The following is a 72089-nucleotide window of genomic DNA, read 5'->3' on the forward strand; positions in this document are numbered from 1 at the left end:
TATCTAATAAATGTTGTCGACATTTGCGCCACAGTATTCATCCTGGACAGTCTCTGTATAGCGCATTCCTTCTGAGGGGTCTAGAGAGACGATGACCCACATATCATCTATTTCAAACACCATTTGTCTCTTCTTCAAATTGATTATTGCCAAATTATCAAAAGCCCAATAAAATCCGAGAAATGTCAGATAAGGGTGGCTATCATCTACAATTTCAATCACTTCGAAGTCTACAATGGTTCAGACTCCTTCGATATCTACTATGACGACAGGTAACCTTATCATAGGGACGATATTTTGTTGGTTAGCCATCCGCAATTGTATTGGCGACCATTGCAACTTCGGTCTTCCTATTGACTCCCAAGTTTGCTTAGGTAACATGTTGGAATGAGATCCTAAATCCACGATTACCTGATCCATATCATATTCCCCGATCTGCGCTGTCAGGGTCCAACCCTAACCCTTTTATTTATATAATAAGCCTAATGGGACAAGTCATAGTCATAGTTAGTTAGAGAGTAAATAAATCCTACATTAATAATTGTAAGTGTTTGACCCGCATTAGATAAAAGGGACCACAGTTAGTTGTAAATGGGGCATAGTTTACAAATAAAGTGGTTAACCCGTGTTATGCAAGGAACCACTAGTAGTTAGGGTTTTGGATGGAATTTAGCTATAAATAGTCTTTGTTAGTAAAGGAAAGATCATCGAGTCTTATTGTAATCGAGCTCTGCTCTGTTGGAGGTTGCCCCCTTGAAGAGGCAAGTGAACATTGAATCTATTTCTAAATAATAAAATACTTGTTGTTTTTCTCATTTTATTCTATGTTCTAGGCTATATTTCTTCGCATTTATGGTATTATGGAATTTCTCGTAGGTCAAGAGGATAACAAGTGGTATCAGAGGTCTTTCCAGGGCCAGTTGTGCCTTCAATTTTCGCAAATATTTTTTTTTAGGCTAGAGATGTGTTTCGACCTTTTTAAACCACGGGATATGTTGTTGAGCGCATAAACCTACGGATTTGGGGAGGCATGCACGCATGACCTACAAGAGGTGGCCACGCTTGTTGGAATCCCTCGTAACCCCTGTGGGTCACCTTCAAGTAGTAGCACATTAGACCAAACCATGCACAGACTGCATTTCCATGTACCCTTGGGTATATCGGAAGCCCCCTAGGCTCACCTAAAACCTAGCCTTAGATAAGTCATTGGTCATCTTGCTGCTACGTTACACTAAGAACAATTCTTGAGGAGATTACTCGTGTGTACGATAGGGTAGTCGGGTAGTATGATAAGGGTACGGTTTGTCCTCCTTAGTTAGTGCCCTTGAAGATTACACTGAGTACTATTGTTGGACCCCTGTGTATATTGCGATTTGTAGCACCTGACACTCCTTTCTGACCATATTTCCCTCTGCTATCTAAAGATCACCCACTACCTTATCTTCCGATCAGATCCAGCAGTTCGGGTTCTGCCACTACAGTGAAAATCAAATCTAGCAGAAGTGGTTCCACTGCCTTCGTACAAATCAGATCCAACAGTTCAGTTTCTGTCAGTGTCGTGCAACTCACATTCAACAGTTGGGGTTTGATAGTGCCTATCAGACTGTTTTTAGTGAGGCTTGCTACTAATACACTCTAGGCCCTATTTTCACAAGACATTGGGCGGGATCAAGTTTTCTAGAATTCATCCACTACAGTATTAATCAACGAGGAGTAAAAATCGATACACTTGCAATATACTTATCCCATAAGCTTTAGGACGACAATCTGATCATAGTAATACCATTCACTTGTTAGCCTCAATTTTCTGGTGGTCCCAGATTTTTCCGAAGTGACTTCAAGTGACCCCCACCAATAGATTCCTGAACTCACCCTCTTTCCATGAAGGCTACTCTTAAGTAATTGACTAGAGTTTGTGTATGGTAGGTACCATATCTCAATTCATGGCCTATGAGAAGATCAAGATCCTTGAAAAAAGTTTGGATGAGTTCCAGGGCAATATGGACCGAATCACCTCACAACTTTCACTACTCACCAATATGAATATTTTGGATGAGTTCCAGGGCAATATGGACCGAATTACCTCACAAATTTCACTGCTCACCAATATGATGTTGAGGTCTCATCGAGAGGAGCATAGTGTTGATGAACACCTCAAAGGAGAATCTATCCATCACATTCACTTCCATGGAAATCACCAACATTACCACCCTCAGCCACCCAAGCTAGACATGTACAAATTTGATGGTTCTAATCCTACAGTATGGGTAGCACAAATGGAACAATATTTCTCCCTTAATGATATCTGTGAATATAAAACTAAACTATGTGTGGGAGCCCTTTACTTGGACTAAGAGAGATGGAAATGGTGGCAGTGGCATTAGAAATGTTATCCTAGGAACATAACTTGGCACATGTTCTCAAAAGCCCTATGTGACTTCCTTGATAGGGAATTTTTTTTTTTTTGTCATCTCACTAAGCTTCGACATATAGGCACAGTAAAAGACTACATTGCGGGCTTTGAGACATTGGCCGTCAAAACTAATGGTCTAGGAGATGACTTCTACTTGGAGTGTTTCATCAGTGGTCTCCAAGAAGCCATCCAAGCCCATTTCTTGATGCACCGCCTAGCTACGTGGATGGACGGCTAAAATAAGGCCATCGAGGTGGAACTCGCCTTAGCTTCCCAGTCCACTCATCCAAATTTCGTAGCCAAGGGGCATCCCACCCAGGCTCAGGGCCCTATCCAAAAACTTAAGGTTGAAAAGGTGTCTCTAACAGAAATGGCTAAAAGATGAAAACAAGGATTGTGCAACTATTGTGATGACAAGTACTCCCTGGGGCATAAATGTAAGGAACCAAAATTCTTTCAAATTGCTGCTACTAATAACAGCTCATCTGAGGAAGCCCCACCCCTTGGGGGGGCCAAGGATGAAGTTGAGGAAACCCACTCTGACAATGATCTCACAGCTACACAAGATGAACCAATTATCTCACTACATTCTTTGGTGGGCATTTCTTCACCTCAAACTCTCAAAATCTAAGGCTTTCTTAAACATCGACCAGTAGTGGTATTGATTGATAATGGTAGGACTCATAACTTTATCCATAAGCAAGTCGTCGAAGATGTTTATTGTTTTTGGTGTGCAGTCTCTAATTTCCAAGTCCTTAACGCTGATGGGGGGACAATGAAATGTGAAGGCCGCTGTGAAAATATTAAACTTCAAATGGGAGACTACCACCTAGAGACCCACATGTTTTCTATTGAAATGGGTGGTTGTGACATTTTCTTGGGTGCTAAATGGTTTGCACACTGGGCCCGATCACAATCGATTTCTAGGAGTTATATATGAGCTTTAAGCAGAACGACCACACTCATACATTACGTGGACTCTAGGCAGGTGATCCTACTACCATCAGCTCACATCGAGTGGAAAATATTTTGAAAAAGGGCCATCACAGAGTCTTCACCCAATTTAATGCCATCTAGGCCATTGAATCCACTACTCCTCATATTCATCCTGAGATGCAACAGGTCTTAGACCGTCACCAGTAGGCATTTAACAAACCTAAAGAGCTTCCACCCTCTAAGGGTGAACATGATCATAACATCCCTTTGGTCCTGGGGGCCCAACTGCCTAATGTGCACCCATATCGATATCCTTTCACCCAAAAGAATGAAATTGAAAAAATCATCAATGAACTCCTTGAAAATGATGTTATTCGGCCCAGCATCAGTCCTTATTCATCACCAGTGGTCATGGTGCTAAAGAAAGATGGAGAATGGCGCATGTGTCTGGACTTTCGGGCCCTCAACAAGCTCACTGTCAAAGACAAATTTCCTATTCCAGTTGTTGATGATCTTCTTGATGAACTACATGGTGCTCAATTATTTACCAAGCTAGATCTTCGCTCTAGCTATCACCAAATATGCATGAAGGAAGTAGACATTCCCAAGACTACCTTCTAAACTCATGAAAGCCATTATGAATTCTTGGTCATTCCATTTCATCTTTGTAATGATCCATATACTTTTCAAAGCTACATGAACCACCTGCTGAAACCATATCTCCGAAAATTTGTCCTCGTCTTATTTGATGACATTCTCATCTACAACCTAACATGGGAAAAACATCTTCATCATGTAGACGTGTTCTTGCAACTGCTCCGAAATCATAATATATTTGTCAAATTGTCCAAGTGCTCTTTTGGCATGGAAGAAATCGAGTATTTGAGACACATTGTGGGTCGTGAAGGAGTGAGGGTTCATCCAAAAACGATATAGGCAATGCAAGATTGGACCCAAGAAAACACATTGAAGATTTTGAGGGGATTCTTGGGTCTCGCTGGCTATTATCACAAATTTGTCCGCAATTACGGTTGCATTGCTAGACCCCTCACTAATCTTCACAAGAAAAAATCATTTCTCTCAACTGATCCAACTTAGCAGGTGTTCCTGGCTCTCAAATAGGCCATGGGTTCCACTCCTGTATTGGCCCTACCAAACTTCACCAAACATTTTGTGATTGAATGTGATGCTTCTGGTACTGGCACTAGTGTTGTATTAATGTAGGAGGGTTGACCATTGGCCTTCACCAGTCAACAACTGAGTGGAAAAAATCTTGTTCACTCTACCTATGAGAAAGAAATGATGGCCATCTTACATGCAGTAGACACTTGACGACCATACTTGTTGGGGTGGCGTTTCCAAATCCGTACGGACCATCAAAGCCTAAAATATTTTTTGGTGCAACGTCTATCATCGCCACAACAAAATAAATGGCTAACAAAAATGTTGGGATATGATTATGAGATAATTTACAAGAAAGGGCGTGACAATGTAGTAGCTGATGCTTTATCGCGCCAATTTGAGGATGAAAGAACCCTGCTATCAATCTCTCTTCCCATACTAGATTGGATTGCAGAGGCACACAAGGAATGGTTCCCACACCCCTCTCCCTCCCAAATTATTAATAATTTGAGAGAAAATCATAATTCCTTATTCGACTACTCATGGAAGGATGATATTCTTCGCTACAAGGATCGAGTAGCTATATTGCCGACATCCACCCTCAAAACCCGCACTTTGGAAGAGTTGCATTCATCTCCAACTGCAGGAAATTTAGGCTTTTAGAAGACTTATGCTCATGCTCATCGTTCTTTCTTTTGGACTAGCATGAAAAATGAAATTCTTAGTTTTGTATCTGAATGTGATGCGTGTCAACAAAACAAAGGAGAAACAATCAAGTTACCAGGAACATTACAACCATTTCCACTCCCTGCCTCTGTCTGGATGAATGTTTCCATAGATTTCATCACTGGTCTCCCAAAGTCAGGCAACAAATCCGTGATCATGGTGGTTGTGGACAAACTTTCTAAACATGCTCATTTTTGCGCTCTACCCCACCCATTTACCCCCACTTTGGTGGCTCAAGCTTTCATGGACAAGATCTTCAAACTGCATGGCATGCCGACTTCCATTATGTCTGATCGCGACCCCACTTTCACCAACAAATTTTGGCAAGAAATTTTCAAGCTACAAGGCATGCAACTCCAACTAAGTACCGCTTATCAACCCCAAATTGATGGTCAAACAGAAGCAGTCAACAAACGTTTGGAGACATATCTAAGGTGCTTCACTTCAGAAAAGCAACATCAATGGGTATAGTGGCTACTTTAGCTGAATGGTCGTATAATACTAACTATCATGAAGCCACCAAGATGACTCCATATGAGGCATTGTATGGTCAACTCCTAGCTTCACCTATTTCTTATATCCTTGGATGTTCTATGGTGCGGGTCATTAAACAACTCCTACAGAAATGTGCTACCATGATAGCTCATCCCAAAGATAATCTACATCAAGCTCATACTCGAATGAAGCAACAGGCAGACCACCATCGCTCTAAGTGCACATTTCAAGAAGGGGATCACGTATTCCTACGACTGCAACCATATAAGAAAACATATCTCAAAGAAAAGGGCTTCCAGAAACTAGGACCAAAATTCTATGGACCTTATCAAATACTTCAACGCATTGGAGTAGTCACCTACAAACTAGCCTTGCCACCAACTTCAAAAATCCATCCGGTCTTCCATGTATCATGCCTCAAGAAAGTGGTGGGGAACAATTGTAGAATTTAAACCAGTCTACCTGAATTGGATGAGGAAGGCTCACTCTGGCCCCCAACCAGAATAGGCCATCGATACCCGTGAAATACATCTCTCAGGCTGCACGATCAACGAAGTCCTCTTCAAGTGGAAAGACACCTCTCTAGAAGATGCAACCTGGGAACAAGCCACTATTCTTCAGTGGTTTATGTAGCTTCAGCGTTGACGACAAGGCTACTTTTGATCGGGGAGGGCATGTTAGGGTCCAACCCTAACCCCTTTATTTATGTAATAAGCCCAATGGGCTGAGTCATAATCATGTTTAGTTAGAGAGTAAATAAAGCCTGCATTAATAATCGTAAGTGGTTGACCCGCATTGGATAAAAGGGACCACATTTAGTTGTAAATGGGCCATAGTTAACAAATAAAGTGGATAACTCGTGTTATGCAAGGGGCCACTAGTAGTTAGGGTTTTGGATGTCATTTAGCTATAAATAGTCTTAGTTACTAAAGGAAACATCATCAAGTATTATTGTAATCAAGCTCTACTCTGCTGGAGGTTTCCCCCTCGAAGAGGCAAGTGAACATTGAATCTATTTCTGAATAATAAAATACTTGTTGTTTTTCTCATTTTATTATGTGTTTTGGGCTATATTTCTTCGCATTTCTACTATTCTGGAATTTCTTGCAGGTCAAGATCATAACATACGCAGTTAATCTCATTTCCTTCCCCGTTCTCTTCTTGTGTCAATGTAAATTGTTTACTATGCGAAGATCGCTTTGTGGTACCTCTTTATCGGCGTAGGAGTCTATCACCTCCTCGACTCCTTCAACAACGTTTTCATTCCTCAAAAGATTCATGCAAGTCTGTAAAAACGACTTCAAAATACTTGTATCTAATTCTTGTGTTGGAGTAGACACTTTGTCGCAGTCAGTATTTGGCATTAAATTCAGTTGCGCACTAGATGTTGAAACCCCAACATCCATGAAGCTTCGCTTCACTCCCATGAAAGTTTCTTTTTCCTTTTAGATACTTAGCCGAGGACCTTTTCTAGGGTCTTTCTTACCCATGACTCTTCTACCTTGTTCTTACCTTTATTGTCTCCCGTCGCAACTCCACTCCTCGTTACGATGTTGATGCGTGGTTCATCTTCCCTTGGATCAGCGGTCATCATTTTAATATTTGTTGCTAGCTGCTAGTTCCTTTTCTCCTGCATCTTTGCGATAAGGACATGACATTCTTCTATCGCATGATCAAAATATTTGCAGTAGTTGTCGGTTGTAGTAGGGTTCTGACATTCTCTTGCGAAGTGTCTTATGTGTCAACAACTATAACATATAATTTGGCCGCGTCCTCAACCAACTTCTCATCCTCGTCCCTTGAATCCTCCTTGACTAGTATGTTGGCTTAACTCCTTGTCTATATGTCCTTCAACTTGAAGTCTATAAGCATCAGAAGTGCACTCCATCATCAAGTCATAAATTTGACAATTCCTCTCATCGTGGCCTACCGATTTACAAAAGTTTCAAAACAGTTTCTTCGGGGTTTGTACGTACTTTGGTAATAAATAAAAATATTCAGAGCGATTTTGGCCTCTCGTTCTACAAATCTCACACCACAAACTTGATCCTAGGTTGACTGGATTATGTGCTTTACTTCCCAAGTAATCTCTGAACATAGGGCATTGATCCTTATAGTGGTCCTCCGCTTTGCATTTTGTACACCATACTTCTGATATGGTTTCTTTACCTTTCTTGAGATCTTGCAATTCCAAGGTCAAATTTGCTAGCTAACTCTGAATTTGTTGTACTCATGCATGAGTATCTCCGATTTGTGAGGCTTCTAGCTTCACTGCAATCTCCAATGCCTCGGCTTGAGTCGCTATCTTCTACTGCGTCATGGGTAACATGATATGTGGCAACAACACAACTATAAACCATTCTTTATGTTGTTATGGGGGTATGTTAAAGCTTACTTGTCCCATTAATAGATCAAATCATTGATTCAACTCCCACACAGACTCAGTAGTCGTCTATTTGATTTCCTTCAGCTTCGTAATGCATTGTGATTCTAATTTATGTTTCTTTAATTTTGATACTAGTGCCTTCTTAATATCATCCAACAAAGAAGTATGATTAGTCGCAGAATACTTCATGTGCCATGTTAGCGCTCTTTCTCACAACATTATGATGAGTTGCGCCTTCTTGACATCTTCGTTAGTGATCTGTCTTGCTTTCCATATTGCATCAACTACAAACTAGAACTCGTTAGGATCCTCTGATCCAAGGCCTCTAAAGGTAGGTAGCTTAATGTCATCGCCCATTTTTCTTCTTGGGGGGTTAGGGGGAGGGGGAGGAGGAGGAGAAGGGGGAGTAGAGGAATTATGGGGAGGGGGATGGGGGGTAAGGGGAGTAGATGGATGGGGAATCCCAAAGATGCCTTGATTTTTCTCAACTCCTAACTTCGACGCACCTTGAGGATGGGAGGGGGAATACCGTGGGGTTGTGGGGTTACTTCCTTCTTCTTCATTTTTAGACCCACCTAACAAGGGACTATAGTCAGTCTCAATAAAGTTCTTTCGTCTGTGATCTACTCTATATCGCTTCCCACTTCATGTAGATCCTGGTACTCATTCATGCTTATCGCCTCTTCATCAAAACATTAATATGACTGCATTCATAATACACCCTTTTCACACAAAATCATTTTAATCCACAACTTTGAAGAATTTGGGTACTTACCTCGCGGACCCTTGAAAAATCTTCACTCAACTTCACTATAAGATATAATCGTGTCTATTGAGAATTTAGTGATAAATCCTCCAAGGATACTATCAATACAAAAATCAACCAACGTCGAGACTCTGTTGTTAGTATTCCTGAGTCGTTGTATCAATTCATGGCTCCACGTTGTAGGCTCGTCATTTTTGAAACAAGTCTTATGCTTGGTCAACTTTAATACCCATTCGTATAGTTCATTATTAAACCTCACGAAGAAGATCTCGTGTCGTACTGTATAAAGATACTTCTGCAACCACGCTTCAGTCAACAATCACGGATTTCTGTATTCCTAAATTGAAAATTTTCGCTCTTTTTGTTCAACCCACTCGTGGATTTCCTTCTTCAACGGACGCCAATACATATCCCTCAAGTAGATCTCGGTCCCAAAAATGGAACCATTTGTTGGCTCAAGGGGCTTTTACCTAGGTTCAAAGTGTATTGCGCACCAACAAAACCCTTAACCACTGGCCCTTTCGGCAGCAATCTGCAAGCAGATCGCAATCTCACCCAAAGCAGTTATGGGAGGTTGCAGAACCAGGATTCTACAACCGAAGGAATATTGCATTGTGGAACCAGCGTGTTTTCTTATATTTTATACTGATCTACAACTTTTCCTACATAAAAGACTTCACACTTATGCTTTACTTCACATATTTGTGCTTATTACATAAACATTTCAGAGAGCAATATAACATGTATTCTTTCGCATAAATAAGTAAAAATCATGCATATCAGTACATATGAATATAGATTAGGAATACAGATACATAAGACTTCGCCAAAACTTCTTCTTATTTATTAAGATGAATCCTTCAACACATACAACTTTTTCGATCTGCGCACCCAACTGCAAGCGGTTTGCACACTCAGCTACAGACTCTTCCAAGGCCTCCGCACTCAACTGTGGAGCCTTTCCTAAAAGCCCAAAATACAGACTAAAGACATAAAATATGATCAATTCATCTATGTGTCTTGTCTTTGGACAAAGCATTACATCTCCTTATATATGTTTCATTACTACAAAACCATGGTCCACATACTATGGATTCAACAAAGCAATGAGGTAAAACCTCGATATCCATTATAAAATGAAGGGCTTTGACCCACCCCAAAGCCCCTAGACATCGTGCGGTGAATAGAACTTCTTGGACTTTGCGCACTCTGTTCCTCAAAATGTAGAGTCTTTGACCAAAACTGGACCAAGTTGGGCCTCACCCAACACTCATCCTAGACCAGTTTCTTGGCTTGCAACAGAGACGTGTTTCTTTTCATCTTTCCCTTTAACTCAGAGATCTGTTGGTTTGCTTCCTGTAGGTTCTTACTGATGATGTCTACATTTGTCTTGGTAGTCTCAAGTTGCTTCTCTTTTTGCATTAGGCTTCTCTGGGCAACATCCAGATCAGTTTTCACCCTTTTGATCTCCCCTTTTGAAAGTTGGAGTTTAGTAAGGATCTTGGTGATCTTCAGGAGTTTAGTAAGGGTCGAGAGGGGTTTTGAGGATCTTCAGGTACAATTACTACACAAATATGTGTGTCTATTCTTATTTTTAGCTCTGCTTCTTGCTGCTTGAGGGATAATATTTCATTACTCCTTTCAATTAGCTCTTTGGTATGGTTTCCTTCTCTTCTTCCACTTGTGCAAGTTCTTGGCATTGCACATGCTCACTACTTGACAGCTTCAGTTTATGCCTTAGCTCCTGGATTTCTATTTGGGAACTTTGTAAAGGGCTTTGAAGGCAACTTTGTCTTCAAGATTCACACCTAGCTTCACTATCAGCTCTTTGAAGCTCTTATTCTACATGTGAAGAGCCCTGGATGACGTGGGATGACATCATGGGAGGGACATGTGGCTGGGTGTGATTGGGCGATGATGAGGGACAAGTGAATGGGAGTGGAGGTAGTCAAGTTATCGTTTACCTTTTAAACTCTACACTCGCTTGAATTGGCGTCACTGGGCTGGCCTACGTGTCGCGTGGTCCCCACCATCCTCTAATGGGTAAGACGGTCGGAGGCCGAGTCCAACGCTCAACCCCCAGAACTAATATGGGCCATCTGATCGACGGGCCCGTCGGTCTAACTTTTCAACTCTTGGGGGGAGGGGGGAAATCGCTTATTTTTAGCACAAGTTAACCCCCCCGAGTTGCTTCCAATGTGTGGTCGGGTGGGGGATGAACGAATAATTCTAATGGCATTATGAATACATGGATCTCGTTAGGTGGGATAATGATGAATGATGGAAAACTGTGAGCGTTAAGAGAAGGAAAGTGAACTATGTATGAACTACAAGCGATGAGATTGACGGCAAAGCATTATAATATTCAAGCCTACACAATTTAAGAGAATACGCGGATTTTCAGAACTACACTGACGGGATTTTGTATTATGTGATGGAAAAGATAATCACCGGCGGTCAGACGAAAAGGAGTAGTCTACGTAGGCTGTAGAATGGCCTGTTTTTCGGCACCGGCCGGAAAATCGTCCGGCTCCGGCCACCGGAACTCTCTCCGCCCTCCGCCACCATCCTCTAGCTCCGCCACCCTCTTTCTCCGCCACCCTCCCCTGACAGCCCTGACATTCCCTGACATCCCCTGACCGATCAGGGACGCGCTGGAATTCATGCCGCGGAGTATTATGGCCGGTTCGAAATGGTCACCCGCGCTGCTCACTCACATTTCGACCCGGCGCTTCCCGCTCTGCGATTCCTCTCTGCAGCTCGCCACCCAGGTACTCTTCAGCTCGCACCCTGCTCCTCGTCGACACAAAACACCCAATCTACTGGCATAGAAGACCAATAACAATATCAGAACAGACAACCATAATACAAACAATCCAGAAGCAAACAATACTATTTGAACGTTGGGTGAGTTACAACTCCCATGAGATACAAACCAGTGAATTTCAGTCATACTCCGCATTTTATAGCTACTCCGCATTGAGAAAAGAAAAACTAGCCAAAGTTAATGCTCTCTATTGACATAAATTACTAATACATCGTTGCTGCTTTCATTATAAATATGAGAAAATATTACACGGTAGAACACAATTTGTATGCTCTGTAATGTAAGAGCGTATCTTTTCAAATAGAAGAAGTCCAAATACCAATCAGCATTGCATTCAATCGTCACGAGCCAGCCTTTTTGTGAAAACACAATCAATGTTACCCTTATACTGATCAAGTTTGTTTATTTTCTCTATGACTAGCTTCATTCTCTTCAAAACAGAAGGCATGGCTCCGACATTGGCAGCAATCTTAGACTTCAGAAGTGCTATCTGTGCCGCCGTTTCCTGCTCTTCTTCATCTTCTTCTTCTCCTGCTGCTGCTTTCAACAATGGTGCCACTCCATGTCCCTTTTCTAAAACCTCTTCTGCCATTACACAAATAATAAAGCTTCGTCACTCTTGTAATATAACCAAAGATGGATGGCATAGGTTCAAAGTCTCTCCACCACCCACATAAAAGAAGCCCCATTGATCAATCTGGAAAAACAATTCTAGTGGAGCAAGAGAGGCTAAGGCAGATAATGCCTAGACCCGCTTAACACTTCTCAGAGTATAAGGCAATGCAATACATATAAATAGCATAGTTGCAATGTCAAAACTACAACAAATATTGTTTGCCACCATAATAACCCATGGCAAATTGTTGTGGCAGTGATGTACCTGACAAGATGGCTACATAAACAAAGAAACCCAAATCAATTCTCCTGCAGGCATTTGCCAGTGAGGAAGCTAACTGTTTTATTGTTGTTTGTCTGATTCCATGTGATTCCATGTCTACATGGACCACATATATCGCTGTCAAAACTGGGTATGCAGGAGCAGTTAATGGCAAACTTAATTTTAACAGCGGTTCACGGGGTTTGAGGTTCACAATCTCGTTAAGCTAATGTAAGTTGCAAATGCTTTTGTAATAAGCACACAGGAAGATCGAAAGCATATGCCCTTTCAATAGAGACAGCGACTCTGCGGATGTTAAGACGAAACAATCACATAATGAACTCATAGTAGACCAGAAAGGTACAAATTTTCTGAGAAACAAATTTTCAGCGCTCACCATAAACAGTTGTTAAAGCACTGTTTTTTCTTCGGGTAAAGTTGTTTCAACACTGTTGTGACAGTGGGATAGTCTACATTCGATTTGAATTTTCTTCCCCGGAGATTTGAAAGCTATACCTATTTAACTGAACAACCTAAAGGAGCAGTCTGCCTAGGCCATTCTACAGCCTAGGTAGACTACTCCTATAACAATGACTTATCATCCATTGTATGCACTGAACAAAGACAAACTGCAGCAAGTAGATGTAACAGTAAAGCGTACCTACAGGTATGATATCCCAAGCTTGTTTTGAGAACTCATCAGACTGGGTATTTAGTTCTATGTATACATGAGTGAAAGAGATATAGTTGAAGATTCTTTTCATTCTTTTGTTTTTTGCATATACAGTTAGAAGCAGCAAACTTGTGAAGTTCATTATCACCTTGTAATCAATCAACAATAATAAGTTTGGAATCGCCATAAATCTGCGATTGTGTTACCCCTCTGTCAATAGCAACCCTTAACAAGAACCATAGACAGTTCATCTCTCCACAGTTAATGGTACCTTCACCCAGTGCAGTCTTCAAATCAATCTATATGGTTTTCCTGAATCAATAGTATGCCTCCTGCCCCCACATACTCCAAGTTTTCCTTGACAGGCCCCGCGAAAACCACCCATATTTGAATTTGTTAATGTTTACTTTTGCCATTATTCTAGGTTTTTTTTTTGGTGTTTGTTTTTCTTTTCTTTTCTGACCAGCTGATCACAACCCTCCATATCAATTTGGTGACAGGTTAGGTTGTGACTTTAAAAATAGATTATTATTATTATGTGTACCTGATTTAGTGGGTTACCTGAAAAGTTGGGACTCCTTTGTTTTGCAATAGCATAGCATTCCTAGCTAGCCATTTGGCCCAAGAGACCACACAAGGTGGTGCCCTAACAGACTTGTCTTCCATCCAATGTTTCAAGCAATCCTCAACATTATTTCCTTGCCAGTGACCTAGACCTCTGTTCAGAGTCAAAGAATCGGCCTGTACTTCTCTTGAGAAGGGACAGTGGATAAGCAAATGGCTGATGGTTTCAGACTCAACTTTCATCTTCAGTTTTACTCAGAGTGGGTCTATTAGGGCCATGCCAAGTTTGTTTTTTCAAGACCCCCCAAGTCAGGTTCTTATTAACAAGGGCTAGTCACATGAAAAGATGATTCTTCCATGGAAATTTAATAGATTTCCACCATCATAAATACCTACCCAAACCTCCCATAGGAAACATAGATTTCTGTTCCAAGTGTTCCAACATCCGTGTATCACCCTGAACACTGTTTTGGACCAAATTAACGTATCCTCTTTATCTCTTAACCTGATGGAACTCTGTTGTAGTCTCTAAATATAAGAATTCCACCTTAGAGCCCTTATCCCCTTGCAGACTTGGACTGTCAGCCTTTTTCTATCCCTGATGCCATAAAGAGGATGAGGTAGCATCTACAGCATCAGTGAAATAGTAATTCCTTTCAAATCTAATGAATTGATCAATGCATCTGGGAGTCTTGTTGGCCTGCACATCTGACCCAGGGGTCAGCTCGTATTTGAACTCAACTTGTATTTGAACTCTAATTCGAGGCTGTTAACAGATCTGGTGTGTGAGTGTGTGTGCACTAAGCCTAGTGCCCACATGCCCAAATTCTAACATGAACATAGTTGATTTAAAAATTTCCAATCACGTTTTTTACATTGATGAAAAGTGTTGTCCCTATCCCCTGCACTCACCAAAGTACCCTAGTAACTTAGTTTAATACATGTTTCTACCTATGAGCATACAGTTGCCTTAAACCCTAGCTTGGAAAGAAAGAATGAGACAATGTTCAACAACCCCACGATCAAAAGATGGATCTGATCTTCATCTGACACAATACTGATTTGCTATTTATAAAAAACTATGTATGTAAGATAGAACCAAATACATTGGTTACACTACACTAGATCAGTAAGTTCAGCCACAAAATTTTTGAACTCAGGAAACACAAGGCTTAGTTAAGTTCCAAAATCATAGGTACAATAAAGAGTACCAAAGCAACAAGTTTCTGACAATAAACAAAATTGCACCACCTTGAAAAAATTAGGGTGAAGATTGACCACAAACAAATCAGAAACACATTAATAAATAAACTCAGTGTTAATTACTTAATCTCTTCACATTGTTTTCATGACAAGAATTAACTGATCCTGAATCCTAGGCATCTTTTCAATGTCCAAAAAAAATGATAAAACACACTCTCACAATAAGACAACAAATATTTAGGAAAAAAAAAGCTTAATTAGAAGGAAGATATAGGCTTATAGCCCAACTAGCCACAATCTTATGGTAAGGCAGAGGACTTGCCATGACAATGACATGACCTATGTTCAAACCAAATTGGGCATGCTCCCCTCTGTTTATATTGGTTCATGGACACAGGGGGGCAAGCAGATAAAGCTAGGTGCAAGTACTGAGTGAATTTTTATAGTATAAATGCCCCTCGGGCACAACAACTTGGCTGAAAGGACTCTTGCAATTGACAGTGTACTATGCCCATGTTAATTCAGGGAAGCATTTCCAATTTTCCCCTACCAGGAAAAAATAGAAGCTAGAAGGAAATATAAAGTGGAGATCAACTATAATAGCTCAAAGTCAATAGTATGCTGGGCATTTAACTTTGTTAACAATGCAGGATTTTCAGTTTGTTAAAGTAAAAAAATTAGAAGCATTATGAGCCATGACATAATAACAAGAGCACAACATGATGTGTGTGTTTCTGTGTGTGCACCTAGACTTGTGCATTTCACTCATTGAAATGCAAAAGAACCTAACAAAAGCTTTGATCACCTAAAAGTAAAAAGTAATTTTCAAAATAGATCCTCCAACTTATATCCCTGAGTTTTGTCAAATATCAGTTGTCGATTATCTATTTCCCATTACTATTAGTCATGATTCATGGCACAATCAATTACATTGATTCCACAACACAAGGGTTTTGTCATAGACATTTGCTTTTAATTAAAAGTAAATTAACGTACGACCTGATTATTCAAAGAGGGTAAAAATTCTAGATTATTCGAAGAAGGTTATAGATTCTGCAATTTGGAATATACCTCAAGCATACAAGGTCTGATTTAGAAGCCAAAAAAGGATACCATGGTATAATGACACCATGTATGAAAACCTAGAAATTCAATTAGTTCTGTTTCAAGGAAAAATGAAAATACACATATTCATTTTTCCTTGAAACAGAACTGATTGAATTTCTAGGTTTTCATACATGGTGTCATTATACCAAGGTATCCTTTTTTGGCCTCTAAATCAGACCTTGTATGCTTGAGGTATATTCCAAATTGCAGAATCTATAACCTTCTTTGAATAATCTAGAATTTTTACCCTCTTTGAATAATCAGGTCGTACGTTAATTTACTTTTAATTAAAAGCAGATGTCTATGACAAAACCATTGTGTTGATGGAATCAATGTAATTGATTGTGCCATGAATCATGACTAATAGCAATGGGAAATAGATAATCGACAACTGATATTTGACAAAACTCAGGGATATAAGTTGGAGGATCTATTTTGAAAATTACTTTTTACTTTTAGGTGATCAAAGCTTTTGTTAGGTTCTTTTGCATTTCAATGAATGAAATGCACAAGTCTAGGTGCACACACAGAAACACACACATCATGTTGTGCTCTTGTTATTATGTCATGGCTCATAATGCTTCTAATTTTTTTACTTTAACAAACTGAAAATCCTGCATTGTTAACAAAGTTAAATGCCCAACATACTATTGACTTTGAGCTGTTATAGTTGATCTCCACTTTATATCACTTTATATTTCCTTCTGGCTTCTATTTTTTCCTGGTAGGGGAAAATTGGAAATGCTTCACTGCATTAACATGGGCATAGTACACTGTCAATTGCAAGAGTCCTTTCAGCCAAGTTGCTATGCCCGAGGGGCATTTATACTGTAAAAATTCACTCAGTACTTGCACCTAGCTTTATCTGCTTGCCCCCCCGGTGTCCATGAACCAATATAAACAGAAGGGAGCATGCCCAATATGGTTTGAACTCAGGTCATGTCATTGTCATGGCAAGTCCTCTGCCTTACCATAAGATTGTGGCTAGTTGGGCTATAAGCCTATATCTTCCTTCTAATTAAGCTTTATTTTTTTCCTAAATATTTGTTGTCTTATTGTGAGGGTGTGTTTTATCATTTTTTTTGGACATTGAAAAGATGCATAGGATTCAGGATCAGTTAATTCTTGTCATGAAAACAATGTGAAGAGATTAAGTAATTAACACTGAGTTTATTTATTAATGTGTTTCTGATTTGTTTGTGGTCAATCTTCACCCTAATTTTTTCAAGGTGGTGCAATTTTGTTTATTGTCAGAAACTTGTTGCTTTGGTACTCTTTATTGTATCCTATGATTTTGGAACTTAACTAAGCCTTGTGTTTCCTGAGTTCAAAAATTTTGTGGCTAAACTTACTGATCTAGTGTAGTGTAACCAATGTATTTGGTTCTATCTTACATACATAGTTTTTTGTAAATAGCAAATCAGTATTGTGTCAGATGAAGATCAAATCCATCTTTTGATCGTGGGGTTGTTGAACATTGTCTCATTCTTTCTTTCCAAGCTAGAGTTTAAGGCAACTGTATGCTTGTAGGTAGAAACATGTATTACACTAAGTTACTAGGGTACTTTGGTGAATGCAGGGGACAGGGACAACACTTTTCATCAATGTAGGGCTGTGATCAGCTGGTCAGAAAAGAAAATAAAAACAAACACCAAAAAAACAACCTAGAATAATGGCAGAAGTAAACATTAACAAATTCAAATATGGGTGGTTTTCGCGGGGCCTGTCAAGGAAAACTTGGAGTATGTGGGGGCAGGAGGCATACTATTGATTCAGGAAAACCATGTAGATTGATTTGAAGACTGCACTGGGTGAAGGTACCATTAACTGTGGAGAGATGAACTGTCTATGGTTCTTGTTAAGGGTTACTATTGACAAAGGGGTAACACAATCGCAGATTTATGGCGATTCCAAACCTCTTATTGTTGATTGATTACAAGGTGATAATGAACTTCACAAGTTTGTTGCTTCTCACTGTATATGCAAAAAACAAAAGAATGAAAAGAATATTCAACTATATCTCTTTCACTCATGTATACATAGAACTAAATACCCAGTCTGATGAGTTCTCAAAACAAGCTTGGGATATCATACCTGTAGGTACGCTTTACTGTTACATCTACTTGCTGCAGTTTGTCTTTGTTCAATGCATACAATGGATGATAAGTCATTGTTATAGGAGTAGTCTACCTAGGCTGTAGAATGGCCTAGACAGACTACTCCTTTAGGTTGTTCAGTTAAATAGGTATAGCTTTCAAATCTCCGGGGAAGAAAATTCAAATCGAATGTAGACTATCCCACTGTCACAACAGTGTTGAAACAACTTTACCCGAAGAAAAAACAGTGCTTTAACAGCTGTTTATGGTGAGCGCAGAAAATTTGTTTCTCAGAAAATTTGTACCTTTCTGGTCTACTATGAGTTCATTATGTGATTGTTTCGTCTTAACATCCGCAGAGTCGTTGTCTCTATTGAAAGGGCATATGCTTTCGATCTTCCTATGTGATTATTACAAAAGCATTTGCAACTTACATTAGCTTAACGAGATTGTGAACCTCAAACCCCGTGAACCGCTGTTAAAATTAAGTTTGCCATTAACTGCTCCTGCATACCCAGTTTTGACAGCGATATATGTGGTCCATGTAGACATGGAATCACATGGAATCAGACAAACAGCAATAAAACAGTTAGCTTCCTCACTGGCAAATGCCTGCAGGAGAATTGATTTGGGTTTCTTTGTTTATGTAGCCATCTTGTCAGGTACATCACTGCCACAACAATTTTCCATGGGTTATTATGGTGGCAAACAATATTTGTTGTAGTTTTGACATTGCAACTATGCTATTTATATGTATTGCATTGGCTTATACTCTGAGAAGTGTTAAGCGGGTCTAGGGCTTCTTTTATGTGGGTGGTGGAGAGACTTTGAACCTATGCCATCCATCTTTGCTTATATTACAAGAGTGACGAAGCTTTATTATTTGTGTAATGGCAGAAGAGGTTTTAGAAAAGGGACATGGAGTGGCACCATTGTTGAAAGCAGCAGCAGGAGAAGAAGAAGATGAAGAAGAGCAGGAAACGACGGCACAGATAGCACTTCTGAAGTCTAAGATTGCTGCCAATGTCGGAGCCATGCCTTCTGTTTTGAAGAGAATGAAGCTAGTCATAGAGAAAATAAACAAACTTGATCAGTATAAGGGTAACATTGATTGTGTTTTCACAAAAAGGCTGGCTCCTGACGATTGAATGCAATGCTGATTGGTATTTGGACTTCTTCTATTTGCAAAGATACGCTCTTACATTACAGAGCATACAAATTGTGTTCTACCCTGTAATATTTTCTCATATTTATAATGAAAGCAGCAACGATGTATTAGTAATTTATGTCAATAGAGAGCATTAACTTTGGCTAGTTTTTCTTTTCTCAATGCGGAGTAGCTATAAAATGCGAAGTATGACTGAAATTCACTGGTTTGTATCTCATGGGAGCTGTAACTCACCCAATGTTCAAATAGTATTGTTTGCTTCTGGATTGTTTGTATTATGGTTGTCTGTTCTGATATTGTTATTGGTCTTCTATGCCAGTAGATTGGGTGTTTTGTGTCGACGAGGAGCAGGGTGCGAGCTGAAGAGTACCTGGGTGGCGAGCTGCAGAGAGGAATCGCAGAGCGGGATGTGTTGGGTCGAAATGTGAGTGAGCAGCGCGGGTGACCATTTCGAAACGGCCATAATACTCCGCCGCATGAATTCCAGCGCGTCCCTGATCGGTCAGGGAATGTCAAGGAATGTCAGGGCTGTCAGGGGAGGGTGGCGGAGAAAGAGGGCCACGCCTAACCAGCCTACCATAGGGTATTTAATGCCCGGGGATATGCACGCTGGTTAACGCGATAACACGGGAGCGGGGAGTTTCGGCATTAAATAATATTTGGGCTTTCGCGTGTTATCGGGCTAAGCTGCGTGCATATCCCCGGGCATTAAATACCCTATGGTAGGCTGGTTAGGCGTTGCCAAGAAAGAGGGTGGCGGAGCTAGAGGGAAAGATCTAACCAGCCATCCCCATGGTATTTAATGCCCGAGGATATGCACGCCGGTTAATGCGATAACACGCGAAAGCCAAGTTTCGGCATTAACTAATATTTTGGCTTTCGCGTGTTATTGGGCTAAGCGGCGTGCATATCCCCGGGCATTAAATACCCTGGGGATGGCTGGTTAGCTCTTTCCGAGCTAGAGGATGGTGGCGGAGGGCGGAGAGATTTCCGGTGGCCGGAGCCGGACGATTTTCCGACCGGTGCCCGAAAACGGGCCATTCTACGGCCTAGGTAGACTACTCTAGACGAAAACACAGAGGGGCTAAGTTTCACGAGAAAACAATGATACCTTGGTTGGTACATTGTTAGTGATGAAATGAAAATGATGCCAGATTACCGCGTTCACGTTTTCGTTAATTTTATGTTGTTGGAGAATCTAATTTTAATTATTGGTTAGGGGTCAAAACTATGTATTTAGATATTTTACTTCAATTTCAATTTAATCTAGGTTAGTCGAGTTGCTTTCAAGTTATTTATTAGGATTGTTTCTAATGTAATTTTATTTATTAATGTGTTTTTATGTAATTTTATTTAACTAATTAATGATACTCACAATCTCTGTTTCACTTTTCAGTTTTTCATTCTTCGTTCACAGAGTAAGTAGTATAAAACTCTTTAAGAGCCGTGGTGAGAAGAGTAATCCTCTACTACATATTTTCTCTCCATTCTTAGAATAAGTTGTATAAAACTCTTTAAGAGCCCTGATGAGAAGAAAAGCTCTTCAACTTTTTTTTAGACTCACAGAGAAGCAAGAGTGGTGGGAGGGTCCGGAGAAAAGTGTGAATTTAGAAATGTGAAAATTGAGCACCTGTAAACAAAAAATTAAGTGTGTCAGTTTCGCATCTCAGCAAAAATAACTGCAAAAAAAACGGCAAACTTATGAAATTGTCCAATTTTTAAAATTGATGCATTCCTGCGTTAAAAAATTGCGCACACAAACCCATCGGACCTGCACAAATCACATATTTTTTTAGCCATAACTCGTTTGGAAGTTCCTATTTCCACCTTTATTAGTCTATTAATGCACCTTGACATGCGCCCTTGATAGGCCGATATAACACATCGTTATTTTTTTTCTCCAATCATCACCGCGCGTGTTATATCTGACTATCAAAAACGCATGTCAAGACACATTAATGGACTAATAGAGGTGAAAATAGGGACTTCCATTAACTCGTTTTATCAAGCGGTCACCGAAGTCAAAATTTGGATTACGAGTTACGAAAGTGAAAGCACGAACGCATGAAGAGTGGGACCCATCGGAGCTGTGCAAATCACAGATTTTTTCGAGCGTGAGTCGTTTTATCAAGGGGTCACCGAAGACAAAATTTCGAGTACGAGTCAGGAAAGTCAAAGAAGTAACGCGTGAAGAGTGGGTCTTCATACGGAGGCAACACGGGGAACCGATTCGAGGAACGACACTCCAAAGGTATGTGTTTATTTTGAAACTTTCTTACCTTCAAAGTATTATTTTTAAATGCACTGAGTTAGATCAGAGTTATGGTTCAGATTAATGAGAGAGGCAGTAGTCTAATTACTCTGAGGAATTCTCTGGAAAGTTATGGAAATTTTGGTTATATTTAGAGAAAATCTCGCAAAGATTTTTGTAAATCTAAATTATAGTCGTTAAATTTCAAAATTTTAGGTGTTTTAGACGTTTTTGATGGTGCTGAATCTATTTCTACCATAAAAAACATGATTCAAACAGTGTCTCTACAAAAAATTTTGAAACTTTTTTGCTTAAATTCTGATCACTTTTGACCGTCCAAAAAATTCCTCCACCTCAGCCGACAAATCCATAAGATGGCAGTGCAAATTGCAATCTCATGTTTCACGAGAATTAAGAAGAATGAAAGTGTAAAGGTAAATATACACATACGGACAGGCTTGCAGATGGAAAATGACATGCGGATTCGATTAAAAAGTAATAAATAACGGTTAGATTCTGAATGGATGGAAATTGTAGTGGTACTTTTAGCTTGGGATAACAGAACGATGATAAATAAACTAGTTTGTAAGAGATTTCAGCAAAATCACATAGAGAATCATTTGTGAGGCGTTTCGAACCAACTAGTGTGGTTCATCATCAGGACAAGTTTCGAACCAACTTGTCCTGACGATGAACCACACTAGTTGGTTCGAAACGCGTCACAAATGATTCTCTATGTGATTTTGCTGAAATCTCTTACAATCAAGTATGGATCACAGAAGTCTAAACTCTCTAAATAAACTAGTTCTTAAATTCTGATTACATCGATGGGAGAGGAAAATGATGGTACAATAGTAAGTACGAAGTTAACGTCTATCATAAATGACTAACATTCCCATCATGTGAATGGTCATTGGCATTAATCAGTTCGATTATGTCAGTAGTGCTGGCTGAAGTTTGGAATTTCAAATTTATCTAGTTTGTCATGGAATTTTGATGAAGATTATTTAAGTTTTAAGTAGATTTGTGTATAATAATTGAGAGATAAGTTTAAAGTAGTTATTTTTAGAAAAAGAAAACTCAAAAACTTATTAGTTTGGTTTTGTTGCACCAAAAATATATTGAGATTTAAGTAATTCTTGAAAACCACAAGAATGACACTAGAGATTGACACTAGAGATAGAGAGTTGTTATGTAAATTAGGGAAAGCCAACAATTAAGAATAAAAATATCATAAATGAGATTTTATTTTACTTCAAAATTTCATTTCCCATTAAAAAATATAGCATAATATGACATATGCTAAACTTTGATATATTAAGTATCTAATATTTTAAAAATATGTAATTATAAATTCTAGGGAATAATATTAAACTTTAGGGATTAATATTAATTACAAACCCTATGAATAATATTATACACGAGGGATATGAACCCTTAGATTAATAAACCCAAGGAATTGATATTATAAACCCAAGAGAATAATAAACTAAAGGGGTTAATACTAAAACCCCAAGGGATTATAAATCCAAGGGAATAATATTAATCCAAGGGATTAATGCTAAAAACCCTAGGGTTTATATTCCCCTGGGTTTTTAGTATTAATATTTTGGTTTTATTATTCCCTTGGGTTTATAATATCAACCCCTTGGATTTAGAATATTAGTCCCTTAGGTTTATAAACCCTATGAATAATATTATACCCAAGGGATTAACACTAAAAATGCAAGGGAATATAAACTCTAAGATTTTTAGTATTAATCCCTTGGGTTAATATTATTCCCTTGGAATTTTAGTATTAACCCCTTGGGTTTATAATATAAATCCCTTGGGTTTATTAAAATAAGGGTTCATGTTATCAGGGTATAGTATTATTCATAGTGTTTGTAATTAATATTAATTCCTAGGGTTTAATATTATTCCCTAGGGTTTATAATTCCTTGGGTTTTTAGTATTAAACCCAAGGGATTATAAACCCCAATTAATAAAATTAAACCCAAGGTATATAAACCCTAAGATAAATATGACATTTCCTTGACTAAAGATGGTTGACCATGGTCAACCATTGTCCAACGCCGCACTGTGGCAACGACTCTCTCAAAATGAAAATCAACCATGGTCAACCATGTTTATTTTAGGGTTTATATTATTTATCTTGGGGTTTATATATTTTGGGTTTATAAAATTAATCCATAGGGTTTAATATTATTCCCTTGGGTTTATAATTCCTTGGGGTTTTAGTATTAATCCATTTGGTTTATTATCCCTTCGGTATATATTATTCCCTCGGGTTTATAATCCCATAGGGTTTTAGTATTATACCCTATGAATATGAAACCTTAGATTTATAGACCTAATGGATTGATATTATAAATCTAATGGAATATAAACCCAACAGGTTAATAATAAAACCTCATTGTATATAAACCGAAGGGACTAATATTATTAAACCCAAGGGGCTAATTTTATAAATCTAAGGTATATAAACACTTGGTTGACCATGATTTATATTGAAACTAAGGGATGAATATTATAAACCTATGAATAATACTATAACTTAGGAATATGAACCTTTGTATCAATATACGGAAGGGATTGATGTTATAAACCCAAGGGAATCATAAACATAAGGGATTAATACTAAAAAACCATGGGAATATAAAACTTTAGATTAAACACAAGAGATTGATATTATAAACCTAATGGATTGATATTTTTGATATTATCATTGACCATGGTTGATATTATTCATATTATCGTTGACCATGGTTGACCATGATTGACCACGATTGATTATAAACCCAAGGCTATAATAAACAAAAGGGATTAATACTAAAAATCCAAGGGATTATAAACCCAAGGGAATAATATTAAACCTAAGTATTTAATATTATAAACCCAAGATATATAAACAATAAGATAAATATTATAAACCCTAAAATAAGCATAGTTTATCATCGTTGACCATAGTTGATTTTCATATTGACGCAATCTTTGTCACAATGCGACGTTGGACAATGGTTGACCATGATTCATTTTCATATTGAGACAATCTTTGTCACAATATGACGTTGGACCATGGTTGATTTTCATATTGAGATAATATTTGTCATAATGTGAACCCAAGGTATTAATATTAAAAACCCAAGGGAATAACATTAAACCTTAGGATGAATATTAAACCCTAAGAATATAAACCCTAAAATCAATAAACCTAACAGATTAATATTGTAAGCCCTAAACTTAATATTAAACCCTAGGAATATAAACCCTATGATTAATATCATAAACCCAAGGAATTTATATTATAAACCCAAAATATTTATATTAATCCCTAGGATTAATTATAAACCCTATGAATAATATTATACCCTAGGAATATGAACCCTTATATTAATAAACCAAAAGGATTAAAATTGTAAACGCATGGCATATAAACCCTTAGATAAATATTATAAACCCTAAAACATACATGGTTGACCATCTTTGCCACAATGCAATGGTTGATCATGTTTGACCATGATTGGTTTTCATATTGAGAGGACCTTTACCATAATGTGATGTTGGACCATGGTTGAAAATTAAACCCTAAATTTAATAAACACAATGGATTAATATTGTAAACCCTAATCTGAATAATAAACCTAGGAATATAAACCCTATGATTAATATTATAAACCCAAGGAATTTATATTATAAACGCAAAGGATTTATATTAAACCCAAGGATTAATATAATAAACCTATCAATAATATTATAGCCTAGGGATATGAACGCTTAGGTTAATAAACCCAAGGAATTAATACTATAAACCCTAGGGATTGATATTATTGATATTATGGTTGACCATGGTTGATTTTCATATTGAGACAATCGTTGTCAATATGCGACGTTGAACAATGGTTGACCATAGTTAATTTTCATAGTGAGACAATCTTTGTCACAATGCGATGTTGGACCATGGTTGACCATGATTGATTTTCTTATTGAGAGAATCTTTTTATAATCCTTCGTTGGACCATTGGTGACCATGGTTGATTTTCATATTGAGAATCTTTGTCACAATGCGAATTTGGACCATGGTTAACACAATGTGACCTTGAACAATGAGACAATGTTTGTCATAATGTGACCATGATTATTAATAATCATTCATCATGATTGACAATTGTTGACCATGGTTGATTTTCATATTAGACAATCTTCGTCAAATGTGACATTGGACCATAGTTCACCATGGTTGACAATGATTAACCATGCCTGACCATGGTTGATGATGGTTGACCATGGTTGATTTTTACATTGAGACAATACTTGTCACAATGTGACGTTGAACCATGGTTGACCATATTTGACCATGATTTATTTTCATATTAACCATGATTAACCATGGTTGACCATGATTGATTTTCATATTGAGACAATCTTTGTCACAATGTAACATTTAACCATGGTTGACCATAATTGATCATGGTTGATTTTCATATTAACCATGATTGACCATGCTTGACCATGATTGATTTTCATATTGAGACAATCTTTGTAATAATGTGACATTTAACCATGGTTTACCATGATTGACCATGGTTGATTTTCATATTGACAATGATTGACCATAGTTGACCATGATTGATTTTCATATTAAGAAAATCATTGTCACAATGTGACATAACCATGGTTGACTATGAATGACCATGGTTGACTATGAATGACCATGGTCGACGATGGTTGAACATTGTTGATTTTCATATTATAAACCCTAAAATAAACATGGGTAACTATCGTTGACCAAGGTTTATTTTCATATTGACACAATCTTTGTCACAATGTGACGTTGGACCATGATTGATTTTCATATTGAGACAATCTTTGTCGCAATACAATGGTAGACCATGGTTGACTTTCAAATTTAATATTTGTCACAATGCATCATGTTAAAACATCAAAAACGTAAAACAAAAAACATGTTAAAACATCATCAAATTTTCATTTGAAGTACATAAAAGATTTGAAAATGGAAAATAACAGGCCAATTCGATAAAAAAAATAATAATAAATAACGATCAGATTCTGAATGGATGGAAATTGTAATGGTACTTTTAGCTTGGGATAAGAGAACGATGATAAATAAACTAGTACTTAAATTCTGAGTACATGATACATTGATATGGGAGAATAAAATGATGGTACAACAATGTTAGTACGAAGTTAACATTTATCATAAATGACTCACATTTTGATCATGTGAACCATCATTGTCATTGATCATTTCGTTTACGTCAGTAGTGCTGGCTGAAGTCTGGAATTTTAAATTTATCTAGTTTGTCATGGAATTTTGATGAAGATTATTTAAGTTTTAAGTAGAGTAATGTATAATAATTGAGAGACAAATTTAAAGAAGTTGTTTTAAGAAAAAGAAAACTCAAGAACTCATTAGTTTAGCTTTGTAGCACCAAAAATATATTGAAATTCAAGTAATTCTTGAAAACCACAATAGTGACATTAAAAACAGAGAGTTGTTATGTAAATTAGAGAAGGCCAGCAACTAGGAATAAAAATATAATAAATAAATGAGATTTTATTTTACTTCATTTCCCATTAAAAACTATAGAATAATATGACATGTGCTAAACCTTGATATAAATGAGATTTTATTTTATTTCAAAACTTCATTTCCCATTAAAAACTATAGAATAATATGACATGTGCCAAACCTTGAAATAAATGAGATTTCATTTTAATTCAAAACTTCATTTCCCATTTAAAACTATAGAATAATATGACATGTGCTAAACCTTGATATATTAAGTAATCAATATTTTAAAAAATATGTAATTATAGAACTTGATTTTTGCAACTTTGTCTTGCATGTCATTTAAAGTACCCTTGGTTAAATTTATAATTGTTTATTTCACATATACATATATTGATGTCAAAATGGGAAATAAATTTTATAAAGTTTAAGAATGGATGGAAAGGGATCAACCATTATTATCAAATGTACACACATACAATAAATTCCTATTTTTAATGAAAATGAATAGAGATAGCTTTCAAAAATATTATAAATGTTGAAGACAAAGTAAATGGTTTATGAAATATATATGAGGGATATGCAACTAGAGCACTACTCCAATTTTTCTCCATATTCTCTTTTTGCATGTGTAAAAGCACTACTCCAATCTTTCTCCATATTCTCTTTTTGTATGTGTAAAAGCACTACTCCAATCTATCTCCATATTTTCTTTTTGCATGTATAAGACACTCAGTGTTTGTCTGTAAAAGTCTTATTAGTAAATTACTCATAAAATTTGTGACAAGGACCCCAAATAATTAAATGTCAAATTTAGGGTTTGAAATTTATTTTACCAATCACTTTTGACTTTTTAGAATTTCAAACTTTTTGTTTGCCGACAATATGTTTATATAAAAAAAACAAAAATGTTCTGCAGAATGTCAAATTCCAAGCTTGATTGGGAGTTAATATATTACCAACATGCGCAACCACATTAAAAATATTAAAGTGGTTTATATCATCGAAGGTTTCATTTGCATCTACCATTGACAAATATGTTACAATAGAAATTATAATACAAAAAAACTATTGCAATAAAAATATTATTATTATCATTATAATTAATAATAATTATCTCTATATAATAATTATTTATTTATAATGATTATTATTTAATATTAAATGTTATTTATTATTATTTAATTTTAAATTGTGTAATATAAATATGATCCCTTAGATTAATAAAACCTAGGGATTGATATTATAAACTCAAGGGATTAATAAACCCAATGGGCTAATACAAAAACCCCAAGGCAATAGTATTAATGTGAGGGATAATAAACCCAAGGAATTAATACTAAAAGGTTTATATTCCCTTCGGTTTTTAATGTTAATCCCTTGGGTTTATAATATCAATTGCTTGGGTATATTGATCTAAGGATTCATATTCCTAGGGTATAATATTATTCACAGGTTTATAATATTAAACTTTTAGGTTCAGTATAAATCATGCTCATATAAGGATTTATATGCCTTGGATTTATAATATTAGTCCATTGGGTTTAATAATATTAGTCATGCTCATCTAAGGATTTATATGCCTTGGATTCATAATATTATTCCATTGGGTTTAATAATATTAGTCCCTTGGATTTATAATACCTTGGAGTTTTAGTATTAACCCTTGGGTTTATAATATTAATCCCTTGGGTTTATAAATGTAATGGTTCGTATTCCTAGGGTTTACTACTAAAACCCCAAGGGATTACAAACCAAAAGCAATAATATTAACCCAAGGGATTAATACTAAGAACTCAATGAACTATAAAATTAAGGGAATAATATTAAACCCTAGGGATTAATATTATAAACCCAAGATATATAAACCCTAAGATAAATATTATAAACTCTAAAATAAACATGTTTGAGAATGATTGATTTTCACAATGTGACGTTTGACCATGGTTGACCATGGTCAACCATCTTTATTCTAGGGTTTATAATATTTATCTTAGGGTTTATATACCTTCAGTTTATAATATTAATTCCTTAGGTTTAATATTATTCCTTTCGGGTTATAATCCATTAGGTTTAATACTAAAAACCCATGGAATTATAAATGTTAGGGAATAATATTAAACCTTAGGGATTAATATTAATTACAAACCCTATGAATAATATTATACACTCGAAATATGAACCCTTAGATTAATAAACCCAAGTAATTGATATTCTAAACCCAAGAGAATAATAAAATGAAGGGGTTAATAATAAAAACCCCAAGGGAATAATATTAATCCTGTTGTAGCATCCATTGTCATTTAAATTTCGTTTTCAATTTTATCGCAAAAAATAAATTAAAAAATAAAATATTATGTTCTAACGGAATTAAAAGAGAATGTGGAAGTCCGAAAGAAGTGATTTGTTTTATATTATTGATGGCTTTCGAACGTGAGAAACCCAGGAGAAGATCTGAGCCGTCTGATCGACAGGCAATAGATCTAATGGTAATCGTGTGCTAACAAGTGCAGAGGATAACTCCAAAATCGGACGCGAGAAATTATAAAACTGAGTTAAAACCTCAGTTAATCGGGGCCATCCGCTTGAAGGATTTAGATCCGACGGTAATCGCGTGGTTAACAAGGACGAGGTTTAATCCAGAAAACGGATGTGATGGTTTATGGAATGTGATTTAATCCGTTGAAGTCTGGATTGATCACAGCCGCTCATCAAGAAGGGACAAGATCCAACAGATATCGCGTCAAAAAGTGCACAGGTTTTATTATAAATTTCAGACCCGAGAAGTCTATGAACTACAGTTTTGTTTCCTTTCAGTTCTATGGGGAAGGTAAAGGTTTGTGGAAAAGGCGAATGAAATAAGATTATGAACCAGAGTCCTAATTCCTTTGGTTCCGTGGTAACTGAAGGTTTGCCATATTCCGCATAAATCAACCAATTCCATTGTTTTAGGAGAATAACTAAAATTAGAGGCGGATGACTAAAACTCTAAAGGAAATCCGAGAAGAACTTCCACCTGAATTGGAAATTATAGTTTTGACAATTGAGACCGTTCGTTGATTGAATGATCAGACGATAATCGCGCTCGAATGTGCGTGTGGGTTAACAGTTCTAGCAGACCCGATATGTTATGCACTAGGGTTTATTTCCTTTTGGGTTCTGGCCATAAACGTTTAAGGAAGGACCGACAGTGATTGGTCAGGTTTCTTTGTGATTCCTCCAATTAGAACACTTCTGATATATACGTGGGCCCATAACCCACAGGTCCACGCACAAAATTTTGTAAAGATGTAGCTTTTTTGCGTTAAAAAAGTTTAGCTGTCATCAAAACATCTACAAGAATGGATGATAGAGCAGACCAAAGATGCATCAGCAGGACCACATACTCAAGCGACAAATTCGAACAACGAGCAGTAATCACCAATTAATAGCGATATCGGACGGAGATCTTGAGCAATGTTTACCCACCCGATAAAGTGGTTTTCTCTCTCCACCTGAGTGCTACGTGTCAGTCGATAAATGGAATCGCTTAGAATATCAAAAGACAACTTACCACTTTTTCTTCACCCGATAAACAACTTCACTAATAAAACCGCTTTTATTCGTTGACTAACGCACGAGCTTATTGGCACGTGATGACCGTTAGATCTACTAGATCTGTAGATCTGACGGTTCTAGACTCCCTTGGGTTAACACGATTTTGTCAGGTTTTCTTTTCTCTGTTCTGCCAAACTTAACACCTTCGCAACATTTAACTTGTCTAAAACCATACTCTACGATGTTTTTAGAACATAACCAAATTATTTCAACACATGGAAAAACACAAGATTGGCAATATAATACAGATTTTACATACTTTAATTCAAAAGCAAAACATGAAATCAATAGAATTCGGAGATATTTCAAAGGAATAAAACACCTCCAGGATTGACCAATTATACACAAATACACAGAGATACAGTTTCTGTAACTTAATCTTATACGGCCTAATCAAGCCAAATCAGTCAAAATCCCTTTACAATCATTTAGAACTTACATAAATACCATTTCATTCTAACAATCAGATCCTTAATCAATGGATCGAATCTGCCTAATCTTATACAATATCTAATCTCATTGATATTCTCCTCGAGAATCTCAACTGAATCTAAACAGCTTGAATTAATTACAAAATCACTCAATCCCTAAATCCTAGCTCAAATCCTATCTAGAGAACTTTGTAAATTGAAAGCTAAAGGATCCCATTCCTTTGCTTGTAAACTTTTTTTGTATTTTTGGAATAAATTCAAAGCCTTTTTCCTTCAAGCCTCATGCTCTTACATCACCATTCATACTTCAATTTATGTTACTTCTTGTTATCTTATTTTCTTGAGAAGAATGAGGTGCCTTTTACCCTCCAATGTAATATTACGTAATGACTTTTACTTTAGATAGTTAGAAGGTAGTTAAATAGTTTTGGTAGTTTTGGTAGTTACCAACTGTCCCCTGATGTATAAGAATAGGTGAAATTGTAGAAAAAAGGGCTGAATTTTGAAGAGCCTGGAGGCTATGCTATTGTATTCTTGATAAATTGATGATTAATGAAAGAATCAGGAGTTTTCCACACATTGTTGGGTATGATTTTGTAATTTCTCTATTATGTGTCATCAAGTGACTTCCTTTCTTTAAATATGGTAATGGAGGTGCAGGTCTTTGTTTAATTATGTGAATGAGGTTAAAATCCCTTAAAAGAGCGCTCCTGTATTTAAAGTTCCTACCTCTACATTTCTTCTAACTTACAGATAACGGTTGTTGTGAAAAACAACATATTGTCTCTAACTTCTCAAAGCATTCTTCACTCAGCATTTATATTCAGCAATCATATGGCATTTTGAGAATTTCATATCAGCTAACTATTAAGGGTTAAAAGTTAGGCCCTCTAGGTCCTTCACTTGAGGATACATTATACAAATAAGTGACAAGAATAATAAACATTAATGTCTTAAGCACAATTTCTACACAACCAAGAAATTGGTTTCTTAAGGGACAACATTAATTGGTGTCGCTCTCGGGGAACAAAATTAAGAACACTTTTCCTTGGGTTTTTAATATTTTCCTCTGTTTATTCAGTGAGGAGGGAATATTTGGCTGTATTGAACAGAAAAGAATAACTCTGGCTTCAAAAAGGCCTCATATGAGGTCAGATACCTCACAACAAAAAGTTCAAGCCTTTTCAAACCCTGAGAGACTAGTTTCCAAGAGGGCTCAAAGGCCAAAATCTCCATTTACACCAAGTCCTACACTGTCTGCACCTAGTAGCAGTTCAACACATCTTTCATCCAAACATTCACCTTTTATTGACCAAGAGCTACCTTTTACATCCACTTCATTTCAAGAACCCAACTGTAAAGAACAATCTTTAGAGTTTGTTTCTTTTTCAGTATTCAGAGATATATCTGCTATAGTTGTTCAACCTGAACCTATAACTACATTGCCACCTTTTCATACTCCATTTACTTCTCAGACAGGTTTTACATCTGCTGGCACTCAAGGTTCAGTAAGTTCAGGAGCAAACATGGCAGCACCTGCATTCTTGTTGAATAGGTATGCACCTATTCAGTTGCCACAACAGTTGAATCCAATGCCTCAAGAATACTTAAAAATTCTTCCTCCTTTCTCAAGGGAGGATTAAAAAACAATAGAGAAGCATATAGCAGTGTTTTGTAATTTTGCAGAAAACGTCAATGTTGAACACCTGGATGTTGTTTTAAGACTTTTTGTGCAATACTTGGATGGTGAAGGAAGAAAGTGGTTTAAAGGGCTTCCTAATAACTCTATTCCTACATGGGAAGAGATGGAGCGCCAATTCACCCAGAGATGGGGAGAGAAACAAGACCATGGGTATTCACTTAGAGAGTTTAATGTTATTAAAAGAAATATGATGAAAGTGTTGTTGAGTTCATCAGAAGGTTCAATAAAATTTACAAAAGTATTCGAGTGGAGATCAAGCCCCCTCCTACTGGTGCAAAAATAAATTTTCCAGGGGCATTTGAATCATATTTTCGGTTCACATTGAGGAAAGAAGATCCACAACCCTTGATCAGATTCAAAGTGATGCTTTAGAAATAGAAGAAAATCTGGTGGCTACAGGTAAAGCACCAGAGGCACAACCTACTCAAGATAAGGAAAAGGCTAAAGTGGAATCCTCTCAAAGTAAAACATTAGAGGATATGAATAATGTAATTAAAAATATGTCTAATAAATTGATTAAATTGGAATTGGAGAGTAAGAATTCTCAGAGGCAAGTACAGAAAAACAGAAATTTTAATCCTCAATATAGAACAATATACTGAAACAGATGCCATTTATGATGAGAATGAAATTGAGGAATATTGGAAGAAAATTATTGATTTTATGCATGCAGAATTACATAAGAAGTATGACTTGAGGTCAAGAAAAAGATCTAGAATCAAGAAAATGAAGGTGAGCAGCAAGTTCCATCTCCCCTACAAAAGGCGACTCCACAAGAACCACAACCTACAAAACAATTAAATAAAGGAAAGCAACAACAAAATACAAATAACAAGACTCAAATACTTCAATGTGAGTCTTCTCAAGATAAAAGTGATAAAATTCCTTTAGAAAAAAAATTTTCCATTCCGCAAGAGATTTCAGTGATGAAAATGAGTGAAGATGAAAATGAAAGGAATACTAAATAGTTCCATGTGTTTAGTCTCACTAAAGAGTTAGAAAAAAATCAGAATTCAAGTGACCCTCACAGAGTTGGTTGAAAGACCAGTTTATCAAAGAGAGATTGATGAGTTTATCAACCTATCTCAGAATGTGAATATAAATGACATTGTGAATCTGCAAGAGGATGAACCAGTAGTGGTTTTTGGTCCACATGTGGAGGAGGTAGATTCTTCAACACCTCCTTTCTACATTTCTTTATTGATTCATGATTTCTTCTTTCATAATTGAATATTTGATTCAGGATCTTCACATAACCTTATGCCACTATCAGTGATGAAACAACTAAACCTACAAGTTACTAAACCTTACAGAGACCTGTATTCTTTTGATTAAAAAAAAGTCAAGTGTCTCAGAGTCATTAAAGATATGGTGGTGTTAGTAGCCCAGATCCCAGCTAGAAGGTTGGTAATGAATGTAGTGGTAGCAGATATCCCTGCTAGGTTTGGAATGTTGCATCTAGGTCATGGGGGGCTAAATTGGGTGGTGTTCTGAAATTGGATTTTACTTATGCTATCATACCAATTTTTGGTGGAGAAGAAAGGAGGTTGTACAGAGAAACAAGATTTGTTAAAACAATCACAAAGAACGAAGCAAGTAATTCACTTGTATATAGCCAAGAAAAAGATGACTTTTCTTGCTTCATGTTGCATGACAATGCAGAATTGGCTGAAGATAACCATAGGCAGCTCACTTTAGCCGGTGTAAATAGAGAGTTGCAAATAGAAGGGGTGTGGAAGTGCTTCTTTGATGGAGCCAATTCTAAGGAAGGAACAGGTGTTGGTTTCCTTTTAATTACACATGGAGGTAATATGATACCATTTTCTTTTAAATTGGAGTTTGAAGCAACTAATAATGTGGCAGAATATGAATCCTTGATCATTGCCCTTCAAACAACAAAACAAATGGGAGCCCAGTTAATTTCTGTTTTTGGAGATTCAAAGCTAATTATAAAGCAAATAAAGAACCATTGTCAAACAAAACACCCTAGGCTCAGGGCATATATAAATGAAGTGTGGGATTTAGTTGAGAATTTCTTTGAGGATTTTAACATATAGTTCATTCCAAGAGATGAGAATAGATTAGTAGACTCCTTGGTTGTGGCTGCCAGTACTTTTAGGCCTCCTATAAATCCAAAGCTAAGATATGAGGTTGAAATGAGGCATAGGCCTTTTGTTCCGGATAATATAAAACATTGGTAGGTTTTTGAGGATGATCAATAGTTTAAGGAATTCTTGACTATGATTGAAGACTTTCAGGGCACTGAGACTGATCAAGATGGAGATGAAACAACAGAAGGTGTAGAAGTAAGTGGTTTTAAAAATTCCATAGTTAATCGAAAAATTATTCAATTGAAAGATAATATTGTTCCAAGGGGGCTTGTCCCTCTTGAAAGAATTTTTAAATCCAATGATGTAGCTGTTAGTTCAGAGAAAATTACATAGGATGAGCAAATTCAAGATCACAATATTGGAACCCAGAATGAGCCCAAGTTAGTCAAATTATTTAATGGAGTTCCACTTAATTATAAGGAGAGATATATTGATCTTTTCAGGAAGTACACTGATGTTCTTGCTTGGTCCTATGAGGATCTCAAGACATATGATGTAAGAATTATTCAGCACAAGATTCCTTTGAAAGAAGGGATTAAATCATTTAAGCAGAAAATTAGGCAAATCAATCCTTTACTTCTACCATCGATTGAGAAAGAAGAGCCCAATGCTCTAATAAGAAGGATGCATAAAGTAGTGGAATTGAGTGAAAGCAGGGATAAGGTAAGAGATAATTTGATTATGTATCAATCAAAAATGAAGAGAATTTTTTACAGAAACGCCAAAGAAATTGATTTTAAAGTTGGAGACCTGGTATTAAGGTGTGATACTAGAAGAGAAGATAAGGGCAAACATGGGAAGTTTGATCCTCTCTAGTATGGCCCATTTAGAATTATAGAAGCAAGGGAAAATAATGCATTCTTCTTGGATAATCTTGATGGTGAAAATTTACAGCTGCTTGCCAATGGGCAGTACCTCAAACATTATTTTCAATTATGAAGCACAAGCAACCTGTCATTGTAGATACCTGAGTGAATTCATTGTACAAATTCCATAGAATTTAAATTGGCTAAGCAATATGTGACTCCATGCCCGAGGTGAAGGCACTAATCTGCAGTTCTTAGTGCTTCTGTGGAAAAAGAACTATCCCCAGGTGGAGCTAGATGTTGTAGCATCCATTGTCATTTAAATTTCATTTTCAATTTTATCACAAAAAATAAAATAAAAAATAAAATATTATGTTCTAACGGAATTAAAAGAGAATGTGGAAGTCCGAAAGAAGTGATTTGTTTTATATTATTGATGGCTTTCGAACGTGAGAAACCCAGGAGAAGATCTGAGCCATCCGATTAATAGGCAACAGATCTAATGGTAATCACATGCTAACAAGCGCGGAGGATAACTCCAAAATCGAACACGAGAAATTATAAAACTGAGTTAAAACCTCAGTTAATCAGGGTCATCTGCTTGAAGGATTCAAATCCGACGGTAATCGCGTGGTTAACAAGGACGAGGTTTAATCCAAAAAATGGATGCGATGGTTTATGGAATGTGATTTAATCCGTTGAAGTCTGGATCGATCACAACCGCTCATCAAGAAGGGACGAGATCCAACGGATATCGCGTCAAAAAGTGCACGGGTTTTATTATAAATTTCGGACCCGAGAAGTCTATGAACTACAATTTTGTTTCCTTTCAGTTTCGTGGGGAAGGTAAAGGTTTGTGGAAAAGGCAGACACGATAAGATTATGAACTGGAGTCTTAATTCCTTTGGTTCCGTGGTAACTGAAGGTTTGCATATTCCACGTAAATCAACCAATTCCGTTGTTTTAGCAGAATAACTAAAATTAGAGGCGGATGACTGAAACTCCAAAGGAAATCCGAGAAGAACTTCCACCTGAATTAGAAACGATAGTTCTGACCATTGAGACCGTTCATTGATTGAATGATCAGATGGTAATTGCGCTCGAATGTGCGTGTGGGTTAACAGTTCTGGCGGACCCGATATGTTATGAACTTGGGTTTATTTCCTTTTGGGTTCCGGCCATAAACATTTAAGGAAGGACCGACAGTGATTGGTCGGGTTTCTTTGTGATTCCGCCAATTAGAATGCTTCCGATATATACGTGGGCCCATAACCCACAGGTCCACGCACAGAATTTTGTAAAGATGCAGCTTTGCTGCATTAAAGCAGTTTAGTTGTCATCAGAACATCTACAGGAATGAATGATAGAGCAAACCAAAGATGCATCAGCAGGACCACATACTCAAGCCATAGATTCGAACAACGAGCAACAATCAGTAATCATACTCTGATTTCTATTACTTCTTATTATCTTATTTCTTAAGAAGAATGAGGTGTCTTTCACCCTCCAATGCAATATTATGTAATGATTTTTACTTTAGATAGTTAGAATGTAGTTAAATAGTTTTTATAGTTTTGGTAGTTACCAACTGTCCCATGATGTATAAGAAGAGGCAAAATTGTAGAAAAAGGGTCGAATTTTGAAGAGCCTAGAGGCTATGCTATTGTATTCTTGATAAATTGATGATTAATGAAAGAATCAAGAGTTTTCCACACATTGTTGGGTATGATTTTGCAATTTCTCTGTTATGTGTCATCATGTGTCTTCCTTTCTTTATACATGGTAATGAAGCTGCAGGTCTTTGTTTACTTATGTGAATGAGGTTAAAATCCCTTAATAGAGCGCTCCTTTATTTAAAATTCCTACCTCTACATTTCTTGTAAGTTACAGATAATAGTTTCTGTGAAAACAACATATTGTCTCTAACTTCTCAAAGCATTCTTGACTCAACATTTATATTCAGCAATAATATGTAATTCTGAGACTTTCATATCAGCTAATTATTAAGGGTTAAAAGTCAAGCTCTTCATGTCCTTCACTTGAGGATACATCATACAAATAAGTGACAAGAATAATAAACATTAATCTCTTAAGCACAATTTCTACATAGCCAAGAAATTGGTTTCTTAAGGGACAACAAATCCAAGGGATAATAAACACAAGGGATTAATGCTAAAAACCCTAGGGTTTATATTCCCATGGGTTTTTAGTATTAATCCCTTGGTTTTATTATTCCCTTGGGTTTATAATATCAATCCTTTCGATTTATACTGATGATGATGATGGTTAACATCCGCTAAGACCAAACATTGGTCTATTGGACATAAAGAAACAAATTATTTATTTTGATTTAAGATTTTATTCCTATGCCCAAAAAGCTTGGGGAGAAGCCTCGTGAGCTCACTATAATTTTGACATTGTAAAAGGCTAGGAAGGTCAGTATTGTAACAAAGATTGTGAAACTGATATCTAATGTGGTTGTACGCGAGGCACTCTAAGAGGAAGTGGTTTTCATCCTCGATGTTCCTATTCTCACATATATGGCAGATTCTTTCCATCCATGGCATTTTAGGAACTGCCCAATGACCTGTTTCTCTATGGAGCTCATGAGAATTCGTTCTAATCTTTGCTATATTAATTTTCTTCTTTGAGCTAGTTAAAATAGAGAGATACTTTTGACCTTCTAGGGTGGGGTTGATGACCTTCTTATAATAACTTAATTTTCTTTTAGCCGCTAAATCTTTCTCACACCACATTTTTTCTTTGAACTTAGAAGTAACAATATCTTTAATGTTATTTATGTTTTGCAATGCATCATTCTCGTTGATCTCCCAATAGTTTAACCAGGCCCTTGTGTCTTTATGCCACCCCCGATTGAGCCTTAGGTGGTTTTGGCTGGAATTTAGAGCTAGCTTAGGAAGTCTATGATCGTCTATGTTATTGAGTTTGTGGTTGTACAGAAGAAACCTAATCATAGCTAGGCTCTCAATAGGGGAAATACCTTCTTCTACAAGGAGAATAGGATAGGGTGTATTACTTTTAATTTTTAGGTTATAAGTTATAAAACGCTTCTAGATTTGCTCAATCTTTCTCCATGATTCTATGGAGATGCTACAACCCCAAACCTCATAGCCATATAAGATAATAGGAGTGACTAAAGTTTCAAAGAGGAACTTCTTTTTATCCCACGTTACAAGGTTTGTTGTCTTACAATTATTTTCAAGACCAAAATAAGATTTCCACCCCCCATTAATCCTTTTCTCAATGCTATGGTTCCAATTGAGCTTGTGATGAATATCAATTCCTAGGTACTTGTAAGAATAAACTTCCTCCAAGTTATTATTGTTATACATAGAATTAGCGTAAGTGTCCTTCTTGGATTTGATAATCATAACTTTTGTTTTGTCAGTGTTAACAGTCATACCCATGGTAGAGCAGAAATCCTTATGAAGCCTGAGTTTCTTATCAAGATCAGATGGGCACCTTGTCAAAAGAACAATATCATCAGCATAGAGAAGAAGGATGACGACTATCCCAGCTAAGATCGTGCCATCACATCCTGCTTCCTCTAAATAGCGTTCGAGCTTATCGATGTAAATGCCAAATAGAGTAGGGGAGAGGGGGCAACCTTGTTTAACTCTGATGTTACACTTAATATCTTTCGACCACCCCTCATTTCTCTTTATTTTGGCAATTACATTCTCATATAACCTTATAGCAGCAACTCTCAACTCGAGAGGAACCTTTAGCTCTTCTAATCTATTCCAAAGGTTGTATCTAGGAACCGTATCGAAAGCCTTTCTAAAGTCCACAAAGCAACAAAATAAATTGGATTTATCATTATGACATTCCTCCGCAATGATCCTAAGCGTAACGAGGTGGTCTATTGTTGAGTGATGCCTTTTGAAACCTACTTGGCCTTTAGCCCGGTTACCTTCACTTTCAAGCCATATGCTTAACTTCTTTTCCAAAATACTACCATATAACTTGGCTAAGAGAGGGCTGATCATAATTGTCCGATAATTAGAGGGGTTATTTGTATCCCCACTTTTAAAAATAGGGATAATGAGGCTCTCAATCCAAGGTTTAGGGAACCCTTGCTTGACTGCTTGATTGAAAAGCTTGTGGATGTGGGGGATGAGGACAAGACCTCCAATTTTTAAGATTTCTGCCTGGTAACCTTCAATGTCCTTAGCTTTCCCATTAGCGAGGCAATTAACCCCAAACTTAATGTCTTCTAAAGAGAAAACTTCTTTCTTTGTGAGCAGGGTTTCCAAATTATCAATGACATTTGGAGATTCATAAAGCTTTTTAAGATAGGAATTCCAATCGTGAATAGCAATTTTATTATTATCTTTAGTCTTCCTAGTTAGAATCTGTCTCCAAAATTTCTTAAGAGCTACCTTAGAGAGGTGTAAGAGATTCTCTTGTCTTTGACGAATGTACTGCCTCTTTTTCCTTTTAGTTAGGGATTTATATATTTTTATCTTGTCCATTTTAAGAGATTCATGAACAACTTCCTTAATTGCTCTCCTCGCACTTTTACAATCTTTGTCATACCATGGATTGGTTTTTTTATTTCTTTTATTATTTGAAACTTCAATTGAGAACTTGTTAATAGAATATGAGAGGGATGTAGTAAAATTATGATAGAGGTCTTCTATGTTGTCTATACTAGATAAAGGAAGCAAATTAATTTTTAATTCATTTAGAAAGAGATCATTTTTATTTCTATCAAATGTTAAGTTCTTTTGGTTGTAAGTATTATTTTCTGTGGGAACTCTATGCATGAAAAAATTGAGAGTTATAAGTAAAGGCCTATGATCAGAGTCAGGTTCATGGTCGTTTAAGATGTCAAAATTTATTATTTCGTTGTATAATGGGAGATCAGAAATAACGTAGTCTACCACGCTGCTACCAAGTCCATGGATGCAGGTCATCTTGTTGGAATTGGGCCACTTCTTTAGACCGTTGCAAATTACGAGATCCTAGCACTAAAGAGCTTGACTAGCTCTGACCCAAACAAATTTTCCCCAAGGTCTTCAGAGCTCCTTTTGTACCTACTAGCTAGAGTAGGGTCTTCGTCTAACCAAAGAGGATTAGGGTTGGAATGATTACTTAGAATAATAGCTTGGTTGTTTGAAGTTCGAGCATTAAAGTCACCTATTAAAAGGATATTACCGTCATTCCTTAGGCTAGAAATATCATTCTCTAAACCATTGTAAGGTTTAGTTTTATCTAGATTCTTCTTCTTATAGAAGTTAGAATTGATGGGGGGGAAATAACATATTGCTATGTAGGACTTTTTATTATTAATGCCTCTTATCTCTATCCAACTATATTTGTTGTGAGGGTCGTTTTTATAAATCCTAGCATGGGGGCAGATGTTCTTCTTAATGTAACAAGCTATTCCCCCAATGCCTCTACGGGAGGATCGCTTGTTCCAAGTAGACCATAGCGTAAAGCCATCTATGTTAGGGACCTTAGATTCTTCGTGCTCCCAATTTTCAACAAGCAAAATAATATCAACATCATTTTAAATCCAACTTAGCTTGGGGCCTTTGTTCCATGGGAAGCCCCGTCAGTTCCAAGAAAGGATCCGGAGCATGTTTAATTGATATTTATTACTATCTTTTTGGTTTCTATCTCGAATAAAGGCTTTTCTATTTCTGGTTATTGGCCATTTTCCTTCCTTTCTAGCTTCTTTTACCTTTTGAACCTCCTTTCTTAATTCTGCTTGATCTTCTGGAATGAGATCTTCATTTATGAATATTCCCATTCATTTTAGACTTGAGGTTTTACTAAGTATGTTGTACTTATGAGCAGTGGAGCTCACCTTTATGCGGATTAGTCTTCCTTTATTCTTGGTTAATTTCCCCAACCTTGTTGCTTCTGTGAGACACACTGTTTCAATTTGTAATCTATTATGTAATTATGTCTGGGCTAAGGCTAAAGTATCCTCATCTACTTCCTCTTTTAAACCGAAGATTATAAGGTTCAAGGCCCTTTTGTTACATTCGTGGTCTAATTCTATTAATTTTTTCATTTCATCTTTAATTGGTCTGGTATCTAACTTATCTACCACATTATTTAGGGTGAGGCGGCTATTAACTTTTTCTTCTAGTTCTTTAATCATGTCTTTCATTTTAAGACTCTCTAAAGTATTAGCATCTCCTTGCTGGGATGGTTGGTTAGTATCTTGGTTTTGTTTTTCTATAACCTACAATCTAGTCTCCCTTGCCTCCATTTTATTCTCCAGTAGTTCTATTTTAGTGTCTATTTGTTTTTGGATCATGTCTTCAAGAGATGCAAATTTATTTTACAACATGGCTTCTAACTCTTTTTGTAGCTTGGCTTCTCTTTCTCTCTACGTTTCTCAAAAGACTCTATATACTCATAAAGGCCTTGTAGAGTAACTGTGCTAGGTCTGCCCTTGGTAATCTTTGGTAACTGTGGTGAAATATTCATACTTGAAATTATATGAGCAAATATGTTACTATTAGAAAAAGAAAAAGATAAGGAATGTGTGCACCTGATATCAACAAACTTGACTGCAGATCCTAGAAATAATATTATACCCTATGAATAATATATATATATATATATATATATATATATATATATATATATATATATATATATATTTTTTTTTTTTTTTTTTTTTATTTTTATTTTTTTTTTTTTCGATGTGGTTCACGGGGGCACCGGAGGTGGGCCGCTACGTCCACGTAAAGCTGCACGGCCATCAGGCCTACCCCCGAGGGCGTCGAGGAGATTTGACCCCGTGACCTCTCAAACCGGAGAGTACTATCAGCGGGAACTCGACCATTTGAGCTAACCCTCGGGGGCCCCTATGAATAATATTATACCCAAGGGATTAATACTAAAAACACAAGGGAATATAAACTCTAGGGTTTTTAGTATTAATCCCCTGGGGTTTTAGTATTAACCCCTTGCGTTTATAATATCAATCCCTTGGGTTTATTAATATAATGTTTCATATTCCTAGGGTATAGTATTATTCATAGGGTTTGTAATTAATATTAATTCCCAGGGTTTAATATTATTCCCTAGGGTTTATAATTCCTTGGGCTTTTAGTATTAAACCCAAAGGATTATAAAACCAAAGGAATAAGATTAAACCCAAGGAATTAATATTATAAACCCAATGTATATAAAACCTAAGATAAATATGACATAACCTCGAATAAAAATGGTTGACCATGGTCAACCATGGTCCAATGCCACATTGCGAAAACGACTGTCTCAAAATGAAAATCAACCATGGTCAACCATGTTTATTTTATGGTTTATATTATTTATCTTAGGGTTTACAATATTAATCCTTAGGGTTTAATATTATTCCCTTGGGTTTATAATTCATTGGGTTTTTTTATTAATCCCTTGAGTTTATTATCCCTTCGGTTAATATTATTCCATTGGGTTTATAATCCCTTGGGATTTTAGTATTATACCCTAGGAATATGAACCCTTAGATTAATATACCTAATGGATTGATATTATAAATCCAATGGAATATAAACCCAACGGGTGAATACTAAAACCTCATTGTAGTATAAACCGAAGGGACTAATCTTATTAAACCCAAGGGGTTAATATTATAAATCCAAGGTATATAAACGCTTGGTTGACCATGATTTATATTGAAACTAAGGGATTAATATTATAAACCTATGATAGTTTGATTCAAGATTGAGTTGCGGGAGACAGAGACTGGACGCGGGAGAACCGCAGCGACTAGGGTTACCAAAGCTAGCAGAGTTCGACTCTAATGGAGAGTGGCAGGGGAGGGAGCTCGGCTCCCTCCTACAGAGACGTTGTGGCTAGCAGAAGCAAATCACCGATTGGAAACAGTAGAGTCTGTATGAATGACAGGAACAGGGATAAGGAAAAGGAAACAGATGGGACCAGAACAAAAGAAAACAGTAGCACAAAGGACAAAGAGGAAGAAGACAAAAGTCTGGGTTCAAGAGACAAAAAACAAAAAGGACCTTGCAAACCAAAAGCAGAAATCACTCCTCGAGTAATTTTAAATGATCCTACTCTGCAGGAGTACAGAGAACACATGGGGACCTACGCCATTATCTGTAAATTCATGGGACTATGGCCCACTGAAAAGGCTTTGCAGACGTGGATCAAGTTTCACTGGAAACCCAAAGGAAGCATTGACCTACATCTTGGGTCAAAAGGATTCTTCACAGTGGTGTTCTCAAACATCGAAGATAAAGACAGAATATTCGAAGGAGGACCCTATTTTTTTGCTGCAGCGGGTCTCTATATGAGACCTTGGAGAATGAACTTTGTCCCAGAGAGGGAGACTTTCTCTTCGGTTCCTGTGTGGGTTAGGCTCTACTCTCTACCTCTGGATTATTGGCAAACTGAATCGTTGGCTGCCATAGGCAATAAACTAGGACGCTTTGTTAAAGTTTCTGAAGCCACAAGAAGGGGAAAATACACCTCCTTTGCTAGGATATGTGTGGAAATGGATCTATCAGGAGCGCTTCCGGATGAAGTTATCTTGGAAGTTTTTGATGAGGAGTGGGTGCAGATAGTAGACTATGAGCATATCCCTTTCAGATGCCGAAGATGCCATGAACATGGGCATCTGTTAAGAAACTGCCCTCTCAGTAAAGAAGATAACAAAGAAAAACTTAATACAACGAAGAACACGGAAAGCTTTCAGAAAGTGGCTAGTAGAGGAAGGGGAGGAAAAAAGGGATCAAAGCAACAACATACCGAGGAGCAGAAGGGTAGTCAGAATAAGTTTCAAGTGCTAGAAGAGACTGAAGAAATCACAAAAGAGAACCAATATCAGGAGGAAGAAGCTAAAGAAAAAGAAAAAAACGAGGACAAAAATCAATCTCTAGATATGGATTCTCAAAAAGAGACCATGAAAAGTGATACAGAAATGGAAATGGACCAGGAAATGACCCAAAGTGAAACAGATCTGGAAGAGCATGAACTACAAGAAATTCTAGACAAGGAAAACTTGGATCTGGAAGGATTCCTGATGTAGGGAACTAAAGGAGGAATTTATTCTCTGCCCCAAGAAGAATGCAATAGAATACATCAGTTGTTTTTATGGAAAACTCAGGAACGAGGGCCGGAAAAAAGTAAAAACAGCCACAAATAGGAGCACAGAGGGGTGAAAACAATGAAATTAGCTCCAGGATTAGCCACTAGAAATCCAGGAAAGAAAAGAGGCAGAAAAAAGCAAAATGAGCTCTTGATGGAGTGTGGAAAGCTAATGATAGATTCGGGTAAGATGAAAGATCTAACCAGTTACTCCTTTACAAATCTTTAATTATGAAGTTCATATCTTGGAATATTAGAGGTCTCGGTAGTAAAAGAAAACAAAGAATGCTAAGTAACAGAATGAAACTAGCAATGTCGGACATAATCTTCATTCAAGAAACAAAATGCTCCATTCAGAAAATAAAACAAATCCATAGCAAATGGCTTAGTAAATTTGAGTTTCTAGAAGTCAAAGCAGAGAACACAGCTGGAGGGATTCTCACTCTTTGGAACCCCCAAAAATTCAGCATAGTAGATGCGGAGGCATCGAGAAATTATTTATCAGCTATCATTCAACCAGTGGGGATGTCTGATACCTTCCTGGTTACGAATGTTTATGGTCCTCAAAGAATAGATGAGAAACTTAGATTTATTGACTCCCTGGTAAATCTCAGAAGCAGACATGAAGAAATCCCTTGGGTCATTGGAGGAGACTTTAACATGATTAAATCTCTTTCGGAAAAAAGGGAGGTACCAGAATCCTAAGTAAAGATTCGGTAGCGTTCCATTCTTTCACAGAAGACATGAAAATGGTTGACTCTGAAATTCAAAACGGCCTTTTTACTTGGAATAAAAAAAGAGGAGGTAATGCCCAGGTTGCCTCCAAGTTAGACATATTTTTTATCTCCGAGAAGTTGATGCTCACAAATAAAGAAATATCAACAAGTGTTCTCCCATTTTGAGGCTCAGATCACTGGCCGATTCAATTAGAAATCAAGGGGATTGATTCTCCCAGGAACAGACCCTTCAGATTTGAGAATATCTGGCTCTCCCACCCATATTTCATCAGCAACATTGAAAAATGGTGGTCCGAAGATCTCTAATTTTAGGGCACCAAAATGTTCCTCCTTCATAAAAGACTAAAGCACATAAAACTCAAACTCAAAGAATGGAACAAGAAGGATTTTGGTAACATTTTTGTAAACAAAAAATCAGTGGAAATCAAAATGCAGGAACTAAACCAAGCAATGATCATAGATGGTTTTGATAAAATCAAAAGTGAGCAAGCTGAAAAACACAACCAAGAATGGGAGAATCTATGCAAACAAGAGGAAATCTTTTGGAAACAAAAGTCTAGAGTTCAATGGCTCAAAGAAGGTGAAAGAAATACTAGATTTTTCCATAGATCCACCATAGCCAATAGAATGCACAATAGAATCTCCTCGATATTAAATGAAGATGGGGAGCTTTAGACCTCTCACAGGAATATTGAAGCTATCTTGGTTCAGCATTTCAGAGGCATCACAAAAGAAAATAATCTAGACAAAGATAAACACATCAAGGAAATTATAAAGAATATCCCCAGGTTGGTGTCCAGAGAAGATAATTGCAACCTAAATAAACCAGTTACCGAAGTAGAAGTAAGTGCGGTTATCAAAGATATGCAGAATGGCAAAGCTCCAGGTCCTGATGGTGTTAATGTAGATTTTTTCAAAGCCTGCTAGAATGTGGTCAAAATGGATATTTTGGATGTTGTAGGGACTCTAGAAGAAGCAGATCCATTCTGAAAGCCCTCAACACCTCCTTCATCTCCCTGATCCCCAAACAAGACTTTGCCATGTCTCTTGATAAGTTCAGACCCATTGCTTTATGCAATGTGGTTTACAAAATCATTTCCAAGATTCTAGCCAGCAAACTCAAACCTCTTCTTCCTTCTTTAACTTTAGGGGAACAATCTAGTTATGTTGAAGGAAGGAAAATCCTGGACAACATCATTCAGGTTCACGAGGTGGTGCATTCTCTCACTAGTAAAAGGTAGGCTGATATGATTATGCAATTAGACATCGCAAAAGCGTATGACAAGGTGAACTGGATTTACATCAAAAAAGTCCTTTCTGCTTTTGGGTTTGATCATGACTGGATCAGATGGGTTATGGCTATGGTCACTTCACCCAGCTTTTCCATTCTGGTGAATGGCTCGCCCTCAGAGATCTTTACTCCCTCCAGAGGCCTCAGGCAGGGAGACCCACTCTCTCCCTTTCTCTTTATCCTCATGATGGAAGGATTGGGCCGAACCATTAGAAATGCTAAAGTCTTAGGAAAGATCAAGGGCCTCCAATTAATGGAGAACGGTCAAGCATTGACTCATCAACAATTTGTGGATGACACTATGCTGCAGGGTATCCCCACAGTCAAAGAAGCTTCAGCGTACAAGCAAATCCTGAATGACTTTGCTTTGGCGTCAGGTATGGAAGTTAATCTCTCCAAATCAAAAAAAAAAAAATCTTAAACACTAACATTGCTATTCAAAGGAACATCTCCAGAATTCTGGGATTCCAAAGGGATTTCCTCCCTTAAAAGTATCTGGGAATTCCCCTCACAGCTAAACCATTGCACAAGAGTATCTAGGAACTGGTGCTCAACAAGATGCAAGACAAGATCAAAAAATGGACTTTCAGATCGCTGAACCTGGCAAGCAGGTTGATTCTGACAAAGTCAGTTCTGCAGGCTATCCCAGTTTTCTTTTTATCAGCCCTGCCAGCTCCCAAAGGGGTCTTACAACAATTCAGGAATATTCAGCGAGACTTTCTTTGGGGCAAGGAGGAAACTAGGAAGAAATGGGCACTAGTTTCTTGGGATAAAATCTGCAAGCCCAAAAGTCATGGAGGACTAGGATTAGATGATTAGGAGATTCTGAGTAATGTTTTAGGAGCCAAGCTCTGGTGGAGATGGGTTAAAGAACCAGAGGCGCATTGGGCCATAACCTGGAAAGAAAAATATGCGAGCTCCTGGCAAACAAATGATCTTATAAGAATGTCAGGAAATATTAAAGGCTCTCACATCTGGAACAAAGCCTGGAATAACAGAAGCCTAGTTCAAAACAATAGCTTCTGGGAAATCAGAGCAGGAGACCAAGCTCTCTTCTAGGAAGATAAATGGCAACAAGAACCAATGTTGTTAAGAGAGGACTTTATGAGTCTCAAGCAGGAAACTGATCCCCAAGGATTAATAAAAGTTAGAGATTTCTGGAATCTTCCTCATGACAATGACAAGTGGAGAAGCTGGAAAAAATTAGACTGCAGAGGGGACAACCACATAAAAGCAAAAACAGAAGAACTCATGAGTATATTAAATCAAAGGAATATCTTGGTAACAGATGGGCCGGATCAGTTAAGATGGGGCCAAAACAAAGAAGGTATCTTTAATATCAAGGAAGCAAAAAGAATAATCCTAAACCTAGATCCATGCATTTTGGAAAAATCCTGGCAAAAACTTTGGAGCCACCAAGGGTGGATGAAGATCAAGCTGTTCATGTGGTTAGTTCATCACAAGAAAATTTTAACTTGGGAAAACATTCAGAAGAGGGGGGTTATGGGGCCTTCTAGATGTCAGTTATGTGAAGCTCAAGAGGAGACAATGGAGCATATTCTCAACAGCTGCACCTATACCACCTGGTTGTGGGATTCTTTTAACACCATTTTTCAACAGACAGATAGAGACAAAGGTAGTATCATTAACACCCTGAACAGGTGGAGAAAAAACTTTTCAGAGCATGAGATCCTTAATTTGGCCTGGACCTTTATGCCAAGCTTCATTATCTGGAATGTGTGGAAGGAAAGGAATAAAATAATTTTCAAGGATGAAAAAACTACTCCTCTTCGCATAATGGATCTGATCTTAAAGCAGATTAAGGAGACAGTTTCCACCACTGTGCACAGTTGTCCCAAGAATCCTCCCACAACGCTTGAATTGAGAACTCTCAAGCATCTGGGTTTGCAAGAGATCATCCACCATGGTCCTAACAGAAATGAAAGAGTGTTGGAAATGGAAAATGAGTTCTGGCATCCACCACCGAAAGGTTTTCTGAAATGCAATATTGATGGGGCTTCAAAAAGCAACTCGGGGACAATAGGTTATGGAGGGGTGTTAAGAGATGAAGAAGGAAAAATAATCTTCACTTTCCATTGTCATCTAGGCAAAGCCACCAACAACATGGCTGAACTAATGGCTTTGGAACAATGTCTAGAGCTTCTTAAACTTAATCACAGCTCAAATGTCATTATCGAAGCAGACTTAGAGATTTCCATAAATTCAGTTAAGAAAATCAGTTATGGAACAGCGCCAGAAAGAGTCTCAAAACATTGGAGACTAATACAAGTGTACCAGAGAATCCAAAAACATCTCCTTAGTCTTCGAACTGTTAGCTTCAATCATGTTCGGAGGAAAGCCAATAAACTTGTAGATTTACTGGCCAACCAAGGAGTGATAAATCCCGATTGTAGGATTGAAATGAATTGGCAGGCAATGCCTCCAAGTAGGTTAAAATCTCTTTTCAATGAAAAAGCTGTAGAGGATAAAGAAATTTTCAAATATTGGGCACAAGGGTCAGGCACAAAATAAAGCTTTCTATGCAAGATCATACACAGAAACGTGGTCGGCTCTTTGAAAAAGGGCAAGCTCTGAACAGTGATAACTTCCTTTGGTTTACTGAATGCTTCGGCTGCGAGCTCCATGGGCAGTTTAAGTGGATTGAAAGGTTGGATTGCTCCCACGAGGGAAATCCCACTCTACCCCTCTTTCAGCGTGGTAAACCAGGCTTTGAGTGGTTTTCCATTGATCGCGAGGCTTTCAAATGGTAAGTGGTTTTGGTGTGTTGAGAGCGATTCCACTAGGCTCTCAACACGTGGCTTGGGTGGGGTTCGTGAAACCACCCTTCATCATGCCTTATAGTTCTTGCTTCTTTGCTCTAAGTTTTCTCTCCGAGCCGTCCTTTTTGGCAGTGGCATTCGACAGTCAGATTTGGTCGGGCATTTCAGTGGGGCCGCTTCTATTTTCAATCTTTGCGAGTTAATGAGGGATAGGTTCGCGACGCTTGACTTTGGGTCTTTGCTTAACCGTGGGGGCCATTGGTTAAGTCAGCTTGTCTTTTAGTTGGTTTGTAGGTCACATAAATCGTTGTACGGCCTTGAGGTTTCCATAGGCCTTGAGAAATTCAGGCCTTTTGTATTTTTTGTAACTTTATTTTTGGGCTTTTGAAATAGAAGGAAAGTTTCTTACTTCAACAAAAAATATTATAAACCTATGAAAAATATTATACCCTAGGAATATGAACCCTTAGATTAATATACAAAAGGGATTGATATTATAAACCCAAATGATTAATACTAAAAAACCAAGGGAATATAAAACCGTAGATTAATAAACCCAAGAGATTGATATTATAAAGCCAAAGGATTGATATTTTTGATATTATCGTTGACCATGGTTGATATTATTGTTGACCATGATTGATATTATCATTGACCATGGTTGACCATAGTTGACCATGGTTGATATATGGCTGACCATGATTGATTATAAACCCAAGATACATAAACAATAAGATAAATACTATAAACCCTAAAAAAAACATAGCTGACCATCATTGACCATGGTTGATTTTAATATTGACACAATATTTTTCACAGTGCGACATTGGATGATGGTTGACCATGATTCATTTTCATATTGAGACCATCTTTGTCACAATACAATGTTGGAACATGGTTGACTTTCATATTGAGATAATATTTGTCATAATGTGAACCCAAGGTATTAATATTAAAAACCCAAGGGAATAACATTAAACCTTAGGATGAATATTAAACCCTAAGAATTTAAACCCTAAAATTAATAAACCTAACATATTAATGTTGTAAACCCTAAACTTAATATTAAACCTTAGGAATATAAACCCTGTGATTAATATTACAAACCCAAGGAATTTATATTATTAACCTAATGGATTATAAAACCAAAAGATCTATATTAATCCCTAGGATTAATTATAAACCCTATGAATAATATTATACCCTAGGAATATGAACCCTTATATTAATAAACCCAAAGGATTGATATTATAAGCCTAATGCACTAATAAATGCAAGGGATTAATACTGAAAACTCAAAAAACCAAAAGGATTAAAATTGTAAACCCAAGGCATATAAACCCATAGATAAATATTATAAACCCTAAAACAAACATGGTTGACCATGATTGATTTTCATATTGAGACAATATTTGTCACAATGCAATGGTTGACCATGTTTGACCATGATTGATTTTCATATTGACAGAATCTTTGCCATAATGCAACTTTGGACCATGGTTGACCATGGTTAAATATTAAACCCTAAAATTAATAAACACAAGGGATTAATATTGTAAACCCTAGGGTAAATAATAAACCTAGGAATATAAACCCTATGATTAATATTATAAACCCAAGGAATTTATATTATAAACCCAAAGGATTTATATTAAACCCAAGGATTAAAAATATAAACCTATCAATAATATTATACCCTAGGGATATGAATGCTTAGGTTAATAAACCCAAGGAATTGATATTATTGATATTATGGTTGACCATGGTTGATTTTCATATTGAGACAATCTTTGTCAATATGCGACGTTGGACAATGGTTGACCATTATTGACCATGGTTGATTTTCATAGTGAGACAATCTTTGTCACAATGCGACGTTGGACCATGGTTAACCATGATTGATTTTCTTATTGAGAGAATCTTTGTCATAATGCGATGTTGGACCATTGTTGACCATGTTTGATTTTTGTATTGAGAATCTTTGTCACAATACAAAGTTGGACCATGGTTTACCATGGTTAACACAATGTGATGTTGAACAATCACACAATGTTTGTCATAATGTGACCATGGTTATTAATGATCATTAATCATGATTCACATTGGTTGACTATGGTTGATTTTCAAATTGAGACAATCTTTGTCACAATGTGACGTTGGGGCATAGTTCACCATGGTTGACAATGATTAACCATGCTTGACCATTGTTGATGATGGTTGACCATGGTTGATTTTTACATTGAGACATTTCTTGTCACAATGTGATGTTGAACCATGGTTGACCATATTAGACCATGATTTATTTTCATATTTATCATGATTGACCATGGTTGACCATGATTTATTTTCATATTTATCATGATTGACCATGGTTGACCATGATTGATTTTCATATTGAGACAATGTTTGTCACAATGTGACACTTAACCATGGTTGACCATAGTTTATTTTCATATTAACCATGATTGACCATGCTTGACCATGATTGATTTTTATATTGACATAATTTGTGTTACAATCTGAAATTTGACCATGGTTGACCATAATTGACCATGGTTGATTTTCATATTGACCATGATTGATCATAGTTGACCATGATTAACCATGCTTGACCATGATTAATTTTCATATTGAGACAATCATTGTCACAATGTGACATATAACTATGGTTGACGATGGTTGACGATGGTTGACGATGGTTGAACATTACTGATTTTCATATTATAAATATTATAAACCCTAAAATAAAAATGGTTAACTGTCGTTGACCATCGTTTACTTTCATATTGACACAATCTTTGTCACAATGCGACGTTGGACCATGGTTGACCGTGATTAATTTTCATATTCAGACAATCTTTGTCACAATACAATGGTGGACCATGGTTGATTTTCAAATTGAGATAATATTTGTCACAATGCAATGTTGGGCCATGGTTGACCATAGTTGACGATGGCTCACCATGGTTGTGATAATGTGATGTTGAACCAATAGACAATCTTCGTCACAATGTGACCATGGTTGATTTTGATATTATGAAACAATCTTTGTCACATGTTGACCATGATTGATTTTCATATTAAGACAATCTTTGTCACAATGTGACGTTTGACCATGGTTGACCATGGTTGTTTTTCATATTGAATTAATCTTTGTCACAATGTGATGTTGGACCACAGTTGACCATGATTGACGATGGTTGAACATGGTTGATGATGATTATAAACCCAAGGGGTTTATATTAAACCCTAGGGATTTATATTAAACCTTATGAATAATATTATACCCTAGGAATATGAACCCTTAGATTAATAAACCCAAGGGATTGCTATTATTGATATTACGGTTGACCATGGTTGATTTTCATATTGAGACAATCGTTGTCACAATAATTCCATGACGTAGGAGGTTTTAGAATATATTAAATTTTGATATTAAATTACATTAATTTTAATTATCTTATTATTTTTATTATTATTTTAATGAAAATTTCAAATAAAAATTAAAGAACAAAATATTTTTTAAAATAAATAACTAAAATCTTAAATAATAATAACTAAAATAACCCTAATGTTATACGAGATATTATAAACCCTAACAATATAAAACCAATATTATAAACCCAATATTATAACCATAATATTAAAACCAATATTATAAACCCTAATATTTAACCCAAAATTATAAACCTTAATATTAACCCCACTTTTCTAATGTCGCAATACAACGCGAGGGATTTCATATTGGGTTTCATAAAACTAATATGAAACATGACAGAGAATTATAAACCCAAGATATAATATTATGAACCCAAGGGATTTATATTATAAACCCAAGGTATTAATAAACCTACAAGAATAATATTATAAACCCTAGGGAAAAATAAACCCTAATTTTTCATTGTTGAAAGGTTACAATGAATGAATTGCAATGTAATGTTACATTGCGACATTGAGAAACATATTTATTTTCATCTTGCAATAATGTTTGTCATAATGTGACATTGTATTGATTTTCATACTATGAAAATGTCACAATACGAAGCCCTATTGTAGTGTCACAATGTGACATTCAAAAAATTGCAATGTAATATAAGCTTCCAACAATGATTGTCATATTGGTTGTCCCATTACAACAATGTTTGTCACAATATGACATTGGATAGATTTATGCACCATTCAAACGCCACAATTTAAAACCCTAATGTTATACCAGGTATTATAAACCCTAACAATATAAAACCAATATTATAAACCCTAACATTAAACCCAATATTATAAACATAATAATAAACCCAAGATTGTAAACCATAATATTTAACTCAACATTATAAACCCTAATATTAAACCCTATTTTTCTAATGCGGTAAAGGACTGTAAGTGATATACGTCTATCGACGTATATCAACCACATTTATCAATCCCCTGGGTTTTATTAACAATATATTATAATATAATAATATTATAAAACCCAACATTATAATATAACTATCATATAATATTGTTATAATTATAATTATATTAATCCAAGAGATAATTATATTAATCATTGGTTTAATTTTAATATTAGAGTTTAATAATGTGATAATATTATAGATATTATGAATAAAAATCCCAAGGGATTAATATGTGATTATTGATATTAAAATCCCAAGGGATTAATATTATAAACCTAAGAGATAAATGTGGTTGACTATTTATACATTAGCACATGTTAACTATTGTTCACTATTGTTGACATGGTTAATGATAGTCTACATGGGCATCATAGTAAAAAATAGTCAACATGGCTACCATGGTGAACCATACTCACGTCAAGAATTGTGGTCTATCTATAAGTGGCCTATAGTGAACGATAGAGGCCACCCATGGTTGACCATAGAGGCTTATAGTGGATGGCTAGGGTTAACAATAGTAATCCTAGGGTTTATAATATTAATCCTAGGGTTTAATATATATTAAACTTAGGGTCTATAATAAACAATAGTCAACATGGCAACCATGGTGAACCATCAAATCTGAAACCCTAATATGAAACCCAATATTTTTTTTTTCTTCGTAAATACTAATTCTATTAAAAAAGGTGAAAAAATATATACAATGAGGTCAAGACCTCAGAGGAGGCCGAGGCCATTCCTCAACCAGAAACTCAGAGACATTACAGTTCAGGCCTTCAACCAAATTTACAGTACAGACTTCAAAATTTTGACTTTGGGCTCTGACATACTGAAATATTTTACCAGGACTGAAATCGTCATGCCCTTCATTGACCAAAAAAGCAGAAAAGCAACTAGCATAGCCATATTTATAACAAAAAGTAGAACCTATATTGGCTGTTGCCACTGCCTGTAGCAGGAGAATGAACCAGACACAGACATCTAACTTCAGAATCAAAGACACAAAACCAAAATTGCATAGCATATAGGCTAGAAGGCCACCCGGCAGAGAGGAGACATGATTAATCTGCATGTTTTGGTGAAGCTGGCGTATCCTCGTTCACCTGGCTGGTAGAAGCTACCCAGGTCACGAAACCGTCTTCATCATATGCCGGTGCGCCTCCATCAGGAGTAGTTACCAGATTTAAAATACCAACTGCCCTTTGAGACGGCCCGCAGGCCAGAATATCACTCTGAGTCGGATCCACTGGCTGCTGAGGCGCTTCCGAAACAGGGGCATCCTCTTGCATGTGATCCGCATGGAACACCATCCCTGTCAAGTCCCCTTGAAGAACACTATCTTCCTGAGAGTGGGTGGAGATAGTTGGAGTCGAGCTGAGCTGGTTGCTCTCCTCCTCCGAGACAATTATGGTAATACTTGCTGTCAAAACAGGCCTGTTGAGCCGACTTTGAAAGGTAAACCTGGAGGTCTGGAATGAATTGTTCGGGATAGGCCTAGCTTGATCCAGAGGCGGAGAAGAAGGGGGAGCTGAGGCGATAGGGGCAACATTCTGTGGAGCAGGGCGAGAAGGGCGACCTCTGTTCCCTGTATGGCTACCTCGACGTGGGATTCCTCGGCTGCGAGGCATAGTCAGAGAGGCAAATGTGCCGGGAGAGCGACTGAGGCAAAGCAGGCCAGAAACAGTAGGAGCGCGGAAAGTTTCAGGGAGCTTCCAAATCCAAGCTAACAGCCAGACTCGAAAGACCAAGCAGGGGTGCTGAAGCGGCTCTGCTTCATAATAAAAAGAGCCAGTAGCTGAGACAGGGGCATTGAGCGGATCCATGCCAATAAGCCAACTTGTTTGCAGTGCAGCCATGCTCGCATTAATGCCAGACCATATTCGAGACTGCTCGATATTAATTTCATCTGCCCTTAACTTAATTCGCCATCCTACGACGCGTATCCTACGGACCATCCGCCTGCCATCCGTCAGGCCAGATGTCTGAATTGTGCGGTTTGTCATTGATAACTGTTAATGCCACCCGCATCCGGGTAATATGAAACCCAATATTATAGCGCAACATTAAAAAAATTATATCTTGATTATGACCGACCAAGGATGACCTTAGTTGACCAAGGCTAACAACGTTTGACTTTGGTGAACCATTGTGAAGTAGGAAAGTGTTCCCTCTGCAGACAGAGGCAACCCCTCTAGCCCTAGAGTGGGTCTAACCACAGCGAAGACAAAACAACAGTCAATTCCCTTAAATAGTCATCGTTGGAGGGATACCTCAAACCAGTGGTTGATGAAGTTTTCGTTGCACTGCTCTAGCTTCTGTTTCTTTCTCCACAATGAGAAATCAACCTGAAACACCACAAGAAAACAAGAGAGCACGTAACCGAGAACAATAATGATATATTTACTTGTAAAGTCAAGGAGTCACAAGCTATCAAGTAGATTATACACAAGATATAGGAAATCGTCACTGCTTGTATTAAAAATGAAACAAGAGCAAACTTACAACCATGCCTTGACGTCGCAAGTCTTCTCAGAGGGTCCAGTCAGTATGTTCCTTCAAGCATTCACTCTTAAGAATGGGTCTCCCAATAGGACAATAGCTCTCTCTCTCTCTATCAAGCCCTCATGCAAAGCTAAGATACTCCACAACCTCTTATCAAACTATTAGCAATCCCACACTTGCCACACTCACACCAAAGCTATCTACTTAGTTTCAAACCAAACTCAAAAGAACCAGAAAGCACTAATTCCAACACTAAAGAACTAGCAAATCATAGCAATGGTGAGTGATTTTATAGGAGAATGAGTCTCCATGAAATGAGGGAGAGGGAGCTTATCCTCAAGGGAGGTTGCACAAGAGGCAGAACCACCATCCTAAAGGAGGAAAGGCAACCCAAACTGACCCAACAACTAGCTCTAGAAACACCCAGAAGGCCGACTGTTCGAACAAATTCGCCAAATCTGGATCGTAGAAGGTCATGAACTAAAGCTCAGCGACAACATCACAAGGAGTCAATGCATTCAGACCAATCGTCACAATAAATAGTTGGGACTCTTACGCCGAGCCCAAAAATCCGACCATCACGAGAAACACGTGTACACCTGTGACAGTGTCGCAATGAGACAGTTCATGACAATGGATCGTCGCACACTTTTAATGGCTTACTAGCGACAATACAGAAACTGAGGGGTAAAGGGTAAGTCTTCAACATCAGAGAGCACTGTTTAATCTTTTTGCATAAGTGGGAAGATATGGACATGTTTATTTGATACATGACACAACAAAGGGACTGAGATGAGGACAGTGACAAATTACTATGTAACAGATGCCCCCTAAAGCATGAAGCCTGAGAGAGTGGGAGGGGTGAAATGCTTTACGAAACCATGACCGAACTGGAACACCACCTTGAAGAACCTGCAGGCGCAAGTACAACTGATATCTCTGATAGTGAAATACATGTAGTCTAGGCATGGGTGCAACCATCCAAAAGACATATGAAACTTGGTCTGTGGTATGGACGCAGCCACCCAGTTGATAAGACCATATATAATGATAAAGGTATGGTCACAACCATCCATGAAGACTCGGGTATGGTCGCAGCCATCCAATAAAAGAGTCATGTATGTAATCATGAACAAATCCACGCAGCCCGAACATATGTAATTTTAGTCTGAGGTCTTGAAACCCTAACTGATCATAGTACAAATTCTAGCATGCGAACAAATGTGTTGAAGTCGAGCATGATAGAAAGTCGCTTGATTACCGGTCAATGATGAAAACCGTTAACAAGCGTGAGAGAAACCACCAATAATGCCAATGGCTCTCAAGGAACTGCCAGTACAATCCACTAAGTGTGAAAAATGATCTGAAGTCAAACACTCGTGGAATCACCCAATTGAAGACCAATGATGAAAGTCTGTCATCAGGTGCGAAGAACTTGCCATTGAGGCATGCAAGCTCCAAGGTACCGAAAGGGATCTCTAGATCAACGTCCTGGATAATAAGTTGGTGTCGACAAGAGGCGATCCATCGCAGGAGGGCCATAATGTTTCCCCCATAAATGAGACAAGATAAGGAACAAGTGGTAGATGGTGAAACAGAGTATCAGAGGAGGAGGTAAGGGCATAAGCTGCAGAAGGATTATACTCTTGAACATATTGACGACATGACTTCGGAATGCGGTAGCATTTTGGTACCAAGGGATCGGAGGTCTGACAGAGACAACATGGATCAGATAGAATGAGGCACAATGGCAACCCAAAGCCCCCGAAGGCCAATGACGATGTGAGGATATCCCAACCCGACGAGAAGCAAAAGTTTCGATGTTCAAGAGTGACTAGCTACTGTAAGTAACCAATGACGACTTCCAAATTTTCCCCCACCATTACTGGCGAGTACCGCAATTATTTTTTTAAAAACAAGCTTGAAGGGGATAGTATATGCTTGTCATATAAGTTTGACCTTTGGACGAATCCAACCTAGTAATAGTTTAATGAGCGCTAGGGAGGAGAAGCTCGAATCTCGTCATGGTGACGAGTCTAGTGTCGTCAGGGTTTAACGAGTCAGACACAAGTAAAAATCGGAGTATTTTTCATGTTTAGAGAGTTTGAAAAAGACACGGAAAAGAAAACTCTAGGGGGGTCCTTTTCCATAAATTTGTGTCCCTCGGGCCCGAAAAAGTAGAAAACTATACCCGAGAGAACCGCTTGACCATTACGACCAAGGATTACTTTTCGTAATTAGTGTTCCTGATTTGAAAAAGTAAAAAAACAATCAGAGACATGATGTTTCATAACCAAAAACGAGCTTGAAACGACAAAATCCCGACTATCTTTTCGCATTTATATGGTCAGAAAAGAGCTGAAAGTGGGCCGCCTTTTTATTCTGTTTAACGAGTCAAAACGAAAACTTGGAAATCTTTTCATCTTTTATAAGTCGGAAAAGAGCTTAAAGAAGACTTGTCTTGGAGGAACGAGTGGTACAAAGGGTAGCAACTGGTTCCCGCAATGGTGGAACTGCTCAAAACATTTAATGGTCAAGAGGCTGGCTAATAAAACCACTCATCGCTGCGGTCCCTCAGGAAAGGAAAAAACAACCAAGTTGAAGCATATGATTGACCAAAGAGATGGTGATGATGGAATGAAACAACGAAGGCTCATCTAGTAGAATTTAGTGGATAAAAACGACAATCAAGAGATATAAATCAGGTATGGGTTCATGTTTACACAAGTTTGAACAATCGAGAACTCTGCTTGGATTCAGTTTCATGTTTGCACAAGCTTGAAACAAAAAAATATGATTGTTATAAGGTCGCATGCCCCTAGAATAATAATGCAAATCGAGGTACATGCCCCCCAAGCTTCATTGCATCCAACGGAGTGGATGGAATGAAGGTTCACTTTTTAGATCTTAGAAAGAATCGACTTGGAGTTTACGAGATCTTAATCAAAGACTCGATTTGGAAAGGAAGTTGTTTCATTTTTTAATGAGGTTGACACAGTAAAAGAACTATCCTCATGATATTTGTTTCATTTTTTAACGAGGTTGACACAAGATCAAGAAATTTCCTCAAGACTCCTTGTTTCATTTTTTAACGAGCTTGACACAAGACAAGGAACTATGCTTAAGACTCTTTGTTTCATTTTTTAATGAGGTCGACACAAGAAAAGAAATATCCTCGGGCCCTTGCTTCATTTTTTAACGAGGTGAACACAAGATCAGAACTATCCTCGGACCTTGCTTCATTTTTTAACGAGGTCGACACAAGATCAAGAACTTTCCTTAGGACTCTTGTTCATGGGCCAGATAAGAACATGTCGCCCAAGAGGTCTTCACAGAAGGGAAGAAACGCACTCTGGGAGGAACACATGTCATTAGGCACCAATGAAAGATCGAGTTCCAATGCCCCCAGTACATGATGTACGATACCATCCGCATGATCATCAACAAATGCGGAGGCGGAACAGGTAGCCACATAATTGACTTGTGGCGGGGAAGGTAATTCTTGGGAGCAAGAACTGATAGGGGACGATGGCGGCACGGGAGGCACCAGGTGGCTAAAGAATGACAGTTGATCTATGGCCACCATTCTTCCATCGTGCGGAAAACAGACCACACGGAAAAGCGAAGAAACAAGAGCCCACATGGCATAGATATAGTCACGGCCAAGGAGAAGACTAAAATCTAAAGCACCTTGGACAACCATCGCATCTATATAGACGGTTTTTCCTCCCAAAGTCACAGGGAACTTGGGAAGGATCCCGAAAGGTTAAGAGTTCCTCCGTCAAATGCTAACAGATTTTGAGTAACAGGCACAAGCGGTGGGGAGCCCAAATCTTGCCAAGTAGTGGAAGGCATAAGACTAACAGATGCACCTTCGTCCAAGGGAGTGCTTGGTACGGCCTTATCATAGGCGAGTACAGTAATCTAGAAAGGCACATAGGATGGCACGCGGAATGTGGTCAAATGGCTCCAGTCAAAAGAAATGACCGAACTACTTGGTGAGGGAATTGTATGATTGCCCCCTGCTCTACAGGAATCGAAGAAGAACTCCCTTGATCAGCGGGGATAAGAGGGTCATTCTCGGACTCAGTAGGATCTGACGAGACGAGAAGAACATGAGCAGTGTGATAGTGATGCTCTTCGGGAACACAGTGAACAACTGGTGGGGAACCCAAGTTGACACTCTTTCTGACCAATGGTTGGTCAGGAACAGGCTGAACACAGCTAGGCTCGGGAAGAGTAGGACGGACAAGAGAAGAATCCATATCTATCTCTTCGTCAATGGGGAGAGGGTCCGAAGAGAGCCTCTGATAACCAAATGGAAGAGGAGGCGAAGAAGTTGTAAGGCTTGCCAAAATGGTGGAAGCTTTATCCATGAGCAGACAAAGGTGAAGGGGATGGTTGCCTTCATATAACTTACAAGGGAATCAAATCTTCCATTTCTTCTTACCACTTCCAATTGAGGATTGAACATCGACATGAGCTTCAGAGGACGATGAGGGACGAGCCAGATCATGAGACCATACTTCGAAGATCCTAGGAATGCCAAGACAATCACGAAGAAGATGGGTACCCTTGCACAATTTACAAGGAAACTTAACCTTCTGTGAAGGATCAGAATGTGTTCCGACCTGAGATGTACTCGGAGAAATAGTTTCACAGGTGGCCTCGTGCTTATCGGACTTCTTCTTCTTCGTCGTCTTCTTTTTCTTCTTCTTAGTCTCCTGGTTACTAGATGTGGAACTTTCACCAGGCGAAGGAGGAGAGGAGGAGGAAGAAACAGGGAAGAAGGCGCAGGCTCAAACTTGGAATCATCATGTCGTGATTCAGATGAAGGAGACGGTGGAACAGGGGTCATGATGCTTGGGACCACCGAGGTTGAAAACATTCAAACGGGCAAACCAATGGTTAACCCAGGCAAAGACAATGTTGCCATATACGGAGCACCAACATTTCCAAAAGGAGGAAACGAACCAAGAGTTCCATCTGGGGGAAGACCTTGGCCGGTAGACTCGGGGAATATTGCCATCGGGAACGAGCCTGAAAAACACTTGCACTGGAACCAATAACTCTAACCGTTACAAGGAATATTTCGTGGGCAATAAAATTTATGACACATGATCAAAACTAGACCTTTTCATGTTTCAAGAGTCGAGAAAAGAATGAAAAGGTGTCTCTATCTCTTTCGAGGTTTAATGAGCCTGAAAGGACAAGTGCTCAGATGATCCTTTTCTTTTAGGGAGTTGAAAAGGAACGAAAGTGACTACTCTAGAGAACTAGGCAAAAGGTTTACCAGACAAACCGTAAAACTGCATATACACCTTGGTGATCAAATAAAAGAGAAATGACCAAGGACTTTCCGTACGGCAGTCGATCTTCCTGAATTCTATGTTCAGTGCATTACGGTTTGTAAGGTAGTAGAAATGACTTCCTATGGATGTAGGATGATAACCTAGTGGGGTCTCCCGATATATACTCAACGGTACGGGGAGCACAAGTCCGTACTAGCAGCTATTGAGTCACAGAAGGAGGAATCACCCAACCTTAAGCGAAAACAATAGTGACTAGGTTTAACGACACTGGAGCACGTCTCTAGCCTAGACCTCTAAATAATGTGTGTTAAGTTCCAATGCGTTGTTAAGTTCATTCAATTAATTTTAGAGTTGATCTTTGAATTAGGTTTCAATTTTCAGGCCCTACCGTATGTATATCAAAAACCCTAGGATGCAACTAGAATGAGTAAAGCATCTTTCATTTTGATGAACACCTACTTCAAGAAAAGTAGAAAGTTCATTCCCAAACTAAGACGAGCAAATGCAAGTGCTAAGAAACACAATGCATTAACACACCAATCCTACAGTGCATCGATACTACTAATGATAGATTTAAAGTTCGCTTTCCAATTTCTCAAACATGAAAATTTGAAATGCAAATGTACTTTCACCTTTGTATACTAGATGAATGCAATCTTTTGATTCTGATTTATTTTTTTGTGTGTTTGAATTTAAAGAGACAAACAAGCGAGTGTAAACTGATCAATCCAAACAATTGTAATCTATGCTTGGTAGTGAAGAAACCGAATCAATCATAAGAAATTGTTTCAAGAATCGACACCAAAAATTGACCAGCAAAACAAGTAGCAAAAGCTTCAAGCAAATCAATAAGACGGTTGCGGATGAACCTTGGATAGACAAGCAACCCAGAAAAATGGTTCAAAAAACTTGAAAGAGCTAGGTCACAGGGCTAAAGAGACAAGATTCACTCAAATGAAGCCAACAAGCAATAAGCCTCAGCCAAAGCAACTAAGACAAGCTAATGGAAGAGAGAAAACAACAGGGGATAAGTAAGATTGATGGTTTCAGGAGGTAAAGTTGTAAAAAACAGCTTGCACAGGAATCGTCACGGGTCTAGAACTAGCAACTTGTGACGATAAGCCAATTGTTGCAAGGGTAAAGGCAGCAATAGAGCGACGTCATCGCAGGAGTACACCTATCTTCTGCGACGGACCGATTTCAGGAATAGTCGTGACTGTACGACAGGGGATCAGCGACGCACAGGTTTACAAAATGAGGACAGGGCAACGTCGTCGTAGCTGTCAAGCTTTTTCCAACGACGAGTTTAAAAACAAGGAAAAACAAGTGAAAGCTCCCAAACAAACACCAGGCTACTCTTCCAGACAGTAGGAGGAATCCCCAGATAAACCCAGGAAATCCAAGTTCTTTTCCAGCACTAAAGAACTAGCAGATCATAGCAATGGTGAGTGATTTTATAGGAGAAGGATTCTGCATGAAATGAAGGAGAGGGAGCTTATCCTGAAGGGAGCTTATCCTTTAGAGGGGTGGGGTTGCAGGGGTTGCGTGCAGCCCCATATTGGCAGGGTGGGGCGAGAGGGGCTACGTGCAGACCCCTCCTAAGGGATATTTAGAATTGGGCCTCCACCTCTAGCGGCCCATTGGGCTGCAGGGGTGGAGTGGGAGAGGGCTGCATTTTTTTAAATTTTTATTTTTTTTAAAGGTTATGTTTTACAAAATTATTTATCATTTATCATTTTGTTTGTTAATTTAAGCTATTATTTTTTTGTAATTTACTGATATATATGTGTGTGTGTGTGTTTGTGTGTATGTGTGTGTGTGTGTTTGTGGGAAAATGGCATCAAAGAAGATTTATGTGAATTTTCTGGACCAAAGACTACTAAAACTAAAATTGGATCCTCAAAAAGCATTGTTGAACGAACCAAACCTGAGCTGATAACTACGAATCTATCAAGTGCCTCAAATGATAAGAAGACGATTTCATACTAGAAGAAATCAAAAGAAGTGAAGCTTACAGAAAATGTATGGTATGTGAAAGATAGAGAAGGCGAAGATGTGTAGATATATCTATTTGTTGGTATCCCTAACTATAGTGGAATTTATGAGGTGTTGGGAAAGGTCATAGACATGTGTTTGATGTTGGACACTAAAGTTGTTTATATGCTTACAAAACCGCCCAAGTCACATGACGATTAAATATCAGTTATCATTTTCATTGTATGACACGACAGAGGAATCTACAAAGTTGTGTAAACAAATCATAAATGAGATTGCATGAGATATCACAATTATATATATATATATATATATATATATATATATATATATATATATTTATTTATTTATTTATGTTTTGGGTTGTTGTAACTATCTCATTATATTTTTATAACTTAGTTTTCATTGACATATGATATTTTGTTTGACATAATTTTATTTAAAATATTTCAATTATGTTGAGAGGCATTCATTTCATAAAGCAAGATATTATGAATCTTGTCATAAGTTTCTACTCAGTGCCAGAAGAAGATATGGAAAACAAGCAAAAAGTAGTAATTCATGAGGCTACAAAACTACATCCAAGGGATCAAAAAAAAATTCCTCTAGTGGATAAATATAGCGAAGGTAGACAGGTTACTTTTGAAGATGAGGAAGTTGAAACTGATGCTAAAGAATATGTTGCCATTACTGAGGATGACATTAGAAATTATGTTAGAAAGGAGAAGAGCCATAAAAGACCAAAAGTAACAATGCCCAACAACGTCTCTGTTCTATTTAATGATGAGAATGTTAGGAGGAACAAAATTAAAGTTGAACATTCTCAAGTAGTCATTTTCAACAGTGAAGATCCTAGTGAAAATTCAAAAGAAAGCGGGGAAATCATTACACTAGGAGCTGATTTAGAGGATGGGATTATTAAAACAAAACAAAATGCCATTTGACAGAACTTGAAAAAGAGAAACTTAATTGAGGGTGGTCATACATTTCAGCTTAATGTGAGACAAATCAATAAGCCAAGTGAAAGACAATGTAAATATCAAATCAGAAAGCCACACCACTTTCATGTTCACAACTTGAAGACATTGATGAGGTATAATCCATATGCTCATGTGGTTAATTATGTGCTTCTTGTTAATATAGTTCAAGTTCCCAACAAAGAAGTATTCGATAAGTCAAAATGTTTTGAATATAATTATTATGTGCTTGGGGGGGACCATTCTGTAGAAGCTCAAAGGAAATTGATGGAGGAATATCCCAATAACCAATGTTTTGAAACAATGAAATGTATCATTTTTGTTGGTTTATCAGATACAGAAGTAAAGTTATTGACATGGGATCATAATTCAAATAATGAATATAGGATGTCTATGACTTTCATCCAAAGGGTTATATTTATTCATAGTGAATTTGAAGAAAAATGTGGTGGGGATAAGATAAATGTTACAATATAATTCCGAAAGGAATGTTGTATGGAAATTGGCTATCAAATTGAGGAGAAAACCAGTTCAAAAGGCGACAGAGTAAATATTGATATATTTAGAAGTATTGGTAACATTTTCCAGATGGCATTTAGAATTTGAGAGATATGGGAATCGATTAATGAGATTTTTAGCAAGTGGGAGAACATTGGCATTAGAAAACATAAGGTCAAAAGGTCTAAACCATTGATATGTAGCAACAGTAAATCAAGTCCTAAAATGAATCAACTTCCAGAAGATATGAATATCAAACCTTGGAGAGCATTGCAAGGAGTGAAGGATGAAAAACTTGTCAAGGTAATATTATCTCGTGTGAGGTCAGGGGAATTATAATTGGAGGAAATGTCTGAGGGATTTTAAAAGTAAGTTTGTTGAATTATTTGTACTTATTTCTAGATTATAATTTTATTTTAAATATAACATATTGTTCTTGGTAGTATTTGTTATACATATCATTATATTAACTTTTTTTAATTTACTTATTTAGACACAAAGTTTACATGAAAATACAAGAGCAAATGGTTAAATTGTTGAATGAAGGTATTTGGATGATGTTGTATGCAACTATCCAGATTCAAGTTCTACATCAACACTAAAGGATTTTTATCTTGCATTTTAAAAGGTATGTTGATTTATACATTCATTTTTATTCATCTGTATACTATTTTTATTTTATAACTTGTACATATATTTGTTTATTTTATTAAAGATGAGGAAGGATGAAAATGGAGCACTAGATAGTTTCATAACCTTTTTTGAAAAAATTAAGATCGAGAGACTGAAGAAGTAGCATCTTATGAATGTTGAACTTGAGCTAGCTCTTACTAATTTCATTTGGAATGGGCTTGACACTATTTAATATCAAGTAATACAAGGCGACTATGAAGACATTTCTAAACTCATACCTAAAAGGGATTATTCCCTAGTCATTTCAGATATTCCCCATGGTTTCAATATCCCAAACATTGACTATGATAGTGACCCTTATACTTATTAAGCTCTTAGTAAAGTGGTTGTGGGACTTGTAGAAGTCACATCATCACCATTATGGAGATTTGTGACATTTCATTTAGACACACAATTGACAATGTTATTTTCAAGCTTCAATGGAAAACAAACTCAAGGATGCAGCTTACATGGTAAGATGTTGAAAATGTATGTTTGATTAATGCTAAGAAATCATTTATGTACAAGTTAATTGAACTTTTACTGTTTCATGTTACGGGAAAAAGTCAAATCTTCTTAACCGTGAGGATAAACCATTTATTAATTATTGTGAGTTCATCCATATTGATAGTTGGGCAAAAGATGATATCTATATGTCTATGCTTTTTAATCGGGTAGATGGAAAGAGTCATAGCAAAGTACTCGTTTATGATGATGTTGTGAAAAAACTAACATATGAAGACAAAGAAGAAAAAGGAGAGATAGTTAACATTTATCAAAAACCACAATCATTGATTAATTATATTATAGACATATGTTCAAATGAAGGAGATTGGGTTCTGGATTTATTTTCTGGCTCAAGTAATTTTTATTATATAGAATTGAATTTCAATATCTTCTTTCTTGATTTATATGTCATTATACTAATTTATTCATTATTTCTTTGGTGCTTGATAATTAGGTACAATGCTAGCATGTTGCCCACAAAAAGAAAGAAATTTCATTGCCATTGAAAAAGATCTAGTACAATGCAAATTTATTAAACAAAGAATTAATGCTCTTCAATTTCTTCCAGATGCAATGCAAGAAATTGGGTTGAAAAAAGGGGATTTTAGTGAATCACATGTGGAAAAAAAGGCAAAGGAACCTCAACCACCATTACATGGAATGATTGGAAAGGCATACATTGGGAGATTCACAAATATCAATGATCCATTAGAAGAGGAAAATGAGCAAATTGAAGCAGAAAATATTGTGGAAGAAGACAATGATGAAACTCTAAAGGATGAAGAGTTTGGATTACGTGATATTGTTTATTAAATTTAAGTTATACTTGGAAATCAAACTCATTTTTTATAACTATTAATTAGCTATACTTATAATGTTTTGAATTTGACATTTTATGAGAAAAATAAGCATTCAATTAATGTGAATATGTGTTCAATATTTGCATTATGTGATTTTTGATTTAATTTTTATGTGAATCATTATTTTTTGAAAAAAAACAGTGATTATTATTATTTTTTGACATGAAATTCATAATAATAATAATAATAATAATAATAAACTATTATTTAACCATTTTTTGTTAAATTTTTCCTATAAAAATTGTGATTTTGACATGTCATTTCTAGAAAAAATCATCAAAATGTGTAATTTTTTAGTTATATTTATGTTCAAAATGGTTATTTTTATGTCAATTGTTAAAAATGATTGATTTTCAGTGACAATTATTTGATGTGCATTGAAAATTTAATTAACGATTTATAAATATGTAGAATATCGACCTTCTTCTTTAACTATGAAAAAAAATAAAAACCTCACTACAAAAAAATAAAAATGAAAACAAGAAAATATGAAGAATAATACCATTTCAAAAAATGTTAAATTTAGAAAATAATTATTCACATTTAATACATTAGAAAATTTAAAGTTAAAAAATAGGTCTTTTAAAAAAAGGGCCTAATGCAAAATCAACACTTTTTAAAATTAGCGTGCAAATCACTAACATTCTAAAAACTAATGTACATAAAAAAATTAAAGTGTCAAAAGCTATGCTAAAAAAAAATGTGTATTATGCATCACCACTTTTCAAAATCGGGTCACTTTTTTGCTACCTCAACGAAACGGGTAATTGTATCGGTTCCCGTTTCAAAGTTTACATTGTTTTTTATTGTAACCACTGAATCCATCCAAAAAAGAGAAGAACTTCTTCCCTGGAAAACCATCTAAAACTTGATCAATGAAAGGTAAAGGGAAATGGTCTTTCTTGGTGGCTTTCTTCAGCTCTATGTAATCCACACATATCCTCCACTTCCCATTCTTCTTTGGGACAAAAAATAGAGGGGACACCCACTTACTATCTGAGATGGGGTATATGAACCATTCGTCTCTTCTTCAAATTGATTATTGTCAAATTATCAAAAGCCCAATCAAATCCGAGCAATGTCGGATAAGGGTGACTATCATCTACAATTTCAATCACTTCGAAGTCTACAACGTTTCAGACTCCTTCAATGTCTACTATGACGATAGGTAACCTTTCCATAGGGACGATATTATGTTGGTTAGCCATCTGCAATTATATTGGCGACCATTGCAACTTTGGTCTTCCTATTGACTCCCAAGTTTTCTTAGGTAACATGTTGGAATGAGATCCAAAATCCACGATTACCTGATCCATATCATATTCCTTGATCTGCGCTATCAAGGTCCAACCCTAACCCCTTTATTTATGTAATAATCCCAATGGGACGAGTCATAGCCATAGTTAGTGAGAGAGTAAATAAAGCCCACATTAATAATTGTAAGTGGTTGACCCGCATTAGAGAAAAGGGACCACAGTTAGTTGTAAATGTAGGTTTTAACCCCGTACAGAAATTACCTGCATACGAATTCTTAAACACAGAAAATAAACACTGTGAGAGCATAACACATAAACCACATATACATAGAGATTTCCCCTGGACCCCAAAACCAGGACTACCAGCTTGATTTTTCATTATGTTCCTTTCAATGTTACAATACATATTTATACATGCCGAAGCATCCAATACCATGGACCGAAAACCATCGCGTCCAAAACCATGGACTGAAAACCATAGGTAGGTTCACCCAACCTAATATAACACAACCCAACAATAAATGGGCCATAGTTAATAAATAAAGTGGTTAACCCGTGATATGTAAGGGACCACTAGTAGTTAGGGTTTTGGATGGCATTTAGCTATAAATAGTCTTAGTTAGGAAAGGAAAGATCATCGAGTCTCACTGTAATCGAGATCTGCTCTACTGGAGGTTTCCCCCTCGAAGAGGCAAGTGAACATTGAATCTATTTCTAAATAATAAAATAATTGTTGTTTGTCTCATTTTATTATATGTTCTCGGCTATATTTCTTCACATTTCTAGTATTCTAGAATTTCTCGCAGGTCAAGAGCATAACAAGTGGTATCAGAGGACTTTCGAGGGCCAGTTGTACCTTTAATTTTTGCAGTTTTTTTTTAGGCTAGTGACGTGTTCCAGCCTTTTTAAACCATGGGATATGTCATTGAGTGCATAAACCTGCAGATTTGGGGAGGTATGCACACAGGAACTACAAGAGGTGGTCACGCTTATTGGAATCCCTTGTAACCCCTGTGGGTACCCCTTCAAGTAGTAGCGCATTAGACAGAACCATGCACAGACTGCACTTCCACGTGCCCTTGGGTATATCAAAAGCCCCCTAGGTTCACCTGAAACCTAGCCTTAGATAAGTTGTTGGTCGTCTTGCTGCTACATTACACTAAGAACAATTCTCAAGGAGATTACTCACATGTATAATAGGGTAGTCGGGTAGTATGGATAAGGGTACGGCCTATCCTCCTTAGTTAGCGCCATGAAATATTAGGCTGAGTATTGTTGTTGCACCCCTGTGTATATTGCGATCTGTAGCACCTGACACTCCTTTCTGACCATAGTTCCGTCTACTATTTAACTATCTCCCACTACCTTATCTTCCAGATCAGATCCAGCAGTTTGGGTTCTTCCACCGTAGTGAAAATCAGATCTAGCAGAAGTGGTTCTGCTGTCGTTGTACAAATCAGATCCAACAGTTTGGGTTCTGTTGATGCCATGCAAATCACATTCAGGAGTTGGGGTTTCATAGTGTCGATCAAACTCTTTTTGTAGTGAGGCTTGCTACTACTACAGCCTGGGCCCTATTTTCGCGAGACATTGGGCAGGATAAAGTTTTCTAGAATTCAGCCACTGCAGTATTGATCAACGGGGAGTAAAACTCGATACACTTGCAATATACTTAGCCCATAAGCTTTATGACGACGAGCTGATCGTAGTGTTACCATTCACTTGTTAGCCTCAATTTTCTGGCGGTCCCAAATTTTTCCAAAGTGACTTCAAGTGACCCCTGCCAATAAATTCCTGAGCTCGCCCTCTTTCCAAGAAGACTACTCTTAAGTAATTGACCGAGGTTTGTGTATGGTAGGTACCATATCTCAAGTCATGGCCTATGAGAAGATTAAGATCCTTGAAAAAAGTTTGGATGAGTTCCAGGGAAATATGGACATAATTACCTCACAAATTTCACTGCTCTCCAATATGATGTTGAAGTCTCATCGAGAGGAGCATAGTGTTGATGAACACCTTGAAGGAGAATCTAGCCATCACATTCACTTCCATGGAAATCACCAACATTCCCACCCTCGGCCACCCAAGCTAGACATGTACAAATTTGATGGTTATAATCCTACAGTATGGGTAGCACAAATGGAATAATATTTCTCCCTTAATGATATCTATGAATATCAAACTAAACTATGTGTGGGAGCCCTTTACTTGGACTAAGAGAGATGGCAATGGTGGCAGTGGCATCAGAAATGTTATCCCAGGAACATAACTTGGCACATGTTCTCAAAAGCCCTATATGACTACTTTGACAAGGAATTTGATTTTTTGGGTCGCCTCACTAAGCTTTGAAAGATATGCATAGTAAAAGACTACATTGTAGCCTTTGAGACATTTTCCATCAGAACTGACGGTCTACGAGATGGCTTCTACTTGGAGTGTTTCATAAGTGGTCTCAAAGAAGCCATCCAAGCCCATGTCTGGATGCACCACTCAACTATGTGGATGGACGCCTACAAAAAGGCCATTGAGATGGAACTCGCCTTAGCTTCCTAGTCCACTCAGCCAAATTTTGTAGTCAAGGGGCATCCCACCCAGGCTCAGGGCCCTATCCAAACACTTAAGGTTGAAAAGGTGTCTCCAACAGAAATGGCTGAAAGAAGAAAACAAGGATTGTGCTACTATTGCGATGACAAATACTCACCGGGGCATAAATGTAAGGAACCAAAATTATTTCAAATTGATGCTACTAATAACAGCTCGTCTAAGGAAGCCCCACCCCTTGGGGGGCCCAAGGACGAAGTTGAGGAAACCCACCCTGACAATGATCTCATAGCTACATCAGATGAACCAATTATCTCACTACATTCTTTGGCGGGCATTTCTTCACCTCAAACTCTCAAAATTTGAGGCTTTCTTAAACATCGACCAATAGTGGTATTGATTGATAGTGGCAGCACTCATAACTTTATCCATAAGCTAGTCATGGAATATGTTCATTGTTTTGTGCGTGCAGTCTCTAATTTCCAAGTCCTTAATGTTGATGGGGGGACCATGAAATGTGAAGGCCGTTGTGAAAATATTAAACTTCAGATGGGAGACTACCACCTAAAGGCCCACATGTTTTCTATTGAAATGGGTGGTTGTGACATTTTCTTAGGTGCTGAATGGTTTTGCGCACTGGGCCCGATCACAATCAATTTCCAGGAGTTATATATGAGATTTAAGCAGAACGACCACACTCATACATTACATGGACTCCAGGCAGGTGCTCTTACTATCATCAGCTCGCATCGAATGGAAAAGCTTTTGAAAAAGGGCCATCACGTAGTCTTCGCCCAATTTAATGCCATCTAGGCCATTGAATCCACTAATCCTCATATTCATCCTGAGATGCAACAGGTCTTAGACCGCCACTAGTA

Source organism: Pinus tabuliformis, chromosome 1_2 (genome assembly GCF_031772625.1).
Source record: "Pinus tabuliformis cultivar Carrire ecotype Pingquan chromosome 1_2, CPIR1, whole genome shotgun sequence".
Taxonomy (NCBI): Eukaryota; Viridiplantae; Streptophyta; class Pinopsida; order Pinales; family Pinaceae; genus Pinus; species Pinus tabuliformis.